The sequence below is a fragment of the Vombatus ursinus genome, unplaced genomic scaffold (genome assembly GCF_900497805.2).
Source record: "Vombatus ursinus unplaced genomic scaffold, bare-nosed wombat genome assembly UNPS02006779.1, whole genome shotgun sequence".
In the NCBI taxonomy this organism is placed as follows: Eukaryota; Metazoa; Chordata; class Mammalia; order Diprotodontia; family Vombatidae; genus Vombatus; species Vombatus ursinus.
Genome location: NW_020946557.1, coordinates 22,122,475 through 22,194,563, shown reverse-complemented (window position 1 = coordinate 22,194,563; position 72,089 = coordinate 22,122,475). Strand labels below are relative to the sequence as shown.

Sequence of the window (72,089 nt, the reverse complement as noted above, 5' to 3'; positions counted from 1 at the left end):
AACATTTTTATAGTGCTCTAAGGTTTTCAAATTATAGATATTATCTCATTTGATCCTTATAATGGCCATGTGAAATTGATGCTATTATTATCCTAATTTTATAGGTGTAGCTACTGAGGTAGAAAGAGGTTAAGTGACTTGTCCAGGGTCAAATAGTAAGTGTCTGATGCCCGATTTGAACTCATGTCTTCTTTTCTCTAGGTCTAGCACTTTATCCAGTGTGCCACATAAACCTATGGGAACTGATAAAATCACCAAGGGAGGGTACAGAAAGAGAAGAAGGGGGCCCAGGGTAATCCTGGGGTATTCCCACAATTAGGATTAGGGCAGGGATGATCCCACAAAGGAGAGCAAAGAGTAATGAGGCAAATGTCAGGTGAACCTGGAAGGAGCAATTTAAGGAGCAGAGAGAGGAAATGGTAGCCAGGAGGAAGGATGGTCAATAATGTCAAGCTACAAATAGGACAAGAAGGATGAAGATTGAACAAAGGTTAGTGTAGTTAGCAATTAGGAGATCATTGGTGAGAACAAAAGCCCTATTGCAAAGGACTGAGATTAGGGCAGGCAGTAAAGAAGAGGCAAGAAGATTTTCTTTTTCCTTTTTCCTTTTTATTGTTATCTTTTATTTTTAAATCACCTTCATTTCCCAATATATTCCTCTATCAAGTATAGTCATCTCTTAAAGAAAAAGAAAGGGGAAGGGGGACAGTTCAGAAAAACTAACCAACAAATTGGTCAAGTCCTACAGCATATGCAGTTAAACATGAGAATATCTGCAAAGAAAAGGAAGGAAACAAGCATTTATTAAATATCTACTATGTACCAGGTACTATGCTAAAACACTCTCCAAGTATTATCTCATTTGATCCATACAGCAACCGCACAGATGTTCTTATTATCCCTTTTTCATAGATAAGGAAACGAACAAAGGTTAAGTGACCTGCCTACGATCATACAACTAGGCTGGATTCCAACCTTATCCACTGTGCCACCTAGCTACAAGGAAAGGAAAGTGCATTCTCATAGTAGATGGCTTTTACTAAAGATCTGGCTGTTAAAGAGAGAAGCATGGAGAAAAAAATACATAGAATAATAGCTTGAAGAGTAAGCAGGATCAAATGGAGAGATTTTTTTTTTGGAGGGGGTATTATTTGTTTTTAAGGATGAGGAAGATTTGGGTGTGTTTATAGGGACCAGAGAATGAATTAGTGAATATACATGTGTGTGTATGCATGTGAGTGTGTGTGTGTGATATGTGTGTCAGTGAGAGAGAGAGAGAGATAGGGATGGCTAGTTAATATTCTCTAGAAGGATATGAGAATGTTACTTTGCTAATCCTCTCACTTTATCTTTCCTACCCTGCTATATTATTTTCCATTAGAGTTCACGTCTCTCCTGTCCCTGAGTTACAGAGTGAGATTTGAACTTGCTATTTTACCTGAATGATTGAACTGTATTGATGTTTGCATATATAGCCTAATTTGGTTTTGACAATTTAGGATAAACTGGAAAATTGCAAGCAGACACTCTGCAAGCCTTAGACAACTTGCCAAGAGCCAACAGCAAGTTTTGTTGGGGGATTGAGGAAGGTGTGATTGAATAAATAATACTGATTTCCTGGGGAATTTTCTGCCTTCTTATCCTCTAAAAATTGTGTTGGTTGACTCAAAAAGGAAAAAAAACTTCACAAAGTTGGGGTCTGTTAAGCAAATAAGTAGATGATGATGGTGATGATGATGATGATGATGACGACCACTAAAGAGACCTGTATATAACTATATACCAAGGATTAGAAATGTACAGTTTTTATAGGAAATGGGGTACAGAAATCCATCCTGCCCTACAGGAAAATTGAAGGGGAATGGGATAAGAGAAGGGGGGGAGAGATAGAAGGGAAGGCAGACTAGGGGAAGGGGTATTCAGAATACATGCCATCTTGGGGTGGGGGGAGGGGCGAGATGGGGTGAAAATTTGGAACTCAAAATCTTGTGGAAGTAAATGTTGAAAACAAAAAAATAAATAAAAATTACCATTAAAAAAGATTAAAAAAATAGAAATGTACAGCTTTACATCTGCAAGCAGCCCTTTAAGTACCTACTTACTGCTAATAGGTCAAAATAAAGTAATGAGGGGAAAACAAAAACAAAATACTAGTTAATAATTTTTAAGGTTGATTTTTTTTATTTTGTTTCACTTTGTTTTGTTTCCACTCATTTGAAACAGCTGGGAAAGGACCAGAGCACAGATGTGAAGAGTAATGGGATTTAGCTACCATTGAGTTAATGGGCTACAGTAGAAGCTGAGTAGTAAAGTGGATAGAGCACAGGACTTTGAGTTAGGAAGACCTGAGTTCAAATTCTGCCTTAGATACTTACTAGCTGTGTGATCCTGGGCTAGTCACTTAACCTTTTTCAGATTCAATTTCCTTATCTGTAAAATGGAGATAATAATAGTACCTACCTCATAGAGTTGTTGTGAGGATCAAATGAGTTAACATTTATAAAGTGCTTTGCAAACCTTAAAATGCTATATAAATACTATTATTATTATCAGGGCTGCTAGGTGGTACAGAGGATAGAATGCTGGGCCTAGGGGCAGAAAGACTCATCTTCCTGAGTTCAAATCTGGCTTTAGACACTTACTAGCTAAGTGACCTTGGGCAAGTCATTTAACCCTCTTTGGTTCAGTTTCCTCATCTGTAAAATGAGCTGGAGAAGGAAATGGCAAACCATTCCAGTATCTCTGCCAAGAAAACCCCAAAAGGGGTCACGAAGAGTTGAACATGACTGAAAATGACTCAGCAACAACAAAAATTATTATTATCATCACATGTGAAATTATCTTAAGTAACTTTTATGAGATGCTCAGGATTTGTGAATTATTCATCTTGGGGAACTCCAAGATGCAAGATTAGCAGAGTTCTCTGAGGCACATCAGGACAAAGAGGTTAAGTGACTTAGGATCATGCCATTAATAAGAGCCAGAAGGAAACTTAGAGTCAGTTGAGTCCAATACTTTCATTTTGCAGATGAAGAAATTAAGGCAAAAGAGATTAATGACTTGTCCAGGGTCACATAAGCATATGTGTTACTCTGGTCTTCCTGATTCCATGCCCAACACTCTAGCCACCATAAACCAGTGCCTTTTCTAATCCTATTATCTTAGTGATATTACAGAGCACACTGGAACCTACATAAAGCACTTTAAATGGACTTATTTGAGGTACAATTTGAATAAATACAAGCATAAGTTTAATATAGGGTACCCACAAAACCAGATCAGAGTATGTAGTATTCCCAAGGAAATGGTATTTTTTGATCACTGAATTATATTATGTACTCACAGTAAAACAAACAACAGTAGTCATGATACAGATGATTTGTTGATTTTCAGAAAGCCAATTAAATACTCCATAAAAAGCCTATGTTGATTTTTTTTTAAATTATAGAAATGTTTTCTGATTAATTCCCACTTGGTAGATTATGAAGAATTAGCCTCTATGTAGAAGTTTGCAGTTTTGCATTTGCGACATTATTTCAGTCAATTCTAATAGGCTATAATAACTCTCCATTAAAGGCTGTACTCAATCGTTAGCGGTAAACCTGGGCTTAGATCTCTGCACTCCTGAACCCCGCCTAGCCATCATTCCAAGGTGCCTTATTTCCTGCAGCACAATTTCCAGGACACTTTCATTTTAAATTACAGATGAGACTTTATGTGCGAATTCAGAGTGGAAATTTCAGTGAGTAGGAGGAGAATAGTCTATCCACTAAGCAGAAGGAACAGTTTTAGGCTTTCCTGACAGGCAGTAATCCATAGTTAAGTGTTTGTGGGCCCCGGAGGAGTTTCCTTTGGTGAACTGCTCATTTGATCACTTTCTGGAATGAACTCGAGTGCCTGCTTCAACATCACAAATGTATTTTTCCACCATTAATTATTCTTAATTGGCATATTAGTTTTGTGATTATTAATAATAAAAATATTAGAAATGGCAAAGAGGGTCCTAATTTTTGTAAGCTTATATTGTGTGGATGATAATAGCTTGGATCATTATTCATCAAAGGAACACTAGATGGCGTTTGGGAACAACAGAGAAGAGAACATTCCTAGGAAATAAAGTGGTGGATTTTTTTTTTAATTTTATAAATTATAATAAAAAGAGAATGTTCTCCCTTGAGTGAACCATTGGAAGTGAATCATTCTACATCTTTCTGCTCAAATTTAAGAAACAACTTTTCTTTGATTCAAATCTTAAAGTCAAGTGAGAGAATCTATCTGAAATGAAACTTTTAGCTTTAGCTTTTCAGTGATCCTCTGCTAAATCCAATAAAAGAAATGCTAATTCTGCAGAATACTGTGCTAGGAAAGGAGGTTTTAACAAATGTAAATGAGCTCCTCACAGAGCTTACAATCTAATAAGGGACTAAAGCAAAGTAGGCAGACAAAGTCTTGACTTGCAGGTTCATTTGGGAGTCATTCAGATAGATCTAGTGTCTTCCTCTAAAATGTATCTATTGATCCAAATCACAATAAAGTGAATGTAACCTGATTGTCTGAAGAATAAGCAGTTAAAAAGATCCAGGATTTAGAGCTAGAAGGGAGGTCATGCAGGCCAGCCCCTTCATCTTAAGCAGCTAAATTGTATAGTAGATAAAGTAAAGGATATATAGTCAGGAAGACTTGTGTTTGAATCCTGCTTGAGACACCTACTAGCTATGTGACCTTGGGAAAGTCACATCCTCTCCCAGCCCCATGAAGTTTCCTCGTCTGTAAAGTAGAGATAATAATGGACCCTATCTTGCAGGGTTGTTGTGAACATAATATAAAATAACACATAAAGTGTTTTACAAACCTTAAAGTGTTATATAAATGCTAGTTATTAATATTAGAGATGAGGAAATGACTCAAAGGGAAATTAAGTGACTGTCCCATACTCATATAGATGAGTAGCAGAGAGGAGATTTGAACCCAGGTCCTCTAACTCCAAATCTGGCACTTTTCACTAGTCAACTATGTTGCTATCCAAGTTATGTAGTCATCAGTCTATAAAAATTATAACTGGTAAGTATAGACTTCAATATCATAAATTTCTGTGGAAGATGGTCATGTGAATGAAATTTGTCAGTGACACATCATTAGTGAAAAAGGATATGAGCCTCTGGTATCTAGAAATTAATGTGCTTCAGTGCATCTGAGGTTTCATCAATGTGGGCATTCCCTTCAACAACGCAAAGGGCAAACCCATCGGTACATTTATCTGCCAATCTGAAATAAAAAGCAGCAACAATAGGGGTCTTTAAATGAGACAAGGGAATTGCAATTTGGAACATCAAAGTATTGGAGTACCCAGGAGAGGCAGAAGGGGAAGGGTTTAAATACACTTCAGAGGAAAGGGAGTTTCATGGAAGGCACAGATTCTGGAAGCTGTTACATAAATCGTTTTGCAAAATAACCAAAAATTCATAAAGAAAGTTGGGGAGGTTTTAGGAGAGTTGACATCTGGTCAGAACAGTGGGCTCCAGATGCAGTAATGGAGAGTTTCCAGAGAAACCACAAGACTGGCTCCAACTGGTTTGAACCTGCTCCAACCATGAAACCCTCTAATGTCTTCATTCAACATATCCTATACATCTCTCACCTGTGTTCTCCCATAAGTTTACCACAGGGGCTCCACACAATGTATTGGGGACCTTCCTCCTATTTTTCTGGACATTAGGTGAGTTCTCAAAGAGCATAAGGACTATCCCTTGGTGATCTTGCCTGGGTAACTGGCCACTTCTTCCAATCACACATTTCTCTGATGACATCCTTTACTCAACTTTTCCTTTGTCACACTTTTGTTTGTAGTGTGTTGCACTTGCTCAAATACACACTATACTTCTTCATTATTTTCTGGGTGGTCCATTGATGTATGTCTGTAAGTCTTACAATACCATAATCTATGAAGAGGCTGAAAATCATTTAAAAGAGGCAATGTAAAGTTAAGGGCTTTGGTCAGGTGAAGTGATCAAACCTGTGAAAGTAATACATATGATTTCAATTCAACTTCTTTGAGATTATAATAAACAAAATTACGTTAGGACTGTGCCTTACATTTAAAATGATGGCCTTCAAGCAAATAAAAACAACTTAGGGTCAATTTATTTTTTTAACTTAAAAAAAATTCTGAACTTACTTAACAAATACTAAATATAAACTATAGAACAGAAAAAGAGGATTGATTGTACATGAAACTGTGAGTCTCTGATATGTACCACTTGCTTTTCTCTTTAAGTATATAATAAATTCAACATGTAACTTTATTTTTTCTTTTTTTCAGAGTTGCCTAGTTTTTCATTTTTTTAATTAATTAATTTATCTGAATACCACTTTCCCCAATCTGCCTTCCTTTCTATCACCCCCCCTTCTCTTATTTCCTTCCCCTTCTATTTTCTTGTAGGGCAGGGTAGATTTCTATACCCCATTGCCTGTATATCTTATTTCTCAGTTGCATGTAAAAATAATTTTTAATATTTGTTTTTAAAACTTTGGGTTCCAAATTCTCTTCCTTCCTCCCTCCCCACCCACCCTCATTGAAAAGGAAAGCAACTAGACACAGGTTGTACATGTGCAATCATGCAAAACACTTCCATAATAAGCATGTTGGAAAAACTAACTATATTTCCCTTCATCCTATCCCGCCCCCCCCTTTATTCTATTCTCTCCTTTGACCCTGTCCCTCCTAAAAAGTCTTTGCTTCTGATTACCCCCTCCCCCAATCTGCCCTCCCTTCTATCATACTCCCCTCTCTTATCCCCTTCCCCCCTATTTTCCCGTAGGATGAGATACATTTCCAACATGTAACTTTCAAAGCTGTTCAAGGGTCATTTTTAAGCTTTCAGTTTCCTAACTTTTCAAGCATTAAGGGATAAGGCCCTTTTCTGAGCTATATGACTCCTATTATTATAGTTTTTGCTATAGTAATTCATTCTAATTAGTAGACTTTTAGGGGGGGAAGTCTACCATATTCCTATAAAAAGCATATAGCATGTGAAAGGGAGACAAGTCTCTCTGGCACACTAATCATGATGTCTAGGGATAATAGTCAGTTTCTAAGACAATAAACTCTTATAGGCCAAAAACATTTCTAGCAAAAATGTGCTATTTCATATATAGATGCTTCCATGTTATTTTTTTTTCCATTTGATTAGTAGTAAGTTTGCTGTTTCTTTGCTGCTATTTAGTCATTTCTCAGTCATGTCTGACTCTTTGTGACCACATTTAGAGTTTTATTAGCAAGGGTACTGGAGTGATTTGACATTTCCTTCTCCAGGTCATTTTACAGGTGAGGAAACTGAGGCGAACAGGGTTAAATGTCTTGCCCAAGGTCACACAGCTAGTATGTTTTTGAGGCTGGATTTGAACTCAGGTCTTCCTGCTCCAAGCCCAGTATTCTTCCCACTGCACCACTTACCTGCCCCTAGCTTCTGTTTCTTACCTTGAGACAAGTATGTGCTATAGGTAGCTCTGGGGAATACTGGGCAAAGATTATTTGTTTTTTTTCTTTTTCTTAAGCTCCCTTTACCCATCTTTCAGCATTCCCCCCCCCTTTTTTTTGGAGTCAGCCTGACACCAGCACCCTGTTAGTTCAGGCTTGATTTGGGGTCTAAATAAGACACATGTAAGACATTTAACAGTTAACTCAAGGAAGTTTACTTTGCCTTAACACAATAAGGATCCTCAACAAGGATATATTGGCAGTTAGACCCTCTAACTGCCAACTATGCAGCTGATGAGCAGGGCAGTATATGGTACCTTGAACGATTTTCAGATATCTACCAAGCTGGAGGGGCCAGACTACTCCTGGGTGGCACTTAATATGCCCTTAGGTGACCAGGAAACTTCATCAAGATAGGGAGAGACCAATCAGTTCCCAGAAACAGCTTCCTTGCCATTTAGGGAAAACTAATCCTTCTGTCAGGGAAACAGGGAGTTCTGGTCCTATCCCAACCCTCCCACACCTCATTTATTTATTTTCAGATTAACATACTATTACAACCAATGTTACCTCACGTAGGAACTTAGCCAAGTTTTCCCACCTTAAATCCATTACTGTCAGCAGTCCTTTTAGAGATAAAGACCACTTTTGCTAGTTAATGGGTTAAGGAGTGACCTGCAGGAAAGAGATGTAGATTATGAAGATAGTGCCTTAAATTGCACTGCATGGGAGCCTGCCTACTCCTACCTCCATGCTAGTTTTATGATACACATGATAAAAAACAAACATACATACATACATATATGATCTGTAAATTCATTTTATTTTTATTGGCTAGAGAAAATAGAGATTATTTTGAACTATATTATTCTGTCATGTGCTCAAATAAGGCTTTGAAGAGTAGGATGGTTTATTCACATCAGCTATGTATCCATGGATAAGCCACTTAACTTACCTGGGTGTATTTCCAAAGCTGTATAATAAGGTAGGATGAGAAGGGGTGGAGTTGAGGTAGATGAGCTAATCTCTAAAGTTTCTTCCAAGTGTAATTCTTTGCTTCTTTTGTGTTGTGACCTCTGAGAACAACTTCAAAAAATGCTTTTCCTGGTTCTTCCTTTATAGAAAGAATTAGTGCGATCAGGATAAAGCTTCACAATGGAGAACATTTTTATTCCTGATTCTTTTTTTATAGAGAGAATTTTTGGAGTCAGGATATAGCCTCACATTGAAAGAGACAAGATTCATTTTCATTTGTATGTGTTTGCTAAAACATCAGCCTCCTTAGCTTATAAGTTCACCATATATAAGTGACAGTATTATAATATTCTAGCTAGTAGTTCAGTATCCTTTGTAAAATAAGGGAGTTTTTTCTAAGACCCCTGTCAACTCAAACCATCCATTGCTCCTAAGGTTGTGCAGCTTTCAGACATCCTTTGTGAGACAACTTAGTGAAAGTCAAGTTACTTGAGAAATGCAATCATTGGCAAAGATGATCTAGTTCACTGAAGCATTGTGAGAATTAATGACATTTTCAAAGTACTTGAAAAGCCAGGAGTAAAAATTGTACATCGACAATCACTAGGGATTGGAAAGTCCATTGAGAATTCAGTAACAAGAGACTTGTGCTCGCCTCTTCTTCTTAAGGAGCACAAGAAGAAGGAAAAGCAATTAGGGTTAGCTGCGTGATTGATGTTTTTTGTCTTCACCAAAGATCAAGTGCAAGTTTCTAAAGGTGACCTAGCCTCCTTGCCTTTATATCTCCTGCTAATTTTTATAAAATAGATGAGTCTCTAAAAGTCATCTGCATTATTTGCAATTCTGAATAGCCTAGTAACATCATTCAATTCCATCAGAATAACCACAAAGTTTCTTTTCAAATTCCTTTCCTACTTTTCTAATCTTTTTATGCATTGCTCTCTTTGATCCAGACATATTGTACTACTTGCTGTTCCCAAATACCAACACTAGAATCTCCTCTGTTCAAGACTGGTTGTCTCCCTGCTTAGGATATACTTCTTCTTTGACTCCACCATTTAAAATCCCTAGTTTCCTTCAAGATTCAGCTCAACTGAAGCATTTCCTGATCCTCCTTACTGCTAGTGCCCTCCTCAGGAAGACTTGTATTGGAATCCTGCTTGAGACACTTACTAAATATGCGACTGGGAGGAAAAAAATCACTTAACTACTTTAAGCCTCAGTTTCCTCATCTGTAAAATGAGAGGGGTAGACTTTATGGTCTATAAGGCCCATTCCAGTTTTAAAATCTATGATATCTCCCATTTCCACCTTATGATCATTTTGAATACATTTATAGGTGTACATTTTGTGTTCTTTAGGATGTAAGTTTTTTGGGGAAAGAATTGTTTGACTTTTGTCTTTGTATACCTAGAACACTTCCCAGCACACAGCACTCAATGCTTCCAGATGGGGTGAAGGAAAGTAAAGACAATAGTTATCCCTTTGCTAGCTTCTCTTGCCATTTCTTTGATACATTTTATTCTAAATGAAGGGCAGTTAGGCGGCTCAGTGGATAGAGTGCCAGACTCATCTTCAATGGTTCAAATCTAGCCTCAGACACTTAGTAGCTGTGTGACCCTGGGCAAGTCACTTAACCCTGTTTGTCTCAGTTCCTCATCTGTAAAATAAGCTGGAGAAGGAAATGGCAAACCACTGTCAAGAAAACTCCAAATGGGGTCACAAAGAATTGGACACGACTGAAAAATGACTGAACAACAATATTTTAAACCAGGCTCTTAGATACATTGATAATATAATTACTCTCTTGTATCCTCAAGAATGAGAATGAAGATTAAAAAAAATCATAATTAATTGAAATCCATTGATAATCCTTAGATCTCATTTTGGTCAATAGTTTTATTCTTGTAACAGGCAGAAAAATTGGCTTACTCTTGGTTTGAGTTTTGCTATCTCTTTCTGTACCTGCCCAAAAGTTAATTGGAAGAAGAGAAAAAAAAATAAACATGGGACCTGGATCATCAGACAGTTGGTATTCTGCCTGAATAACTGCAAGTTGCCTCTATTACAAAAATGACAGACTACTGCTACATATATCTGGGAACAAAGGCTCCAAGTATAAGGGAGTGTATTCATGTGACTGACTTCTACACTTGGTAACATGAGACTTGAAAGCCCTTCATTTTTTGCATTAGTGACTTTTCTGAGCTTCTGAATGATCTGCTTCTTGTCAGTTTTAGAAGAAAAGGATGAAGGCTGAAAGGGTATGGAGGCCAAACTAAACCCTCCCCCCCATCTTAGCTTCTCCCAGAGGGAAATAATTGCATTTTTGATGGCTTCTGGATTCATGGTTTTTGACATTCATATTAAATATAGCAATAACTACTTGCAATAATATCTTTTCTTGTGGGAGCAAAATCATGTGAACAGTTAAGGCAGAATGAAAAGAATCATGAAGACTGGATCAGTGGTTATCACTAGGTTCTTTTTCTTGAAAAAACTAAAAGCAGTGATACTGAAATATACTTTGATTTCCTATTAGTAGAAACTTATTAATGAAGCTTTTCCTAGAGTTAAATATGCAATCCCATGAGTCTTTAGCTTTCCCCTTAACCTCTGACAATATGGATATAGATTATAGTGGAACTGAAGGATACATTCCAATATATATAGCAATAGCTTAGATTTATATGGGAATCTTTGATCACAAATCACTTTCCATACATTGTATTTTTTGATTCTTACAACAGAGACAGATTAGTTTGTATTTTAAAAGAGATTGAGACTTTTTTCATTTGAGTTGAGTCATTTTTTCAGCTGTCTCCAATTCTCTGTGATCCCTTTTTAGAATTTTCTTGGCAAAGATAACAGAGCAAAGATACTAGAGGTTTGCCATTTCCTTCTCCAGCTCATTTTACAGATGAGAAAGCTGAGGCAAACAGGGTTAAGTGACTTGCCCAGGGCCACACAGTTAATAAGTGTCTGAGGCCAGATTTGAACTCATGAAGATGAGTCTGGAACTCTATCCACTGTGCTGCCTAACTGCCTTGACTGAAACTTAGTGGGTTGAATTGTAGTTTAGGTCACTCATCTATTAAGGGGAAGAGAGCTGGAACTTGAACCTTTTTTTTTTTAACTTGTAAGTAGTCTACCTGGTCCATAGAACCAGGTTGTTTTACTAGTAGCAATCTTTTGGTTCCATTGTTCATTCTATGGGAAACAGGAAATTTCCAAGAGCTGAGCCACTCTGAGAACTAGCTACCTTTAAAGGCCTAGGCCTCAGAATGAGCGTTATTGGATCAGCTCCATACTGAACATTTAGTAATCAGCTCTTGCACTATTAGGGCTAAATCCAAACTGGGTAACTAATCTAAAAAGTCAGTGAAAATGGGTTCACCTGATTTAGCCTCTATATACCATGATATGGACCCTGTACACATTGAGTAAATGACAAGTGTATTGAGTAAGTATAGGTAGAAGGAAAAGTCAGAGGTGAGGAAGAAGCAGGGATGTACAGGAGCCACCTCAGACAGGTGTGAGAGAGCTGATTGTTAAATTTTCCACTTTGAGCATTTATACCTCAAAATCAGCAAATGCTACAAATCAGTGCTATATTATTTTGATGATTACCTATACTTAAGAAAGTGATGGAAAATATTAATGATGTGTATTAAATTTAAGTGTGTCCTGAGTAGATTCCTGCCCCTACTCCTGCCCCTCCCCAGATCTAGTTGTTAAACCTTTGACCAGCATATCCCCTAGAAGAGGCTTTTCTTTCTGTAGTTCCTAGGGACTAGCGTGGCTAGATGGCCATGCCAAAATAGAGACGTTTTAGAAAACAGAGTCATAAATACATGAATATTGAATTAGTTCTAGATTCCTCAAAGAACTGTTAGAAGGTATGAAAAAAGAACAGGACCAGTTTTCTTCTCCATGGCACCAGAATTTTGTAAATTAGGCATAGTATGCATTTTTCTTTTATAATTTCTAGTTTTCCTACTATATTCCCTTATAGTTAATTTTTTTAAATATCTACTAAACATTTAGATGAAAAATTCCTCGGGATTATTTCCTTCTACTTGCAGATTTGGACAATCTTAATATCACTTTTAAAATGTAGTTGATCCTCTTTGTCCTCTCTCCCACCATCCCTTTTACCCCTACCATGTTATTCATAGAAATTAGACATAGTCTATTGCCTAAGCAGCCTGGTTCTTTTGATTTTTACAAATGAAATGCAACATGTGACTGGCCTTATTAGAATGAAACACTAGACTCACATTCACAGGTTTGTGCTCCATGCTAATACCCGATTCACTGAAACAAAGATAACACTGAATATCTACCAGAAGATAAACTAGCTTGTAGTTTATAAGTATATAGATATACTTATATATAGTATATAGATATATAGCATATAGATAAGTATATAGTCAATGTTAATCCTACATTAAAACACTGCAATTAAATGAGGCCAGTCAAAGCCAAAGCTCTGCAAGTCAAGTCAGAGTGTGGTGTTACTAACATTGTACATGTACTGTTAGAGCCTTAAAAATTATTTTTTCCTCTGAGACAGAGCCCTAGTTGCCACACCCTAGTCAAAGCTTTGGACATGACCAATTCACTATAAAGTCTTCCTCCTCTGATTTAATATTATTATCGTTTATTGTTATTCTTTCCTTGACAAATACCAATTGATAGGGGTATTTCAGAATACAGAGAAGGATGGGGGGAAAAAGGTTACACATGAAATTGTGAATGTCTACTATAGTTTGATCTTTTAACCCAAAAAAAGCATATAACTAATTCAACATGTTAGCTTTAAATCTGTTCTATTTGTCTATCTTCCTACAAACCTCCTTCTTTTCTGTGCTTTTAAAAATGCTTCAATGACCCTATTTTCTTTCTTTTTTTGACATCATTATCTCTCCTCCCTAAGTATTCCTCCACCACTTAAAAAAAAAAAAAACCCAACCTCTCTCCTGATAAAATGAACTGTTCTTCCCATTCTCAATTGTCTCTTTGTTTTTTCTCACACCACTCAATAGCTGAGTATTTAAATATCAGAGGAAGTGGTTAGGGAATTAGGTGGGGATGGAGGGAACTGTTATGAAAAAGAAAACTAGAAAAATCTTTTTAGAAATCTTTTTACTAAATACCTTGTTGTATATGAATGTCTTCCATAAATATTTTTGTCATCCTTAGACCATGGAAATTTGTATACGATTTCAGAAATGAAAGGAACTTTAGAGAACTTTAGAGATCCTCTAATCTAGTTTAGGCAAGTCCTTCATTTATTCATTCATTTAACTTATTCATTCATCTATCCATTTATTCATCTACTCATCTATTTGTTTCTCTCTATCTCTGTCTCTGTCTCTGTGTGTGTGTGTGTGTGTCTTAGGAATAAGGATTTGTAAACTTCTCCATAAGCAGGTGAAGGGACTCCCTCTAGGTCATGCAGTATTAGAACTAACTGAGGTTCTAACTGAGGTTTCCAGATTCTAAGCTACTAGTGCTAAATTCAACAAATTTATTAATAGCATACTATGTCCTCGGCACTATGCTAGGTGCTGATGATAGAAAGACAAAAGCCAAACTGTTGTGGGCTGGAGGTAATAGAGAGGTGTGATTTAACCCCATACACACACTCCCACAACACTAACTTGTACTACTGTGAATGAGGAAGTTGTGTTGCAGACCTGGGACAGTTTGAGTTAACTTTCCCCTCAAGTAAGTTTGATTTGAGACCCAGCTGTGTGGGCCCTTTGGGCAAGAGAATAAAAGTAGCTTTTAGGGAACTCCAGAAACCCCAGGGAAACTCCTTGCCAACTGCTTTAAACCTTTTTGCTGGTGGTTTTTATTTGGTTTTATCTTCCAGAACTTCTTTTAACCATCTTGGGATCTGCTTCTACCTAGGGTTATTGGAATATATTTCTAGTAAAAGGACTGTTTGAATCCTGGGGCTCTGAGTGATCCATCACACCAGATAAGTGACTGGGACAAAAATAATCCTAGCATTCAAGAGGCTTACATTCTACTGGTTTCTTCTTTTGTGATTTTTGGCATCATTTAAAGAAAAATAATTCTTTGAAGAACCTTAGAAAATTACCCGATACTACATTTTTTCAGGCTTAATGTCTTTATTTTGGCCTGGTTTTCTGAAAATATCTCCAGAGTGGCAATTAGCACTTCCCGTCTTAGCTCTCTGCCTCATGGTTCATTTTGTTTTGTTTTCCCTTCAGATTTGGTTCCCTTATGAAGATCTAATCTCTTAAAGTGGTTCAATAGATCCTGGGCCACTAACTGTAGAATGGAAGTACTACGGCTCTACAAATAAAAGGTTTCACTTTAGAAAATTTTGATTTCATAAGTTTCAACCAAATGTTGGGGGCTTGTACTAACACAACTAGCCAGGGATCCTGCAAAATGGGTGCTCACAATTAGAGTTCCTAGGGTTTATTATAACCATGCTGCTCAAGCTAATCTCAGGCTGGGCTCTCCTCATTTCATCCTGTTCAAACAATTAGGGTGTCCCAAAACTTTTAGGCATGGCTCTTGGAGTAGCGTCTTGGACGTAGCACCTTGGATTAGATGGTGAGTTCCTTGAGGACAAGCACTGTTTGGGCCTTTCTTTGTATCCTTACTATTTAAGCAGTGCATGGTCTACAGTAAGTGCTTAATATATGCTTGTTGACTTCACTGGGATGCTGATCTACTCCAATACAAAATCAGAAGCTAGTGTTATTGCTGCTACTCTGTCCATAGACAAGTTACCATATGTAGACCTACAATTACATGTGCCTGGGGTATGTGTATCCTAGGAATCTAAGTAGGCATATATTTTAAGGCCAAAGGTAGATATATGTCACTGTTCCTAGACTTGGTTATGGAACATGTATTGCTGAATAAAGGCAGAACCAAGAATGAGAGAGAAAGAAATAAGTGAATGGATGAATGAATAAGCAAGCTCAGTAAGACAAAATAGATCATAGAGATGTATCCTTTATCAATAAAATAAAACCAGTCTTCATACACTGGTTCCACCTCCCTTCTTACTTGGCTTTTTAGGGTTGTCAGGGGTTTCTTATGTCTGAGACTTAAATGGTACTCTCCGTTGTTCTGCAATGGATTTCTGAAATTGTATTTGATCATAGGAACTGATTAAAAAAAAGTGGATGTTCAGTTTGTGACTTTCTGTTTTGCTTGAGTATCTTTTCACACTAATTAGTCAGGTTCTTCAATATCAATGAAAAAATGGGGAAAGAAAGTACATATATACATGTGTGCATGTGAGAGAGAGAGAGAGAGAGAGAGAGAGAGAGAGAGAGAGAGGGAGAGAGACAGACAGACAGACAGACAGACAGAGAGAGAACACCCAATTCCAGGATCTTTTATATAAATAGCCTCTTCTGTAGAAGAAATGGGAGATTCTTTCTCTGACATATGCATGTCTCAAGACAAATACAGTAAGCCATCTAATCCTTGACATGAATACATGAAACTTTGTATATCATTCATGTATTAAAATTCCTTTTCATTCCAGTTCACTGCTAGAGTCATTGTCTCCTGTCTAAAATATATATCCACTCATAGTCAAGAAGTTTTTCATCTCTCTCTCTCTCTCTCTCTCTCTCTCTCTCTCTCTCTCTCTCTCTCAACTTGACATTCATTAATGTGCCTATTTTGTATTTTGTGACTCTTACCTAAATCTCTATTCCCTTTATTGTGAGCTTCTACAAGTAAAATGAAAATCTAAAACCATTGAATTTGATTATTACTTCCATGGAAGTTCTCCAAGGAGTTAACAGTAAGCAGTAGGGTGAATTCAAAGATGCATAACACTCTTCTTCCTTCCTTCCTTCTCACTTTTATATTAGCTTGGGATGCTTGCTGTGCATTCTCATTGAGTCAAAGCAGAGCAAATAATTGTACAGCCTGGGTTTCTAACTTATTCTCTTTTTCTACATCACAGTTTTAGACCACTCCCCTTTTGATGTCCAATGTCATTCCATTCAGTTTTGGAAAGAAAAGGGAGAGGTAAAAGGAAATACTAATTGGAAGAATTCCTTAATTGGATCAGTTGATCCCTGAGGGAAGAGATCGAGGTGGAGAAACATCAATGAGATTTTCTTGTCATAAAATATGTTAAGTAATGTTGAATTTCTGGCAGAAAATCAAGATCTCCCTCAATTTTTCATTGAGATCATGGATGAAACATTTATATTTAACCTTTAAAAAATTTTATTGGTAGTTTTTGCTTGTATCACCTTCATTTCTTGACTCTGTCCCTCTACCTTTCTTGCTCAGAGACTCATCCCTCATAACAAAGACTAAAAAGAAAAAAAAAGTAGAGAAGGGAGAAGAAGCCATTCAGTAAAACCAAGTAATACATCAACCATGTCTGATAGTATATACCACATTCTACACCTATAGTTCCCCACCTCTGCAAAGAGAGGAGATGTAATTTTCTCAATTCTTCTTTGCAGAAAAGTGTGTTTCTTATTTTCGTACAGATTCATTTTCTTTTTTTTTTTTGGCTGTTCTTTCTATTTATACAATTGTGGTCTTGGTGTATGCTGTTTTCATGCTTCTGTTTATTTTACTTTGCATCAGTTCATTAAAGTTTCCCCGATAACTCTGAATTCTTCATGTTAAAATATTTATTTCTATATCTAAATAGTATTTAATAGTTAATGTACACCTTACATCTTTAAAAAATTTTGATGGAAGGAAAGGCTATTTTCATCCTGATCTGAAATGTACTTGTATTCGATGATGAAATGTCTAAATTTGCTATTAAGATCAGATTTTTATGTTTATTATAGAAATATTTTGAGAAGAAACATTTTTCATTAGCATTGTCAAAATGATGGTAATTTTAAGCACATTTTGTTTCAGCGAAGAATCACTGTACCATCCTAGCAGTCAGTCATCTGATCAACCCCACTGAGAGTGCTGCAGAAATGGGAAAACATAATAAAATAGATGGTGAGCTTGGTAACTAATAATAGTATTAGGTATTGATCATGAAAGTTTAGAGGCTCTTTTTAGTTCTGCTAAAATCTTTCAAGAAGTACTAATGAAAGACAGTAAAAGCATGCCCAATAATAATGATGATGTTCATATCAACATAATACTGGACAGTTTACAAAACTGTAAAAAAAAATGTGAGGGAGGATTTTCCGGGTGAAGAAACTGAGGCCCAGCAAGATTAGGTGACTTCTCCCAAGTTCACATGGCAGTAAGTAGTGGAATTAGAATTCAAAATCAGGTCAACTAACACTTATTCCTCATCATCATCATTGTATTTATTATTAATAGCTGGCATTTATATAGTGCTCTAAGGTTTGCAAAATGCTGTGTTGTGTTATCTCATTTTATCCTCAGAACAACAATGGGAAGTAGATGCTATTATTATTCCCATTTTGCAAACAAAGGTTAAGTGACTTTCCCAGGGTCACATAACTTTCTAGATGTCCTAATGAATAAATCATAGAATTGTAGGATCATAGATTTAATAATTTAGTGCTGGAAGGGACCTTATCCAACCCTTAATTTTTCAGATGAGGAAAGTAAGCCCCAGAGAGGTACCAAGAAAAGCATTCATTAGGTGCTTACTATGTGCTAGACACTGCCTTTGTTCCTAGAGCTACAAAGACAAAAAAAAATAAACAAACCTCAAGGAGCTTATACTTTGGGGGGAATGTGCCTGACAACATGCATGTATACATGTATATATGTATACAAACACATATATATATATATTCAGAGATGCATATCACTCTTCCATCTCTCTTGTGTTTTAGCTTGCAATATTTGCTGTATGTTTTCACTGAATCAAAGCAAAGCAAATTAATGTAAGGTCTGGGTTTCTAATAATCCATTTTCTGTGTTTGTGTGGGTAGTGTATACATATGTGTCTACATATGCTTATATGCATTGTAAACATATATGTTTGTGTGTATATATGTGCAGGTATGCGTACACACAACTATATATACACATTCAATACAAGATAATTTCAGGAGTGGGTGGGGCACCGAGAACAGGAGGCTTATTAAGTATCTTACATAGGAAGTGGCTTTTAAAGAAGCTAGATATGACTAGGGGTTGAACCCCGGTGTGGGCAAAGCCACCCTTCCTGTTGTGCTAGCTCAGTGCTTACTTGATTCAAGAATTCAGAAGCTCCTGGCTGTTTCTGGACATGTGGACTTCACTGCTAAAAGACTCTTATACTTTTAGATGATAAAGCAATCCCCTCCTTGACCACTGAGCAGGAAGAACTAGTGACTCAGCAAGGAAGAGACCAGTCCCCATTCCTTTCTCTTCTTTCTTGGCTCTGAAGCATCTTAATACCCTTTGAGCCTTTCACTGGAGGGGTGGCTTGGAACTGGTGTCCTTCCTCCAACCCAACATCATGGTGATTGCTCCCATGTGGCACCTAGAACAGGGGGACTCAATGAGGTGAGCTTGAGCCTGGGCTCTTGCTTGCTTTTCCAGCTTTGTGTTTCCTTTCCTGAGTAAGTGAATAAATGTTGATTTTTGAAGTGGATGTATCCAGGCTTGGAGGTGACTTGATATGTTCCAGAGGTCTAGAGATTCGGGGTCCATCAAATGAAATTGACTGATGGCAAGAGAATGTTCTGCATTAGGAAGGATGACCACCAATAAGAAGAACAGCTCAGACCTGGCTGACCAGAAGACATGGAGTTTGAGAAGACAAGGCAGAACTGAGGTGAAATATATCGACACCTTTTTAGCAATCTGCCACAAAAGGTTTATAGTTTGAGGAGATTTAAGTACCAAAGTCCCATGAGAATATAGTGTTAGTTACAAGTTCAGTTACTGAATCCTATCCAATCTTTCTGTTAATTAATGCTTACCAATGTTTTGTTTTTAGTGTTTCTTTTGTATGTAGGAAATAAATAACCATCCTATAATGATTCATACTTTACACTGCATATATTTCCACTCCTTACTTTGTAGAATGTCTAAAAATGAGCCAAAACTAGTGTCTTAAGGAATTTTTCACATAAACCTAATAGTGTAAGAAAAGGACCCCAAACCCTCATTTGAAAGCTGTGCATGCAGAGCCTCAGTCCCTAAGGTATAGCAGTAATTTATTATTCTTAAGACTAGAATTCTAGGAGGCAGGCATGAGAAGGGAGTACTATTCAAGGTATGGCTTACAGGTAGTCTGTGCAGAGGGATAAGGATGTGACATTGTCTTATCTGCAGAACAAAGTAGTCAGTTTGGCTGATATGTAAAGGGGAGTAATGTATAACAAGCTCAGAAAGGTAGAAAATAGTTAATTTTTATAGTGTTGCAGGGGTGGAAGGAAGTGAAGGAGTTTTGAAATGTATTGGGTTACTTTTTTTAAAAAGCAAGATATGCATTAAATTATAGGTAAATCCTGTAATTCTTCCTCATCATTTTCTTCATGATCAGTCTTTTTCTATTTCTGAATAGGCCTTGATCAAGCTATGTCTAGACTCTCAGCTTCAGAGTGATTCCTTCTTTCCTAGAATCTCTCTTGCTATTCACTCTTTGACCTAAAATTTGAAGTTGATTAAAATTTTTTTCTTTTACCTTTCCTCTTTAGATGATGATCATAGACATTTAACTTTAAGGTTCTTTCTACTGCTGTTTAAATACCCTTTAAGAAAAAATACTAACAAAATACAAGTAGATTATGATCATTTTCCCCATAATGGACTCTAGCTTGTATTATAGTTATTTATGTACATGGTTTATCCCATCTCTGTGTTAGGAGAAGCAGCTTGGCATAGTAGTTAGAGTGTTGGACTTGTAGTCCAGGGAACCTGGATTTGAATCCTGCTTCTTATGCTTCCTACCTATGGGAAAAACATTTAACTTATCTGAAACTCAGTCTCTTTATCTGTAAAAATGGGAATACGAGCATTATTTATCTCACAAACTTGTTATGAGGCTCCAATAAAACAGTATATGCAAAGCTCTTTGCAAACTTTAAAGCACTATATAGTTATTAACAATGATAATAATTATTGTTATTTGATCCCCAAGGACAAGGACTGTTTTTTTTTTTATCTTTTATCCTTGATCTAGTATAGTATTTAGTACAGAGTAGACATTAAAATGTTTGTTGAATTCAAATGGTATTCTTCACACTAACCTCCAACATCTTTCCCCTTTACAATGTCAAAATATTCATATTCCAAATGAGATGAGATAATATACATGAAAGTACCCTAAGAGAAAAAAAAAGATTTATACATGACAGTAACATGGAGTATGCATGTCAACAAGTCAAATCAGCAAGCATTTATTAAGCACTTACTATGTGTCAGGCACTGTGCTAAGTGCTGGGGACATAAATACAAGTAAGAAGAAAAATTGAATCTGACCTCAAGGAGTTTACATTCTAGCCAGGGAAGAAAACACATAAAAGGAAGCTGGAAAGGGAGGAGATGAAGTTACCCAAATGGCAGCATGTTGGATAAATCTGGAGAGTGATAGGTGGGTGGTCTGGGCTCTTCCTCCAAATGGAGGTTCTGGGAGGAACTCAGCATGGAAGAAGGCTGCAGGGGCAGAGGGAGCAGGAAGCAAAAGTTCAGAGAGTGAAGTGTGGCTAGTGGGGGCAGTACTTTATCTAAACTGAAAAATCAGATCTCCTCTATGTCCTGGCACAATGTTCTACACTTTTAGTTCATCTGTATGTTTGAAGGAATTATTCATGTGGTCTTCTGTGTAATTTCAAACATATCTAGCATACTTGGGGTACTCAGTAAATATTAAATGTGAGATCTGGATGAGGGAACTCTCTAATGATAAATATTTATCAAAAATCAATATTGCTGAGTGCTTGTGATGAGCATTTTCAAAAGGACCACCATAAAGATAATTGCAGCTTACATTCCAACATCTGTGGAAGAGGATGAGGATAACAGAGAACTAAATAAAATGCTCCATATTAAATCAACATGTGCTTTAATACTTGGTGGCTTCCAATGTAAGTACAGAGGAGCAGGATGAAAAATATATTGGAAAATATGGCTCGGTATTAAGAAATAAGAAATGAAAGGCTCAGAGATTACAGAAAAGCCACCTACCTATATATAATATGAAGACTTTAAGAACAGAGAGCTTCTGTTTGTTCTATTCCCTAGAATACTGCTGATCTTTCTAAATGAGACCCATAATCACTGAAGAGAGTTCAACCCAATTCTCCATACAGAAAAAATCAAGTGGATGATGGATGAATGCCTATTGTCCACATGATGCTATCTTTAGACAGAGAAATGGAGCTATCCAGTCTACTGGGGATTCTTTTTGCTGCAGGGCAACTTGGTGAATATATGTATGTAACATGACCTCTTTGTTATAGAAGTAATAATAGATATGCTTCCTTCCTTCTTTTCTTCCTTTCCTCCTTCCTTCCTTCTTCTCTTGCTTCCTTTCCATCCCTCCTTCCCTCCTTCCTTCTCTCTCTCCCTTCTCTCCCTCCCTCCTCTCCCTCTGTCCACATAGGGTAAAATACCCTTACCTTTGGGTCCTCTGTCCAAAGGAATGTAAATTTTGATCACTGAAACTTCCCAAGATATCTTGGGGTTTACTGACTAGATTTCTTTCTCAAGGACTATGCCTTAAACCCATCACTCTGGGTCACATCGATTTGGCCAATAGTAGGTCGGAGCCCAAGCCTCTCTTGGTCATTGTTTGGGCCCTGATGGCTCAGAGTGAGTGTAAATAGCAATTGTTTCTGTTTTGGCCAGAAATCCGTAGGGTCTTTCCCTCCCAGATTGTTGGTTGTTGGGGGTTTTTTGTTTGTTTGTTTTTACTAAGTGAAAGAGGCCATTCTTTGCCTCATTTCTAACCTAGCCTTAATCACTCAATGGGCATGACTCAAACAAACTGAGACCTGGGAAACACCTTAACTTAAAAATGCCAAGGTCTCCCACTGTATCTGGGTCATCTTCAGTCATCCTGATCTATATCTTGCCACTGGACCCAGATGGTTCTGGAGGAGAAAGTGAGGCTAGTGACCTTGCACAGCCCTGCCTCACTTAAATCCAATTCACTTGCAAGTCATGGCATCACCTTCCTGAAATAATGGTCTTCTTTGTGAATGATGGATAAACAACCGTAATAGATAAACTGCTCCTTTTTGTTCATGGGTAACCTCTTAGAGTCATATAGCAAAATAAATGATGATTACCTAGTGGATTTGAATGAACATTATTTTCAATGGATTTTTTCACTCCAAAGTGAGCCATAGGTCCTCACATGACCCAAATGACCATGGATGAATGGATGGATATAATAAACATTTATTAAATATCTGCTATGTGCTAGGTACTATGGTAAAAGCTTTTTAAATATTATTGCATTTGATCCTCACAACAAGTAGGTACCATTGTCCCCTTTTTAGAGTTAAGGAAACAGAGGCAAACCAAAGGTTAAATGAGTTTTCCAGGGTCTTCTTGACTCAGGATTCCCTGACTCCATGTCCAGCACTCTATCCACTGTACCACCTAGCTGTCTCATGGATTCGTGATTTTTTCCTTCCCTTTTCACTTGCCACAGAAAGTGTTTAAGATTACATTGTGAGGAATTAGATAAGCGGGTCAGACATCAGTGGTATCCTGCAAAAGATGGTCCCTCTTCAAAATGGAAGTTTTTAGAAGGAATATGTGTCTTGGTAGGCACTTTCTCCTTGCCACCCCCATTAGGATAGATGAGTCTTTTAAAAAAAGTTGCTTTGCAATAGATTCAAAAGAACAGGAGTCCTTGTTTTGGCTTTTGCTCCCTCAATAGGCACCCTACATAAATATTTATTTGCCTATGTAAATAGAGGACAATAATTCAAAGTAATCAGTCAACGGGTGTTTAGTAACTATCAATTTTAGGCACAGTGCTAAGCACTAGGGATACAAAGAAAGGCAAAAAAAAAAAAAAGCCACAGTCCCTGCCCTCAAGGAGCTCACAGTCTAATGGAGGAGACAGCATGCAAATAACTTTATACAGACAAAACATACACAGGATAGATTGTGGGTAGGCTGAGAGAAAAGGCACTAAGATCAAGTACTACAGTTTCTTGCAGAAGATGGAACTTTAGCTGAGACTTAAAGGAAGTCAGGGAAGCCAGGAGTAGGGATGAGGGAAAGAGTTCCAGGCATGTCAGAGAAAATGTTTCAACTCAGGAGATGGAGTGTCACATCCAAGTAATAGGAAGGAAACCAGTGTCACTTGGTCACAAAGAATGGGACGGGAAATAAGGTATAAGAATACTGTAAAGGTAGCAAGGGGCCAGGTTATGAGGGCTTTAAAAGAGAGGATTATATATTTGATCCTGGAGGTGATAGAGAGATGCTGGAGTTGACTGAATGGGATGGTTCAGGAAGTCAGACCTGTGCTTTAGGAAGAACTGTTTGACAGCTGAATGGAAGATAGACTGGAGTAGGTAGAGACTTGAGGCAGGAGGCCAACCAGCAGGCTGTGAGAATAGTCCAGGTATGAGGTGATGAGGCCTTATACCAGAGTGGTTCCAATGTCAGCAGAGAAAAGGGGACCTATAGAGAGATGTTAAGAATGTAGAAGTAACAGATAAGTAATTGGATATGAGAAGTAGTGAGAGAGAGTGAGGAATCCAGGATGACACCTAGGTTTTGAGTCATGGTATTGACTGGGAGGATGGTAGTACTCTAGACAGTAATAGCCTTCACGCTGTAGGCAAATTAGACTGCCAAGATATCTAACCAATACCCAAAGTGAATTTCATGGTAAGTAAACTTGAAAACAAGATTACATAACTGATTAAACCCAAAAATCAGATAATCTTTATGTATCTTCCCTGTGTGCCAACCACTACTGGTGCCCTATGAGACCTCAGAATATAATAAGCTACAGTTATGTAAATATTAAGACATAAGATTGATTTTTCTTTTAACATATCAGCACTTGGACATCTAAATGAATGTTCTTCTCCATGCTAGTAATCACTGTGGAAGGCAATATATACTGTTCCAAAAATACAGCTATTATTCCAAATATTTTTTTTAGAACTCCTCTTTTCTAATTATCCTGTGCTTATGCCATTCTTCTCATCTTGAATGCCCTTTTACCCTTCTCTCCCACAATCCATATTTATTATATCCTTCATGCTTCAGCTTAAAATTCTCTGTGTCTGAGAAGTATTTTCTTACTAAATCTATTCCACTGTTACTGTTGCTATACTCATCAATTGTGTGTGGCAGGTCTGCCTAGGCCTGGGACCAGAGGAATTGGATAGACCCTTTTCCTTTCTACTATCTTCTCATCAAAGTGTGACTTTAGCCATCAGGTTTGAATTATTCTTCTCCTTGGTACTATTTGCCTTACAAATGTGTCAGTGAGTTGTAATAGAGTTCACGCCCTACAGTAGGCTTTCAAAGGGAGATGAGGATGGATACCTATGTACTTTATGTTCTCTGCTTTCTTACCTTTGCTAATATCATTCCCTAGGCTGGCATGCCCTACCCCCTTAATCCTGCCCAGTCTTCAAAGCCCAATTCAGATTTCACTTATAAGAAATATTTCCTGATTTTTTTTCATTTGGTCATGATCTTTTCCTTCCCTTGGACCTTACATAGCCCTCTTTTTATATGGACCTCCTGAATGGAGTCATCTGGCATTGTTTTGCATTATATATAAATGTGGTTATTTCTTGTATGGGTCATATCTGCCCAGCTGGATTGGGAAAAATTGGGTGATGTTTTATTGAAATTTTTTATTCCCCTAAGCATCTGAAACAGGGGCTCTGTATGGAGTAATCTGCCCCCCCCCATTAGCCTTTTATTATTGTTGTTGTTGTTACTGTTGCAATTTCTACTTCATCCTTCCCCCCACCCCCACTCCTTGTTAACCACTTCTCTTTGCTACAAGAACATGAAACATAGGACACCAAAGTGGCTCAGTAGATAGAGCACCTGCCCTGGAGTCAGGAAGACCTGAGTTCAAATGTGACCTCAGACATAACACTTACTAACTGTGTGACTCTCAGCAAGTCACTTAAACCTAATTGCCTAAAAAAAAAAAAGAAGAAGAAGAAGAAGAAGAAGAAGAAGAAGAACATGAAACATGGCTTGACTGAGCTGTAGGCAAGAAGAGAGAATGATAATCAAAAAATGCCATGACGTTCAGTGCCATTACCTGTGGAAATTGGCAGAGAAGGAGGAGTTGTTCCACACTATGGATGGTTGTCTACTTTGTTTGGTGGTAATCTTCCTCTGCAGACAATGATATTCCTTTAGCCTTAGAGGGCCAATGTTGATGAAGCCAGTGTCATCAGAGGACTCATAAGCACCCTGCACACCAACTCTTCATTGTACAGTGAGACACTTGGCCCAGGATGTAGGCCTGACCCTTGAAAATGGACACCTAGACCTTGCTCTCCATTCCTTTATGAGTCTTGGCAGTGCAGTGGTGGATGAACTCACACTGTGGGCTGTGCCAGAAACCATTGTACATCAATTCAGAGAACTTCAAGCCCAAGCCTTGCTTGATTTTTGTGTGCTTCCTGATCTATCCAAACCCCAATATCTAAATGAGTATGGTATAGGATTCAAACCCAGCTCTTCTGACTTCCAATCCAATGCTTATTACATTAAACCATGCTGTTTTCCATTGCCATATTCCTCTGGGAGAGATTTAAAAAAAAAAGAAAAGAAACTAAATTCTCTGTTGAGTTTGATCTGAAATGGTAGTTTAAGGAATTCCTAGAGAGGAAGGAGTTAGATTCATTTCTCATTCTTCCAAGATGTTGCTGAATTGTTTGCTTATTATTCTTGAGCTATTAATTCCCCAAAGTGTGGAAAGAGAACTTGATTTGGAATCAGAGAACTCTAGCTTGGATTTTTGATTGTTTACTTACTACCAATATCACCTAAGGCAAGTTATTTAATCAAATCTGGGCCTTTATTTCTTCATTTGTAAATGATCTCTAAGGTCCCAACCAAGGCTAAATGTTTACTATGATCCTTATTTTGTACACTAATAACAGTAAACCTCAGGGGTTCTTTTGATTTACTGCATAAGGGTCTAGAGTCAGGTTGGACTTCTTTGACTCCCTAAAAGAGACAAGGTATGGGGCAGCTAGGTGGCACAGTGGATAAAGCTCCGGCCTTGGAGTCAGGATGACCTGAGTTCAAATCCAGCCTCAGACACTTGACACTTACTAGCAGTGTGAGCCTGGGCAAGTCACTTAACCCCATTGCCTCACCAAAAAAAAAAAAAATCCAAGGTATCTCCACACATTGGATCTATTGGATAATCAAAGCATCCCAGCCCTATTCTAATTTCTGGTCACTAAAAAGAATGTTTTTTATATTTCTACAGTATGAGTTTTGGCTGCTCAACAATATATTCTGTTTTCCCATTTCATAACACTGTTGTTATGAACCAACTTTCCCATTGTAATATTTTTTTAATCCAAAAACATGTTTTATCTGAACTATTAGTGTTAAGTAGGGTACACCTGGAGAGTCTAAAATTGAGTCATCTACTACTTTTCCTGCTCCACATTCTTGCCTAATATAGTACTAGTTCCCAAAGTCTCTCAAGAAAGTGCTTCCTGTCTGGAAAAAAGCAAAATACCTGGATTTTTTTCCCTTGCTAAACAACCAGATAGTTACATTTTCATCAATGTCCATGGCTCGTCATCTTAATCTTTTTAAATGCTATTTGAAAACTTAGTTGTCACTTATATACAACTGCTCTCTGCCCTAAGAGAGCTCTCCATTGTAGCAAAGGAGCACCTGAAATCAAAACAAATTGGCACAATCCCCATGTCTGACAATGTATATATCTCATTCTGAACCTACAGTTTACTACGTCCCCACTGATGGAGGGAGGCAGACAGACAGACAGACAGATGGGCAGATAGATGGACAGGTGACACAGTGGAAAGAGGGCAAGACTTGGAATCAGAAAGACTTAAGTTTGACTTCTTCCTCAGACACTTACTAGTTATGTGACCTTGGGTAAGTCACTTGCCCTCTGTGTGCCTCTGTTTCTTCATTTGTAAAAGAAGGGAATAATAACATCTACCTCCCACGGTTCAAATGAGTTAAGATATAAATCACTTTGAAAACCTTAAAGTGCCATGTAAATGCTATCTATTATTATAGATAGGAGAACTATGTGCTAAGCATTTAGAATAGAAATATGGAACAAACAAGGCCCTTAAGTAGTTTACATCTTAATAGAGGAAGATAACACATGCAGGACAGCTGAAAAGTGGGGGGGTGGTTATAAAAGTGAATGTTGAAAACTAAAAATTAAGTAATTAATTTTTTAAAAAACTTAAAATTTTATGTAAATGTGAGTTATCAGTGTTAGTGGGAATTTGTTGTATATTAAGTTAGTTCGGTTTGGTGCAAATTAACTCAGCATCTATGAGGTCAAGGTCCTATCAGATGCTGAGGCAGAAGTACAAAAATAAAAAATTTGTAAAAAAGAAAAGTGGGGGACTGGAGAAATGGCATAGTATATGGATGATTTGGAAGTGATAAGGAGACCTGGTTCCAGACAAGATAAATCTACCTATCAGAGCCAGAAGACCCAAAGACAAAATCCAAGGATGGGAGACTGGGGGTGGGGTGTTGAGGAGAAATGGAGGTTGATGGCCAGAATGAAAACAGTATGGTGTGGAGATGGAAATGAAAAAGAAGGAAACTTAATAATCCTCTTTTATAATATCATTCTCTTTCTACTTCACAATCATTATCTTGTTAGAGCTCTACCCAAGCTCCCCAGATGGAATATGGTGGGAATAATTTTTTGATCATATTCTAGGTCTAGCTGTGATTCAGATTTTTGTGACAATTGGCTTCTTAACATTTCCTGCTTAATATGAGAAAAGGGGTGGGAAATAAGATGATGGTGTTAGCACTTCCCTCCCTTGAGAAGTCAAGTTAGTCTGATTACTTTTGTTCTTCATGAGCCAAAGAGCAGAATAGAATAGAATTGCTACAGAATAGAAGCTTTTGTGTTTCAGCCAGCAGGTGGCAACCAAATTAAAGCTAAAAATTTACCTAATCACATTAACAGGTGAACACACTGGTCTTGCACTTTGGAAAACTAAATGACAATTGTAAGAAATACATTTGGCTCTAAAGCTAAAAGTCATTAAGGATTTTTTTTAAACTTTAGGTCTGAAACTCATCTGATTTTTTTAAAGATTGTTTTCAATTTTTCTCCTTGAGGTTCATTACTATATCTTAATTTTGGGGAAGAGCTATCAGAGGAATCCTCCAGAGTCACACAATGTGATGCCTGAAATAATGAGGCTGCTCACCTACTTTGACAGCTTTAAAAAGCAGAATTAAAAAGCAAATCTTTCTAATGGTTTAAACTGATATTTCATTTAATCTTTGTTTTGTAAAGCTGTTTACAATTTGCCCAAGACAAATTCATGGGTAACATTTATTTGTTAATTTTTTTTTGAAGAATACCTCAATTTTGTGGCTAGGTGTCCTTTTAAGGAACTAGAATGAAATTCTTCATTATGATGATTTAGCACTTAGAGAATCACAGAACTTTTAGATGGAGAAATTATCTAGTCTAACCTAAATCATATTGTAGAGGGAGACACTGATGCTTAAGGTCACATAGGTAGTATTCAAGTCTGGCCTAGAATCCTAGGCTTGTAACACATAGCTCACTGCTTTCCCCAATATCTCCACACTACCTCTTATACATAACTATGAATTAAATAATGATATGATCATTTATTCCCATTCATGTTTATGAATATGATTTAGTATGATTATATGTGGATATGATATAATAGCTGGCATTTATATAGTGTTTTAAGATTTGCAAAGCACTTTACAAACATGATCTCATTAGATCTTCAAACTCTGGAAGATAGGTACTATTATTATCCCCACTTTACAGATGAGGAAACTGAGGTAGACAGAAGTTAAGTGACTTGCCCAAGGTCACAATAGCTAGTAAGTATCTAAGGGCAAATGTGAACTTAGTTCTTCCTGACTCCATTACCAGCATAGAGTCACCTAGCACTGTATATTGTATTGCACATGTAGATCATGGATTATAGAATTAAAAGAATTATTAAATTATTAAAAGAATGGATTATAGAATTAAAAGGGGGCAGAAGGGAATGGGTAAGATACACACTTACACACACACAAACATATTGCTAGGATTACATAGATAGATAAATATTGGTGTGTGTGTGTGTGTGTGTGTGTGTATGGAGAGAGACCTCGGTTAAGATAAATATGTGCGTACACATATGTACACATATACACATATGTAAGTACACACACACACACACACACACATATATATATATATAGTGCCTACTATGTGCCAGGCAGTGTGCTACGTACTCTTACAGATATTTTCTTCTTTTTTTAAAATTTTTTTATTAATTTTTTTTGATTTATCAATAATCATTTCCACATGTTTTTGAGTTTAAAATTTTTCTCCCCCTTCCTCCCCACCACCCTCCCCAAGACGGCACACAATCTGATATAGGCTATACATTTACATTCATATTAAACATATTTTCACATTAGTGATGTTGTAAGTAGAAATTAAAATCAATAGGAGGAACCATCAGAAAGAGGAAACAAAACTCAACAGAAGAGAAAAAAAATAACAATTCGGCTCCCATAGTTCTTTCTTTGGGTGTGGATAGCATTTTCCATCACAAGGCCTCTGGAGATGTCTTAGATCCTTGTATTGCCAGGAAGGGTTAAGTTTATCAATATTAGTCATCACACAACGTGGCTGTTATTGTGTACAATGTTCTCTTGGTTCTGCTCACTTCACTCAGCATCAGACCATACAAGTCTTTCCAGGTTTTTCTAAAGTCAGCCTGTTCATCATTTCTTATAGCACAATAGTATTCCACCACATTCATATACTACAACTTGCTCAGCCATTCCCCAGTTGATGGGCATCCTCTCAATTTCCAATTCTTTGCCACCACAAAAAGAGCTGCTATGAATATTTTTGTACACATAGGTCCTTTTCCCATTTGTGTGATCTCTTTGGGATATAGCCCTAGAAGTGCTATTGCTGAGTCAAAGGGTATGCACATTTTTATAGCCCTTTGGGCATAGTTCCAAATTGCTCTCCAAAATGTTTGGATCATTTCACAACTCCACCAACAATGCGTTAGTGTTCCAATTTTCCCACATCTTCTCCAACATTTATCATTTTCCTGTTTTGTCATGTTGGCCATTCTGATAGGTGTGATGTGGTACCTCAGAGTTGTTTGGATTTGCATTTCTCTAATCAATAGTGATTTAGAGCATTTTTCCATATGACTATAGATGTCTTTAATTTCTTCATCTGAGAACTGTCTGTTCATATCCTTTGACCACCAGATATTTTCTTACTTGAAAGAAACAGTAGAGATCATCTAGTCTCAGTGTTACATGTTATAGGATTGGAAGTAAATTCAAAGTCTAATCCCATAATTCTACAGATGAGGAAAATGAGGTACATTGAAGTTAAGTGATGTGCAAAAATCTCACAGAAAATAAAGAGCAGAAGTCCTCCGGCATTTTTTCCAACTAAGCTATATCCGTGTGTAGAATATTTGTTTATTTATAAAGCACATTGTATAATTACACACAAATAATATCATAGACATAGAGATGGAAGAGTCAGCTAGTTGGCACAGTGGATAGAGCACCAGGCCTGAAGTCAGAAAGACCTGAGTTCAAATGCCCCCTCAGTGACTTACTAGTTGTGAGACTCTGGAAGTCACTCAACCCAATTTGCCTCATTTTCCTCATCTGTAAAATGAGTTAGAGATGGAAGTAGCAAACCACTCTAGTATCTTTGCTAAGAAAACCCCAAACATGGTCAGGAAGAGTTGGATATGACTAACACGACTGAATGGCAAAAAGATCTGGAAAGGACCATAGGGATCAATTAATCTGCCACCCTCATTTTTCTGATCAGAAAACTGAAACTGAAACTAAGTGTGATTTAGTGGAAATTACACCGCGTTTGAATCCTGGCTGTCTCATTTACTATCTGTATGACCTTAGGCAAACACTTTGCTGAGATCCAGTGACCATGGCCTCCTTGCTGTTCTTCGAATAAGACCCCCTATTCCCTGGCTTTTTCATCTGCTGTCCCCATGCTTGGAAAGCTTTTCCTCCTCGTCTCTGCCTCCTGGCTTCACTGACTTCCTTCAAATCCCAGGTAAAATCCCACCTTCTTCAGAAAGCCTTCCCCAAACCCCCTTATTTCTAGTGCCTTCCTTTGTTGATTATGTCCATTTTATCCTGTATATAACTTGTTTGTAAGTAGTTGTTTGCATATTATCTCTGCCATTATGTGGTGAGCTCCCTGGGAATCAGGAACTGTCTTTTACCTTTCTTTGTATCCCCAGTGCTTAGCACAGTACCTGGCATATAGCATGGGAACTTAATAAGTGTTTATTAGCTGACTCACTGAGCCTCACCTGTTTTCTCACCTGTTCTCCGAGCCCCATTTCAGCGATAAATCTATGATTCTATGTTCCTAAGTGACTTGTCCAAGTCGGGTACTAAGTTGCAGAATAGTGAAAACCTTTTAAGATATGTGTAGATAAAATTAAATTACAGTTTTAGTTTCTATCTCTTATTCAAAGGACTTTGAATTTCCCTTTTTAAGATAATCACTGATAGACTTGCAGAACACTTTACTTTTTTTTATTCTTTGTTACAAAGGATGCTCCTCAAAGGGCAGAGCCATAGGTTTTTGGAAATAAAGGTGCTATGAAGCACAAAAGCTACCAATCATTTTTTTAATTGCTGGAATCTTTAGAAAGACTTGCTGAAACCCCAGATCTGGACCAAGATAAAATCAACATCCCTTCTACTAAGCACTGCAAGGGAATCCAGAGCAGCCTTAAGGCACCAGGAAGCTGACACTGACTTTATGTTGGTTCTGAGTTTCAGTGCACAGTCAACCCCAGATATCAATGGGCAATCTGTGGGAGCCTCTTCTGCCACCTGTAGATCAAAATGTCTAATGGTTGGTTAGTTCCAAGTCCCTTAACTTGTAGACAGTCTGTATTGATAGATTGACTGTACGTACCACATCCTGTCAGTGAGCATGGTGTAAGGGAAAAAACATTGGATTAGAAAGCAGGCAACTCCAATTCTAGCTCTGCCACTAACTAGCCATGTTACCTTAAGCAAGTCAGATTAACCTCTTTGCACTTCAGTTTCTCTCTCTGTAAAATGAGGAGCCCAGACAAGATCCCTTCCAGTTGTAAAATTCTATTATAAGTCAAACCTGCTTTTCTGGAGGCATGAGTAATCAATAGTTATCAATGTAGTATGGGACCTACTTTCCTGCTAAATGTCTCATTCCACAGTCTTTCTGCTTCCCTTACAGATTGATACACCATACTAGAAGGGGTTATGGAAGTCAGCCTGGTGATATGGGGGCCAAAGGATCAGGGCCCATACCAAATTAATCCTTTCCCATCCAGTTACTTATAACTTGTGGACTGTGAGTGGCTCCTGAGGTCAGTGATATTGGAACAGGATGGCCTATAAAAATACAGTTCTTATCATGATCATATAAATATAATACATATAGTTATATAGATTCCTATATATTTTCTTGGTAGGTGTATGTATATTTTTTAAAAATTCAGATTTGTGATTTCATCAGTGTAGGGAATTTGAAGTGTAGAAACTTCTTTCACAGATAGTAGATAAGCAACTAATCTTTAATTTTTATAGTTTCAAAGAATTGTCTAGGACTTTGAAAGTTTAAATGACTTGCCCATGGACACACAAACTAATATGTATCAGGGGCAAGTCTTGAATTTAGGTCTTCTTGACTGCAAGGCCATATCTCTATTCACAGTACCACTTACTCGGTGATGTCACTGACATCAATCTAGGTCTCTAACTACCCATCTAATTACTCTGCTAAGTTGTTACTGTGTGGGCTAGTTAAAATAGATCCCCCTTAATAAAATATGAGCAGTGATAGAACCATAGATTCTTTCTGAAAAATAAGTTTTTATTGATATCCCCTGTTTCCTACATCACCACAGCAGTAGACCAAAAACAAACAAACAAACAAACAAAAAAAAAAAACTAGTTTACTCCATCTTGTCCAAATTGGAAATTCAGAGGTCACTCACAGGCCCGGTCCTATTCTGATGACACAGGAGATTTGATCTGCTTTTTTTCTGATCTGGTCTGGTTCGCCCCATTTCAGGCAAACTAGAGGTCTGCCACTGGGGTTGAGGAATGGGTTAGTTAATGTTGTATATAATGCAGACACCCTATGCTCGCACCTCTAAAGCTCAAGAGATTCATTAGCCACAGCATCCTTGGTGGTTGAGCTTATAGTCATATATCACCATAATGGGATAGAGCTATAAACTCAAGTTCCATGAAGGAGGACCCTGCCTATATTGTTTTCTTTGTATTCCTTATAGAGGCCAGTGAGGTTCCTTACATGTCTTTGGCCTTTAGAAAGCATTTACTGAGAGACATCCTTAGGTACTACCTAGAAGCCTGGCTTTGGAATCAAGAATATCTGGGGTCAAGTCCTGCCTGTGACCCATACTAGTAAGCAGAGTAACCGTGGGCAAATCACTTCATCTCATGGTATCCTGGGCAACTATGAGCTGCCATTTTCCATCAGTGGAAACATCTCCTACACCAGAGTTCTCCCAACCCATAAAATTGCAGATCTAGACCCCTCCCCCTCAAAGTTGCTAAATGTTGAATATTACAGCTAGAAAGAGATCATATCATGCAACTTACTTATTTTATAAATAAGAAAAGGAGAATTTGAAATTCTGTTTCTCTTCCTTTTCAAATGACATAATCATATGTCTTTTTTCTCTTTTCGTAACAATTATATTTCAAAAAATCTTTGGTCTCAGTGATGGTGGATACTTGCTGTCCGGGTACAGAACATAGCCCATTTATATCTTCTCACCATGGGAGGTATTCTTCCATAGATCCTCCAAAGAGAAGCTGTCTGGGTTGCTAGAGCCTTTCCTCCAGATCTTTTTACATTTCATGAGTATTAATGAAGCACCCTACCTTCCCTTTTCTTATGCCTTGTTCTTTCCACATGGCTTACTTCCTTTTCTAATCATCCATTTGCTCAATGATATTCCTTTTGCTTCATAAGCATAAATCATAACTGCTACAATTTGCTAATGCCCAAAAGAAATTGTAGAGTTCTAAGATGCACAACCATAGAGTATAACTGGGAAAAAATCTTTTGTAGCACCTCTGACTCTTAAGCTACCCACCCCACCCCCTGCCCTGGGAGCATTGATTTAGGGGAACAAAGTCAAAATTAGAGTGAGAAAGAAAAATGTAGTTCATTGATTGTGAGAGTGGTGGTTAAGATCCAAGTAATGAAGACAAGATTTTTTTTTTTAACTGGGGCTGTCTACTGATTGCATTCTCCTTGTAATGTGATGAGTTAACTACAAGGAGATGAATGAATGAATGAATGAGTGGATGGATAACAAAAGAATTCTTGGGGCGGCTAGGTGGTATAGTAGATAGAACACCAGCCTTGCAGTCAAGAAGACCTGAGTTCAAATCTGGTCTCAGACCAGACACTTAACATTTACTAGCTGTGTGACCCTGGGCAAGTCACTTAACCCCAACTGCCTTGCAAAAAAAAAAAAAAAAAAGCATTCTTAAGCATTTCATTTGTACCAGGCACTGGTACTTTCCTATGGAATGGAATAAGGAACCTGGCCAGACTGAAGTTAGCAAAGTTTTAGACCAGAGATTCCTGCAAGTAACCACATAGCCAAGACAGGGAAGCAACTACCCTTTTGTTGCTGTTCAGTCATTTCAGTCATGACCCTATTTGTTTTGTTTTGTTTTTTTGGCAAAGATACTGGAATGATTTGCCATTTTCTTCTGCAGCTCATTTTACAGATGAAGAACCTGAGGCAATCAGGGTAGTGACTTGTCCAAGGTCACACAGGTAGGCAGTGTCTGAGGCCACATTTGAACTCAGGAAGACTCATCTTCCTGACACCACGCCCAGAACTCTAACCACTGCACCACCTACTTACTCTACTGAGTTTCACTTAAATGTCATTCCATTTTTTTCTTTTCTTTTTTTTTCTTTTTTTTTGTCTCTTCAGAGGTGGACTGAAGCTGTATATTGCCTAGGACTCCTGGATCCAGATCAATTATGTTTGGGGGTGGAGGTGAGGAGACTTGTTAATGCGAGCTCATAGCTTCTTATTAGTACTTTTTTTAAAAAAATTATGCATTGTGTCCTCTGGTTGTTAGGTGTGGTTATTTCCTTATTGATTTTATATGGATAGGGTCTAGACCTGTGATTTCACTGATACAGGGAACTCCCAAAAGAGGAATCTTCTGGGATTTTATGCTGAATAAACTTATTGATTCTATGATAAGGAAAAACATTACATGCATCCTTCTGGCATGTGGGTCTGCTTCTTCAGGGAACCAATTCCATTATGCCAAAGTCACATGAGAGCATTCATTGAAATTTATAGCCTGTCACAACTTTATTCCAATCTACCTTTCTAGTTATGATATGTTACTCCCCTTTACAAACTTTTGATTCTACCAAACTGACCTTTTTATGCTGTTGCTCACACATGGAATTATCTCCTGTCTCCATGGTGACTTTGTATAGGTTGTCCCTATGACTGAAATACACTCCCTCATTACCTTTTGCTCTTGGAATCTCTAGGATGTTTCACATCTCAGTTCAGATGCTGCCCCCTTCAAAAGGGCAAGTGTCTCCCTCAAAATACCACCTTGTATTTCTTTTACATACACTTATTTTAGATTTATGTACTGTTTCTCCTATTGAATATAAGCTCCTTTAGGGCTGGAACTACAACATTTATACCTTTGTTTCTGCAGTTGCCCTTTCTCTGCCTAGCACAACACAGGCATTTCATAAATTCTTGTTGATTGATTTTTGAAATACAGAAAATTCAAAAAGAGGTGAGACTAGCTAGTGGGTAGAGGCTTGGTAGTTCTAATTGGTAGTTTACACAAATCCACACACCCCTAGATATTCTTGGTACAACCATATAATGAGAGGTAGAGCTGAAGTTTAGGTCTTTGATTTTCTGGTAACCATAGAAAATATGACACTTATTTAGCACTTCCTTCCCAGGTTGGCAGGTACAAACTGTCTGGGTGAATGTGAGAGTTCCTAGTGGAAAGGTATCATATCCACCTCATGGTAAAGCAGCAAAGTGCTTTTTAAAATTGTCTGCAAAGTAAGCAGAACTGTTCAGAAAACAAATGGGAGCTTTCATGCAAAGAAAACTGAAACCCAAGTTTTTATCTTAACCCTGGAATCATCCTTCTGCAAAATTGTCTTCTTTCGGGGGGCAGCTAGGTGGCGCAGTGGATACAGCATTGGCCTTGGAGCCAGGAGGACCTGAGTTCAAATGTGACCTCAGACCAAACACTTGACACTTACTAGCTGTGTGACCCTGGGCAAGTTACTTAACCCCAACTGCCTAAAAATAAAAAAAATAAGTGTCTTCTTTCCTGACCTTTCTCCTTTCTATCTACCTTTCCCTTTGAGTTTCTAGAACCTAAGACTACTTAGTATGAAAACTCACATGTGACTCACCAATATTAGTCTGATGCCCCTCCCAGGAGTATTTGCATTTCAAAATAGATCCTTGGGAGAGAGTAAATGAGTAAAATAAACTAAATTCTAAGCTAGGAATTTAGAGGTTAATATTTTTAAGGTTTTTTTTGGGGGGGGGAGGCTTTGGATATGGGAGTGAGGGAAGCCTTTCCATTGCACTCCAAGTGACTCCAATGGACCCCTGCTGTGAATCATTAGACCTGTCCTGACTTTCAAGTGATAATTCCTTCTTCTCTACAATTCTATTTGTGATATGAGGATGTTGAGGGAGGGCGAGGCAGAGCTTCCCAATTATATTCTTTTCTGCCAGATACCCCAGAGGAAAATTCAGCCACTCCTAATGACTTGGAGAATGCATTTTTTCAGCCCTGGGATTATTTCAAGTAGCTGAGTTAGTAACAACTACAATTTATAAAGCAAAGGTCTTCCTAAATTAGATACTTGTAATTTATAATTAAGCTTAATTGTAGTTGTTGATTAGGGTTGCCAGTGGTAATTTCATGTGCTGTACTTTAGAAGACTATGGACTCTGGGGGTTTTCTCCTCTCTCTTGATGCTTTTTCATATCTTCAAATAGCTCAGTGAGATAAAGACAGGTTGAAACTAATGGCATAGCAGTGAGTCCCAGTGTGACAGTGACAGTGGAATTTCTAAGGAGAAAAGGGAAAGAAAGGGAGAGACAAAATGAGATTTTTTTTTACTTCCCTATTCCAGGAGGTACAGCTGATGCTACTTTTTTTCACAGGCAAGAAAACATTTTATCAGCAATTACTGTTTTAGTGGAGTATTGTGTATGAAAGTAGAATAAATACTCATTTTAATTTGCTGAGAGATCAAGACTCTGGAATGAGCTGTAAGCTTAAGTCTTAGCATTATAATGCTTTTTGTTCTCTGGGCCTATGCTATGGGAACCTGGAAATTGCTTTTTAGTATGGCTCTATTGTGTAGAAATATTGTGGTGGCAGTAGAAATAAAAAAACATCTGTAGAGTGCTTTAAAATTTATAAAGTGTTATCCTCACAATCCTGTAAGATGGACAATAACAGTATTATTATGCTCATTTTACCAAAAAGGTAACCAACTTCTCCATTTAATGATGCCTGGAACAGAAAAATAAACACATCAAATAAGCTCCTCAGCTCCCAGTCAATCAATTTTTTTCTTCTTCATTTGTGATTGCATTGATATATGGAATTTCTGGTGAGAAAGTTCCTTTTTCTAATGCTATCAGCTTCTGTTCTGCCATTTATAGTCTTAGAGAATATCCTGGGGTCCTGAAGAGTTACCATCTGAATTTCCCACAATGTACAATCCCTAAAAACAGTTAAAACATCAAGAATGTTTCTAACTGATCAGATATGCAGCCTTATACTTCAGTACTTTTTTTTTACTTCTTCATTTTATAGTTGTAATTGTGTACATTGTTCTTTTTATTCTGTTTTGTTCATGTCTAAGTACTTCATCCCATCTTCTAATATTTCTTTAAATTTTTCCTAACTTTGCTTATTTCTGTTGAGTAGCACTGAAGAGGGTGAGGGGTTTTGGGGTGCTCCTAGTTGCACAGAGGCACCCCAAGATCCCGGGAGGTTTTGGGGTGCTGGGAAAAAGCCCCAGATCACGGCACAGATATGCCTGAAAGAATTCAACCCAAATCTTCTTCCAGTCAGAGAAAAAAGTTTGTTAAAGATAGAGCATATAGGCCAGACTCCCAAGGAACCCAAACATCAGTGATCTAAATGGGGGCTAAGGTGGTCAGGTGATGCTCGTAAGGACAAGAGGTCATGAGGCAGTCTCAGCCTTTTGGGCATGAAGAAAGCTCAGCATCTGAGTTGGGGCTGGGGTGGATAGGCCATGTGACTCTCGCTCGTGAGGACAAGCAGGCATGAGGGTCTCAGCCTCTAGGCTTGAGAACAGCTCAGCATTTGAATGGGGGAGGCCAGGTGAATCCCAAGCCAGGAGATGCTGTAAAGACAAGCGGGTGTGAGAGTCTCAGCCTCTAGAGGCATGAGAAATTCCCAGCATCTGAATGGGGCAAAGGTGAATCTTAAGTACAGAAAGACTGTGGGAGGGACTTAGGAGTGGCCAAACAGTTTGAAGTGATGGGAGGAGGGGTCTAAGGAGATCTGGATGGGAGTGGCTAGTAAGCTGGGGTGAACAGAACTCCTGGGACCTGGACCTCGTGGCGCCTAGCTAGGATTAAGGGTGGCCAGAGGAAGTGGGGCTGGCTGGGTCCATTTGGAAGGTAATAAACAATAAGAGTAGATAATGAAGGGAGCTGAAAGGGGGAAGTTTGCTTTCAAGTGGAAATAAGGCAGTTTCTAAAACTTTAAGGTCTTCCTCGGACTGTTAGATAAACTGGAGCCAGTTTCTTTTTTGGGGCCAGGAAGGAAAGTGCATTTGAATAAGATTTCAAAGAGAGAATCTAAAAGTTTTAAGGTTTTTCTGGGAATGGTAAACAAAGAAGCCAAATTCCTTTTGAAAAGGGGCAAAAGGGAAAAGGGGCAAAAGGGATTTACCCCTTCAGCACTATCTTTCCAGTGATCCAGTTTCTAACCTGTGTAATCAGCCTAGAGAGTGAGGTTGGAGTCCAATACTGAGAGACTAATTACCAAACAAAGGAATTTGTTTTTACTCCCAGAGACAATGAGAAGTCACTAAAGCTTCTTGAGCAGAGCAATGACATAGCACTTTAGCAATAACACTTTGTCAACTATGTGGAAGAGGATTGGAGAAGGGAGAAGTTAGAGGCTAGGAAAACAATATGGAGTCTGTTTCAACAATCCAGGCCAAAGGTGAGGAGTACCTATCTACATTAGAGGATATGTAATTGGAGAGAAGGGATTGGATGCAAGAGGTTTTGTGGATATAGAATGCCAAAGATTTAGCAACTGATGGTCATTGTGAATTTAGGTTACTAGAAGAATATGGTGCCCTCAACAGAAATAGGAAAGTGGGGAAGGTTTAGTGAAAAAAAAAAAAACCAATGAGCTCAGTTTTGGACATATTGAATTTGAGATGCATATGGGAAATCGTGGTAGAGATGTCTAACAGGTACTTGGAGATATGAGACCAGTGGACAGGAGAGACATTAGTGCTGGATATATAGATATTATAGTCATCTGTATAAGAATGGTAGTTGAAACTATAGCAGCCAAGAAGAACACATAGTAGAGGAGGGAGAGGGAGAAAGAGCCAAAGACAGAAGAAGACCATGTTTAAGATTTACCCATACGTAGCAGGGACATAGATGACACTACTACAAAGATTAAAGCTAGGTTATAAGGAGTTAAGAGTTCAAGCATGATAGATATGTAGCACAAAAACCCAAGGAGGAGAGAGTATACAAGTAGAAGTAGAAAACATTCAGGCTATCTGTGAATTGGTCCAGCCATTTTAGAAAACAATTTGGAATTATGTAAGAAATGTTTAGATATTAAAAAAATTTAATTAATTTTTGCCACCTTTTGTTTTCATAGCACAATTCTATTCCCTGACATTGTTTCCCCCACCCCAAAATGAACCTACTTTTGCAACCAAGAAAATCAATTAGATAAAACTGGTGATGACCATGCCTCTATGACTATCATATATGCAACATTCTATATCTGTGATTCACCCCACTCCCACTGCAAAGGAGGTAGTTGTTTCCATATTTCTTTTCCTAGGTCAAGATTGGTTATTATAATTCTTCAGTGTTTGGGTTCATTTTACTATTTTGTTTTTGTTTGTGTTCTTTATTTGTGTATGGGTATGCTGTTTCCCTAGTTACACTTCCTTAACTCTGAGATTTCATATCCATGTTTCTATGGTTTATTTTTTTCAAATTTCTCATTCATTTTTCACATGACAATGATAGTCTATTGTTTATCTTTCATAATTTGTTTATCCATTTTTCGACCAATAAGTATGCATTTTGTTTCCATTGTTTTACTACCACAAAAAGTACTGATTAATATCTAGGTACATTTTATTTTTATCTTTTTACATCCTTGGGATAAATAACCAGCAGTAATGAAAAGATATGGATAGTTTAGTAAATGTTTTTTTGCATAATTTAAAACTATTTTTAATAGTTTAACCAATTTACAACTCTACCAATAATGTATTAGTGTGTCTATCTTCCTATTGCTCCTCCAACGTGGACTTTTCTATCTTTTGTCATCTTTGCCTTAGAGAGGCTATATTACATAGTGGACAGAAAGTTGGCCTCTAAACAAAGAAAAACTAGATTCAAATCCTGCCCTTGACACCAACTGGTTACAAGACCCTGGGCAATCACTTAAGCTTAGCGCTCTAGATACCTCTTTAAGACTCTAAGTTCTAAGATTAATAGAGGGAGTGTCCTTATCTAGGAGTTCCCTAGCCCAGTGAAAAGGGCAGTGGATAGAGTGCCAGCCTGGGGTCAGGAAGACCTGGATTCAAATGTGGCCTCAGAAACTTACTAGCTGTGTGACCCTGGCCAAGTTACTTAATCCTATTTGCTTCAGTTTCCTCATCTGTAAAATGAGCTGGAAACGGCAAACCACTCTAGTATCTTTGCCAAGAAAAAAGGGATAATATAGAGTTGGATATGACTGAAAAACAAAAGATACCAATGAAATCACAGGCCCATTTTCTACCCTTTATCTATCATCTCTGCCATTTTGTGGGGTATGAGATGAAATCTCAGAGTTGTTTTATTTTGCCTTTCTCTCATCAGAAATTTAGAATAGTCTTTAATGTAACTGATGGTAGTTTTTCATTGTTTTGATTGCTGTTAATATCCTTGAACCAACCACTCTTCTATGGGGGTAGACTTCTTTTTTGAGTTGTCATGATAGTTTTATTCATTTAATTTAGTAAATGAGCAGAAAGAATAAAGTGTATTTTTGCTTGGGATTTGTTGAGTCATTTGTCCAGAGGCTAGCATGAATCACACTTTTGAAATGCTTCAGTTTCACTAATGATGTAAGCACTGCATTATAACCGGATAACTCAGCACAAATCTTTTCAAGACAAAAGTTATCTACAAATTACTACATAATTTCTTCATAAGAGCCCTTTCTGGTCATTATGTAGCGGTCAGAGAATAAATACTTGAATGAATAAATGAACTGGCAACGTTTATGGCAAGCTTGTGACACTCTAAAACTAAGTCTGCCTTAGCAGAAATGACAGTCTTGTTAATCTAAGAAACAGGAAGCAAATTTAAAATTTTCCTGTTATCAAATGGTATATTTAGGGATTTCCAAGACTTACAATGAAACCTTTTTTTATCTGAATAGATTAATGGGCCCAAACAAGTGGCTTTGCATGTTCAAAAATTACTGGATTACTAAAAGTTTAGCAACCTTGGGTTGTTGTCAATTGCCACAAGTTCCCTGAGAAACCTGAAAAGGGGTCTCAGATCATGTTGTTCCTAAGACTCCCCCAAGGATTTGGGTGCACTTTCAAATGAGGAAGGGAATTCATGTTAGCATGATCAACTCAGAGAAAATGAAGCTGTTTGTACAGATTATCTTGTTACCTCTTATTTGATGAATCAAAGGGAAATCTCAAAGTTTGTACAGTGTTGTATAAATCAAACCAAGAGATGTAGGTAAGAGGTAGAAAAAGCAATGGTCATGCATATTCCAACAAAACAGAAACTGATAAGTGCTGAGCATATTAGTGAGGTTTGATGATTAAAAAAAATCAAAACTTGGCAAAAAAAAATATCGTCCCCAAAATATTATGTTCTCAAACAAAGAAGTGCAGAGTAATAATGCTCATATAAAAATGAGTTAGGAATAAGTGACTTTTTTGTATGTAAATTATATGTTTAAGATGAAAAAATGCATACATTTTCATATTTGGTCAACCAGCATTTATTATGTATCATAGAGTGAGAGTGAGAAGGAACCTCAGAGGCCAACTGGTCTAACTCCCTCATTAGAGCTGAGGAAATTGGGGCCCAAAGAGTTGTAGGTTGCCAAAGTTCACACAGACAATAAGTAACAGAGATGGAATCTGAGCTCAGGGACCCTGACTCTGGAGCCAGTATTCTGTGCACTGTATCACCTTATCAGAGTTAAATTTGTATAGCGCTTTTTTCAAATTTTTTCAATTTATACATGCTTTTTAAAAAATACCTCCACTCATTTTATTTAGGCTTCATATTAACTCTTCAAGGTAGGACAGGTTGTTTTTTTGTTTGTTTGTTTGTTTTTGTGTTTGTTTGCTTTTGACAGAAGGCAAAGGAGTAGGTTGGTCTGGACCCATGATTTCATTGGTTTAGAGAGCCTTTGGAGTAAAAACTCCTTGCTGTAATGCAGGTCAGCAACTTGTCTAGAAAGTCTGTTCTTAGGAGAGTTGTCTGAAATCATTGAGAAGCTAATTGACACAGTATGTGTCAAAGGCATGACTTGAATACAGGTCTTTCTGTCTCCAAGACTAGTCCTTGATTCTTAATGTTATGATGATTCTCTTCAGACAAACGTTATGAGCTCCATTTCACTGGTCAAGAAACTAGGACTTGGAGAAATGAGATGATTTGTGATTCCAGCCCACAGTGAAGGTTGGTGGAGCTGGGAGAATGACCCACATTTCTGAACTACAAGACTAATGCTTTCTCCATTCTATTAGACTGCCTGACTCTCAGCCAGGAGTACATGATGTCTTCTATAATTCTCTCCTTTTAAATGGTCCTACTGACTAGGTGATTTAACTCTGAGTCACACACTGCATGCTTTTAGAGTATTTTATCCTGAGCAATAAGTGAACCAAGGCATTTGGAACCTATTGTGACTAAGGTACATGTCTCCCTTGCACCACTTCCAAAAGCACCCCCTTGCCTTGCAGAAAACACATTTTCAACTTTTCCATGCCTGTTTCCAGGGCTCTTGCCAATCAAAATTCCTGCATTCAGCCTTGATTTTACCACTCACTCTCATCTCATGTAAACTAGGGTCACTGATTATTTGAGGAAGAGGAAAAGGATATTATATCACCAGGTCTGACAGCCACACACACACACACACACACACACACACACACACACACACTCACACACACTTCTGGGATTACAAATTTCCCTTGTCTCATTGTTCACTGAAACAGTGGTTCAAGGTAACATTATTGAGTGCCTGCAAATCATATTATCCATGAATCAGCCACAATATTTTACTTAGGAGGATCATAAAGACATGGGGAAGAGACCAAAAGTTAAAGAGCACCCAGTACTGAAAACCTCAATGTTTGGATGAAAAACAGTAAGTCAGTTGTCATGCTAACATCTGAGTCATCACTGATTAAATAGGCAGCAGATGCCTTAGACCTTCAAATATAACACATGCAGAGATGACTGGTACAGAGTTGTTGTAGAGACCATTCTTTTGCATTTCTTGGCTCTCTAGTTTGTTAAAAATTTCAAGCATGAATTGCATTGACAGGTTTTTTTCCACATTTAATTATCATAAACGTTTAGCTGTGTTGATAAAAGGGCCAAATGATGAGGAAATTAAAAGAGAATGTGCTTGCAAAGATGAAGTTGTACTAACTGAGCTTGGCTTGTATTCAAACTGTGTCATAACCCTATGACTGCATTGCAAATGTCTGGCTGTGAATGGTGACTCCTGATGGAAAATAAACTAAACATTCTACTTACTTGGTAGATTTTTATTTTAATGTTTCAAAATAGTATAAACTTCTTCTTCACAATCAACAAGTATTTATTGTGCTTATTATGTGCTAGTCAATGGAGACACAATGACAAAGACAAAATAATCCCTGCCCCTAAGGAGCTTATGTTCTATTGTGATAAACTGCATATTTATGCAAATATATAGAAAATAAAGATAAAACAATCTGCAGTGGAGAGTGGGAAGGTGGGAACACTAGTAGTTGGAATGGGTGGATCAAAAAAGGCCAAATTTGAAAGGGGACTATTTCAGAGAAACCTGGGAAGACTTGTATGAACCGATGCAAAGTGAAGTGAGCAGAATTAGAACAATATATACAGTAACAACAAAAAAAATTGTAAAGACAAACAACTAAAGACTTAGGAACTCATATCAACACAATGGCCAACCACAATTCCAGAAGATTTCTAATGAATCAAATTGCCCAGCTCCTGACAGAGAGAAACCCCAATGGATTACAGTGTCTGGACATTTCCTACCTTTTCCAGAAATGTTTCATTTCCTTTAACTGTCTCCAGAACATTCCCCTTAAACTTTATGCTCTCAGATACAACATGTCCAAAAAAGATTTTATGATCTTTTCCCACCATACCTTCCCTTCCTCAAGATTTCCCTGTTGAGGGAACCACTATCTTCTCACTCAGGTTTGTAATCTCATTAGTCTTTCTTTCTCCCTACCTTTCCCTTACCTCTTATATCCAATAGACTGCCAAGTTCAATAATATCTGACATCTCTTTTCTTTCCACTCACACAGACAAGCTGGCCTCCCCTCTCCCTTCACTTGTTGTAATAACTTCCTTTTGGAGGCCATCTCTAGTCATCATGATCTATATCTGACTATTGGACCCAGATGGCTCTGGAGGAGAAAGTGAGGCTGGTGCCTTTGCACAGCCCTCCCTCATTTAAATCCAATTCATTTGCAAGTCATAGCATCACCTCCCTGATGTCATGGTCCTCTTCAAGAATGAAGGACAAATGACAACAACAATTTCCCATTGAATTTTCCTGCTTCCATTTTCCCCCTTCCCCATTCCATTCACACAACTGCCAAAACCCCAAAACCAAAAGTCCTTCATAGGCTGCCTATTGCCTTTAGGGTAAAATACAAACCCCTCAGCCTGACAATTTGGCTTCAACCTGCCTTTTCAACCTTTTATATAATTTGCCTTGATGCATTCTACAATCTAGCCAGACTAGACCATGAAGCATTGCTACAGTTCTATGCATTTGCACAAGCCACCTTTAATGTAATTTCAGGAATGTAATTTTTCCTCTTCTGCTTCTCTGAATTACTATCTTTCTTCCAGGGACAACTCAAATGCTGCTTCTTCTGTGAAGCCTGCCCTCATTCTTACTACCCCCAACTTGGTAATAGTGTCTCCTGCTTCAGTGAACGAGATTGTTAAATCTGGTATTCCCTAACTTTGTATGTGCTATGTTAATACTCTCCCAAGCCTTTCCCTCCCTCCCTTCCACCTTGAAACAATGTATGCTCTTTGAGGTCTGAGACTGTTTCCGTTTTGGTCTTGGTAACCTCAGGATCCAGTGTGCTATCCTTTCTCTACTTTTCCCTCCCATGGTGGTCATCTTAGTCTAGGCCCTTTGACTGAATCCAAACTTCACAGAATTTGTTCTGTGAAGTTTGGATTCAGTCAAAGGGTCGTACTTGAGGACCTAGAGGGCCACATGTCCCCTGGCTCCCCACCTCTGGCTAGGTAGGCCTTTATCCCTGCCAGCCTGGACTATATTGACTTCCTAGTTGGTATCCCTGTCTCCAGTCTCTCTCTTCTCCAATCCACCTTCCTCATTAGCTGCCAAAATGACATAACTAAAGCTCAGGTCTGACCATGTTTCTCCCCGATGAAGAAGCTCCATTTTCTCATATTTGAGATTTAGAGTTAACCACAGCCTATCTCCACAAACTTTCTACACCTTACTTCCTTTTACACACTATAGCTCAGAAAAACAGGCCTACTTTTTGTAGTTCACAAAATTATCTTCCATTTCCCATTTCTGCATGTCTTCACCTCTGCTTCTTAGAATCTCTCACTTCCATTCAAAGCTAAGCTCAAGGGCCAGTGTATAAGAGGCTTTCCATGATTTTCCAGGTGCTAGTGCCTCCCTGTAGCCCCCCACGCTAACCTCAAATGCTAATTTATGTGTACATACTTCCCCCCCCCACCCCAGAATATTTCTGTTTTGTCTTTGTAGCCTTAGCAGCTCAAATGGTGCTCAACACATTTTAGGCTCTTAATAAATGTTTGTTGATTAAATGACTAATTAATCTCAAGAAATATAACCTTTGGGGGAATCTCAGGTTGAGGTGGTAACTTTTATTTTGAAAGCACTTCAGAGTTTATCAAGTGCTTTTTCATCACATCAACCCTGTAAGACAAGTAGTATGAGTATCATTCTTTCCATTTTGTTGATGAGGCTCAGGAAGGTAAAACAATTTGTCAAAGGTAACACAGTTAAGTATCAGAGATTGGATTGGAACCTTAAGTCTTTGCATTCAAGAAAGGTCTGTTATATAGTTGCCTTTTGGGAGCTCATTTTGAGGAGCAAATTATAGAAAGGAAGAGAGATTTTTGGAATAGTTTTTTGTTTGTTTGTTTGTTTGTTTTTACTACCCTTGCCAGAACCAGAGAAACTTATAATTGAAAAGGACCATACCAATGAAAGACTCTAAAGGCATGACTAAACCTGCTGTTTTGCTTGTATTTATCCTGTATCAGCACCAACTAATCACCGAATATCTTCTCATATGTGAATGCTTGGCAACAAACAGAAGTGTTGCTGAAACATTCAAAGTGCTGAAAAACTTTTCTTGAATCTTGTAGTTTATCCTGGGACAACTATGTTGACATTTGAAGTGAAGGTACAAAAGCAATGGATAAAATTGTTGGTGTCTTAGCATGAATCAAGGTAGTGATACCCAACTATTTGTAGTCATTGTATTCTTTACCATGGAGCAGCTAGGTGGCACAATTGACCTGGAGTCAGAAAGACTCATCTTCCTCAGTTCAAATCTGACCTCAGAGACTTACTGACTGCAGCCCATCTCCTCAAACTTTCTATACCTTAACTCCCCTTCATATACTATAACTCAGAAAAACAGGCCTACTCGTAGATCACAAAATTATCTTCTATTTCCCATCTCTATGGGTCTTCACTTCTGCTTCTTAAAATCCCTCACTTCCATTCAAAGCTAAGCTCAAGGGTCACTGTATGCAAGAGGCTTGCTTGATTCTGGGCTTGTCACTTAACTCTGTTTGCCTCAGTTTCCTCATCTGTAAAATGAGCTGGAGAAGGAAATGGCAAACCACTCTAGTATCTATGCCAAGAAAACCCCAAATGGGGTCATGAAGAGTTGGACATGATTGAAATGACTAACCAACAACAAATTCTTTATTACCATTCACTTGCAATGAAAAGAAGCCAGTTTGTTGTTGGGGTTTTATTTTGTCAGTCAACAAGCATTTATTAGGTACCTACTATGTGCCAGTTTCACTTTATGGGTTTAATGAAGTACTAAACATTATTAATTTTATTAAATCACAGCCTGTGAGTGTACATCTTTCGAATATTCTGTGGGATGAGATAGGGAACTATACATAAAGTCCTTCTGCTGCATACTAAAGTTATGGCTGTCTTGAGGAATAGCACTTATACAATTGAGTTGCTTTGAATTAGCCACCTTTTTCATGAAACACCATTTTTACTTGAAAGAATGACTGACAAGCTGGTTATTCAGATGTGGGCATTTTGTAAATAATTTCTCAAAAATGAATGAAGTGATCCTGTCACTTCAAGGAAAACAGAATTTGTTTGCCAATGATAAAATAAAAACTTTCAAGCAAAAATCAGAATTTTTGAAAACTTGTTTCTTTAGCCATGGTAGCTTTCCAATATTTAAAAGACTTTTACTGATGAATGGTGATATAAATTAATGTGATTTGAATGCATATAAATTGATATTATCTAATGAAATGTGTCATTAAACCAATACTTTCTAAATGGCCAATGCATGATGTAATAAAACCATATTTAGGTAAAGATCCATTCAAAGTACAAGATAGACCAATGAATTCTGAGGTACTAGAGTATGAAAAGTTCATTGATAGAGTTTCATATTCCACATTGTAACTAATATTTAAGAAATTATTACTTGTCAAGTTTTGGTATATTATCAAATAAGGATATCCATAATAATCTGAAAAGGTTATTGAAATATTCCTCTCTTTTCCAACTCAGATTTTCTTCATATACTTCAATCAGAACAACGTAGCATAACAGATCAAATGCAGAAGTAGACATGAAAATACAGTTATCTTCTATTAAACTAGACAGTAAAGAGATTTGTAAAAAATGTAAAATGACTCATATTCTTATTAATTTGTTTTGGGAAATATTGTTATTTTTGATAAATATATAATGGGTTTGTTTTTAATTTTTAAATAAATTAATAAATAAACATTTTAAAATTTTATCAGTTTTCCTTTCTAATATGACAAAGATAAATAGGGCAACTAGGCAGCACAGTGAGTAGAGTGCCAGTCCTAGAGTCAGGAGGACCTGAGTTCAAATTCAGCCTCAGACACTTACTAGCTGAATGAAACTGGGTAAATCACTTAACCCTGTTTGCCTCAGTTTCTTCACCTGTAAAATGAGCTGGAGATGGTAATGGCAAACCACTCCAGTACTTTTACTGAGAAAACCCCAAATGGGGTCATGAAGAGTTAGACAACTAAACAACAAAAATAAACATAACCCACATAGACAAAAGTTCTTGGGATCTTCAATTTCTAAAAGTGTAAAGGGGTCCTGAGACCAAAAACTTTGAGAACTGCTAGTCTAGAGCTTGTGGAGGAATGAGGCTAATGGCTCATTGTTGTCCACCATTTCCTTCAAAGGTTTGCCAGTTGGACGGTTTGCAAATGATTAGCTTTTTGTCCACTTTCCAAGCCCTGTTTATAAGTGTTGTCATTGATGTTTCAGTTAAATGTTCAAATTTTTAGTCCATTTTATAGGAATGTGTGCTATTAGTTTGAAAAGCTATATGTTGGGGGTAGGGCTGCAAATTGCATACCTAGCTTTTTGTGAGAGTCTAAGAAAAGACACTTCCAGCTTATAGCTTTGAAATTGAACATTTATCCTGACAATCTCAGCCTGGATAAAATCCTTGGTGTCCTTGGAAAAATTTGAAAATTTGTCCCATTGAGTATTGTGTGTGTTATGGTCTACTGGTAGGTTTGAGGCTTCATTTTGACTTATCACAAAGTAAATACTATGCAAAATACTTTTATGGGGGGGAAAGGGAAGGGTATTAAGTAATATAAACTCATTAAGAGTAGATACTGTTTTTTTCTTTTTTCTTTTTGTATTTGTATCTCTAACCCCTGGCACATGGTAAGCACTTAATAAATGTTTGTTAAGTGATCAATTAAAATATGAACATTTATAAAAGGTCTGGAATTTTAAAAAAACAGGAAAAAAGATGTAAAGGAAGAAGATTCACCATAAAGTATATTATGAGACATTGTTGAAGTGTAAAATGGATAATTTCAATCATTTAAAATTAAAAATTACTTGTATATATAAAACCAATGTAGCCAAGAATAGAAGGAATGCAGAAAATTGGGAAAAAACTTTCATGGACAGCAGAAGACAAAAGAAAACCTACAAGGAATCAAAGAAAAACTGGGTAGCTTTGAAAACAATGTGTGGTATTAATTATGTATTATGTAGGTTTTCTTGAAATGAAAATGTATTTTATATTGAATCCTCTCATATTCTGCTGCATGTACAGTGTAGAAGTGTTCTTTTTTCTTTTCTCTTTCTGTATTTAAGTTTAAAATGAATAAAAAATTACAAAAATAAAAAAAAGATTAAAGTATTCCTACCAAAACTGCTCCTATGTGTTACCCCCTGGATGTCCACCCACCTTGTACACCCCTAGGGCTGCCTCTGCTACTGATGTGGTTTGGTTATTGGGAACCCCGAAGATGTGATTTGAGGTTGTTAGGAACCCCAAAATGTCAGGGTACAGGACAAGTCTGCCTGGAAAGAATTCAAGCATTCAAGCCCTTCTTTCAGTCAAGGTGGCAAGGTTTATTGTAATGCCAATAGGAGCAGGTGAGATTCTTAGGGAATCTGCAACTTAATGGGGGGTAAGACTGGTGCTTATATGCAAAAAGGACAGTGAGAGGATCTGAATGGGATTAAGGAGTGGGCAGTATATGCAAGCAGTCTGGGGTGGCCCAAGAGCAACTGTGAAAGGAATTAAGTGGTCTGGGGTGGGTGGAGAGAGCCATAGTGAAAGAACTATTGAGTATCTAGGTGGGCTGGGATGTGGTAAATACCTCCAGTGAGACACCAGGGTCTGGGTTGTGTGGGAAAATCCAGGGATGGGTTTACTGAAATGTATGGGAAAATTCAGGGTCCATGTCCCATTACCTCATCACTACTAGTGAGTGCCACCAAGGATGATTAGGCCTGTATACCAGTAATTAGGAAGAAATCCTTACCCAAACCTATTCCCAACCAAGAGCAAAAAAGTGCTACTAATGTTTGAAAGGTGCAGCCACGATCATACATCTGAGTGATTGTAGGGCACCCATGTCCAAGGGGTTAAGCTGAGGGGTAAGTCAGGTGTTGTCATAGTTGAAGTTTCACTTCCCTACACTTTAAACATAAGATACTTCCTGGAAACTTAGGGATTTTTTCCCTTGAGGCATGCCTGGCTCCCTTGGTTCATACTCACCCACCACAACCACAAAGTCTGGATGTCATTCATCTATCAGTCTAAATAGGAGTTGGGCAAAGCACAGGATTCTGGGGGTAGCACATGATTTCAGTATATGGAAAGAGGAAAATAAAACTCAGATGATTTTTAAAAAGAAACATGCAAAGATGAAAAGGAGAGTGATAAAATAAAGATACTTTTCTAGACTAGATGCACACATATAAGAATTTAAATCTTGTCCAAAAGCATTTCTGAGTTGCTGACTGCTACCTTTGCCATGAAAATGAGAGGGCTATCATCAGTACTTGCTGATTTGTACTAGAGGATATTCATAGTTTGGAGGATACAGTCTCTGACCTTGAGCAATTAACACCTTCTAATAATCTATTGTATCTTAATAATCCATGATCTTCAAGGGTCTCCATCATCAATGTCTCCTTCCTTCTTTCCACCCAGGTAGGTGACATGGTATAGTCCAAAAAGCAATGGATTTTGAGTTGTCAGATAATCTGCTTCAAATACCAACTCTACTATTTAAAATCTAAATGTCTGTGGGCAGGTGACTTAACCTCATACTTTCCTTACAAAAGGCCTTAATTTTCTCATCTATGAAATGAGCAAGGTTGGACTAGACAAAGAGCTTTGGATGCCATACATGCAGCAAAGTTTATATTTGATTCTAAAGGTAATAGAGAGTCACTAGTGTTCACTGAGGGGGTGAAGCTGGGGATATGATCAGACCTGAATTTTAAAAATATCAATTTAGTGGCTATGTCGGGGCAGCTAGTGGCACAGTGAATAGAATGCTGAGCCTGGATTCAGGAAAACCTGCATTCAAATCTAACCTGAGACACTCACTAGCTATGTAGCCTTGGGCAAGTCATGTAACATCTATCTGCCTCAGTTTCCTCAATTGTAAAATGGGGAAAATAATAGCACCTACCTCACAACCTTTTCATGAGGATCAAATGAGGCAATATTTATATAAGTGCTTAGCACAATACCTAGCACATAGTAGGAGCTATAAAAATGCTTATTCTGTTCCCTATGCTTTTCCCTTCCCTATTCCTTTCTCATTTCTATTCCTTTCCCTTCCCTACTGTCTTCCCTTCCATATTCTCTTCTCATTCCTATTATCTTCCTTTCCTTATTCTTTTCCCTTCTCATTCCTATTTCCTTCTCTTCCCTTTACTGGAGAATAGACTGGAGTGGGGGACACCCTTGAATTAGAAAGACCAATTACGAGGCTATTATAATCATCTAGGTGAGAGATAACAAAGGCTTGCGTTGGATAGATCTTGTGGAAGGAGAAATAACAAAATCTGACAAGTGATTAGATACATGGGGTGAGTGAAAGTGAGGAGTCAAGGTTTTCAGAAGCTGTAAATCCTCTCCTAGATCTCTTAATATTTCAACAACATTCAGGTTTTTTAAGTTATCCTTCATTATTTCTCTCTATAGGAGCAGTCCAAATATTTTCTTAATCTTACATTTCCTTGATGATGCATATTATATCTTTTCTTGATTGTAGCTCATGGAGGAGGGTGGAGGATAAATATATTGCAACTTACTTATACTACCATGCCTAGTACCTTTTGGTTCACCCACACTTTTGCTTCCTCAGATAGTGTTCCATGATTCATAGACATGTAGTATCACCAATACTGATGCTGAAAGATGGGGTTTGTGCTAAGGATTAGCTTGGGATTTTTGAAGGCTCTGCAAAATTTCTCAAATCCTATCTGATTTGCTTCCTTTCTATTATTTAGCTCTAGGTCCAGGTTGTGGTTATCCTGTTGGGGAAGTCAATACATAAAAGGAAGTTGAAAAGTAGGGAGGGGCAGAATATACCAACAAGGGTTATGCCACCTGAGAGATGAAGTCCAGAGAGTAAGAGGTACAGCCAGGAAGAGAATGAAGCATGAGCAGTCTGAGTCCACCCCAAAATGAGACCCTTAGAAAGAACTCACTAATGGGATAAAGGGTTGATATGGTAAAGGGTTATTCTATGGTGAGAAGGGCCCAGATACTAAAGGAAATTCTATTTATAGAATGTGTTTATGATTTTATTTATTTATGATTATGATTTATTCTTCTATTAGACTATGCTTCTTAAAAACAGAGAGTATATTATCTAATTTTTGTTTTACTTCTCATGCTTGGCATGGTATTCTGTGTATTGATTAATACATAATAAAGGTTTAATAAATGAATGAATGAATGAATGAACAAAATTAGCCTAGGCAAAGACAAAATTGGGCTCCTCAGCTTTGGACCAGGGATTGTGGTGACTAAAGAGGTTGCAGTAGCTCTTGTTTCAGATTTTTTTTTAACGGAAACCTGGATTTTATGTTATGAATGCAGGAAACTGTCAAAGCAGATGCTATGTGTAGTTTCCATATTACTGGACCAGAGAGAATGAGAATAAGGAAAGAATATCTATTCTGGGATGAATTTTTAACCCTTTTATGTTATTTCCATGTCTGTTACAAAAGTTTCTGACAATGAAATGTCATTAGAATGCTATTGTTAATAAGTAGTAAATCAAACGTTAAGTGATGTCATGACCACAGAGTTATTAGTAAGTAGAGAACCAGGATTCTATCCCAGGTTTCCAGACCCCTTAACCAGGGCTCTTTCCACTAAACTATGTTGCCTCTCTGTTCAGTTTCTTCCTTCCTTCCTTTTTATATTTTTCTTTCTTTTCTTTTTTCTTTTTTGTCTTGGATCATATATTGCTGCATATCATGCTCTCTATTATTCCTATCTTTGGTAGATATCCTACATATTTTTTAAGATCCAGGCAAAATGGTAGTTTCCCCTTTAAATTTTCCTCAGGGTAGAAATTACCTTTATGGCTTGAGTTGTAATTTTTCTTTGCGTCTCTCAGGTAATCATATTCTATTTTGTATTTTATGTATTTGTAGATTCATCATATGCCCCATCAATATTATAAGCTCTATGAACTAGAACTATTCTAGTGTAAGTGCAGACAGCCATTGATTATACAACCCATCTAAAAGTTATTACAAAAAAAGAAGATATTACCTTTGTATCCTTACTTTCTGATTGACTCAGTCAATTGGAACCACAATCGGAACTGGGCCTGTATATCTTCTTAAATCAGTCAAAGTCATTTCATGAGCCGTGTTCATGCCCTAAAGAATTTGCATAAAAGGAAGGCTCTATCTCAGAACTATGCAGAGATTTTTAGGGCAGGAAAAAGATCCAAGGGAGCTGGCATCATCCAAGATACAGCAGCCCTAGGGCAATGAATGAAAAAAAGGAAAGAAAAAGAAAAAAAAAAGAATATTTTTTAAAAAAAAGTATGGGGCAGCTAGGTGGTGCAGGGGATAGAGAACCAGCCCTGAAGTCAGGAAGACCTGAGTTCAAATGTGACCTCAGACCAAACACTTGACACTTACTAACTGTGTGACCCTGGGCAAGTCACTTACCCCCAATTGCCTTAAAAAAAAAAGAATATAAAAAGAAAAAGTAGAACTGAGATATGGCAGAAAAGGGAAATATGAAAGGTTAGGAAATGACCCAGGCTTATACCACCTGTGTACCCATCTACTCAAGGACTGAGGCAAGTCTCAACTAAAGGTCTGTTTTTTAAACTATAATACAATCTGCTATTTCCTTACCCAATCATTTCCAATAACATGAATTTTGCCTCAAACACAAAGAGGCCAGCGGCTACTTAGCTCTAGATATAAATTTAGGTATAATATCCAACTCTCACCTGAATGTCACAGTTTTCTAACTTGGGTCTCAGCTGTTGTGAATGAACTCTTTTAACTCTTCATCTAAAATAAACTCTGCAAAGTTACAGAGGATAGAACTTCTTGGACCTTAGGGGCCATTATATTGTCCCTAAGCTAAAGCAAGCTAATTACTCTAAAGGGGTTACAATTAATTATATCTCTTGAATTTTTCAGTTCTGCAGTACAATGCTTAAGGAATATTTGTTGAAGTGAATGTAGTGAAATGAACGTAACTTAATATTATTTTTGGTTTAATTTCTCAGCCATGAAACAAACCATTTTCAGTATATAAATTAAACTTGAGGACAGCTTATACAGTTATATTTATGATGAAAGGTGTTTTCTTTTGCTTCCTTCATTAATTAAATCTCTTATTGATGGAAATCTGAAGTTCTATGTAGTTTCCCCCCCTAAACTGATTATTTTTGAAAGTAAAAGAAATCACTTGTGAAAAATGTTGCAATTCTTGTATAACCCCCAAGCTCAATAACTATTCTGTAATAAAACTGTATATTACTTAATACACTACTAAATCAAAATGTCAGAAACAATCCACTCTTTGAGACTAGCATTGCAGTGGAGACATTTGTTCATGTATTTATTTTTGAATGCAACTTTGCAAAATATCAGTAGCTTTAGAACCTTCTAAAGCTGTTTGTTTAAAAACAGTTTGTTTAAAACAGAGGCTTTTCCTTCCTTCCTGTGTCACTTAGTATCTGCTCTGCTTACTGTGAATGAATGGAAAAAAATTTTAACTGTCTTAAGTTCATAATTACTTTTAAAGATGTTTCACAACAGGAATTTTTGGCATATAATCAGCAATAGGAACCTTTTAACACCTTCAGGGACATGAGGTTGCCAGAATTTGTTTCTTAGAGGTGGGAGAAGAGTATACAATAATATTGTCTACTTGTAAAATGGATCAGCTTATTAAGAGCAACTACATTTTAGAAGATAAACCCTTTTTAGAGGTAGGAAATCCAATTCAGTCAACATTTACTAGGCACTTGCTATCTGAGAGGCAGCCCCACTAGTAGGTAGATAGGGTGTCATTTACTCAGGAGGGCCTAGGGTTCAAGTCTTGCCTCTGACTGGCTTACTAGCCATATGATGTCTACCACATTTTCCATGTGACTAGTACCATTTTAAGCCATCTAGGTATGCACCAACCCCCCATTACATTTTTATCAAATAATGATTCCTTTCCTCCAGTAACTGGGGACTTTGGGTTACTGAATTAATTTGCTTCTGTATGTTGTGTACCTAATCTGTTCCACTGATTGACCTCCCTATTTCTTCACCAGTACCAATTCATTTTTTTTTCAGCACCAAGTGACTTTTGATGTTTACTATTTTGTATATAGTTTGAGATCTAGTAGTGCTAGGGATCCTTTCTTCCCGCTTTGTATCATTATTTCCCTGTGATTCTTGGCTTTTAGTTCCTCCATATGAATTCTAGCATTATTTTTCCTAGATCTGTCAAGTAATTCTTTGGTAGTTGATTAGTATACCATGAATAAAATAAATTAATTTTAGTATCATTTTTATTATTTTTTATTTTTTTAAATTTATTTATTTTTAGTTTTCAACATTCACTTCCACAAGATTTTGAGCTCCAAATTTTCACCCCATCTCACCCCTCCCCCCACCCCAAGATGGCATGCATTCTGAATACCACTTCCCCTAGTCTGCCTTCCCTTCTGTCTCTCCCCCGCCTTCTCTTATCCCCTTCCCCTTCTATTTTCCTGTAGGGCAGGATAGATTTCTGTACCCCATTTCCTATATTTCTTATTTCCCAGTTGCATGTGAAAACATTTTTCTTAAATATGTGTTTTTAAAACTTTCGGTTCCAAATTTTCTTCCTTCCTCCCCCCCCCCCCCATTGAAAAGGCAAGCAACTCAATACAGGTTATGTGCAGTTATGCAAAACACTTCCATAGTAGTCATGTTGTGAAAAACTAACTCTATTTCCCTTAATCCTATTCTGCCCCCATTTATTCTATTCTTTCTTTTGACCCTGTCCCTCCTCAGAAGTGTTTGCTTCTGATTACCCCCTTCTCCCAATCTGCCCTCCCCTCTATCATCCCCCTGCTCTCTTCCCTATTCCCTTTCCCCCCTATTTTCCTGTAGGGTAAATATCACTATTATTATTACTATTGTGTCATGTTGGCTTAGCCTACCCATGAACAATGAATAATTCTTCAATTATTTAGGTCTATCCATTTTCACAAAAATACGTTAAGTTGTATTTGTAAAGTTAATGTGTACTTTTTGATGCAAATACAGTCTGTAAATAAATAAGCATAATTCAAGGAAAATTGAGCACTGAGTACATGAAGAGGAAATTAGGGAAGACTTTCTGGAAGAGGTAACACCTAAGTTGAATCTTGAGAAGGCTTCTAGATGTAAAGATGAGATGGGTTACCTGCTAAGCCTGGGGGGAGGAGGGAAAGGACAGGTAGCTTGAAAGATGAAGTATTACATTTGGTGTGTGGTAGTCCATTTGAGCTATATGACATAGTGTTGTGAAGAGGAATAGTATACAACAAAGTTGGAAAGGTTAGTGGGAACCAGATTGGGAAAGACTTTATATGTCACACAAAGAAATTCATATTTTATCTTGAAGTCAATGGGGAGCAACCCAAGGCTTACTACCAGGAGAGCACCTTAGGAAAAATTTCTTGGCAGCTGTGTAAAGGAGGGATTGGAGAAGGGAGATACTGCACCCAAGGAAACTGATTAAGAGGACATCCAAGAGATGTCTAGTTAAGAGCTGATGAAAGCTAGAGCTAGGGTTATGCCTTTGTGAGTGAAGAGGTTTTAGAAATCAATATTGACAGAGAAACAAAAGCAATCTACTCACAGGAGCACGTAGGTAGAGTAGATGGACCTGGATATTTATATATATATGTGTATGTATATTTATATATATGTGTATGTATATCTATTATGTATGTATATATTTATATACCCACATATATTTGATTTTGTCTAGCTGAAAGTATTACTTGATAGCTACATTGAGACTAAGAATGCTCCTGTGTTACATATTCTCAACTATTTTGCTTGGGAAAACCACCAAATGCTTATAGCTTACTTTGTGACATCTCCTGCAGCAATAAAGGAGGGGTACATATTTCTCCTCTTTTGCAAAAAAAAAAAAAAAAAAAGTTAAGGTTTACAGAATTTAGAAAGGGATCAAAACCACTTGTTTCTTGTGTTTTAAGTGTAGGAAGGCGGTAAAGAGTACACTTATGGGATGGTAATATTGAAAAGTTTAAAGTTTAGAAGTTATAAATTGTTAAGGTGTTTGGTAATTTAGCTGTTTTTCAAGGTCTGAATTTAACAAATACATCTTGAAATCCGGATTGTTAAACATATTATTGGAGTATGCATTAGCTATAGGAAATGCTTAAATAAATGTTTGTTTATTGTGGGTTGAGTTGAATTTTCTAAGGGGGATAGAATTTTGAACTCTTGTGACTTGATATTCTGAGGGTGTTTTAATCCAAGAATGTGTTTTTCATTCAACCCCTGCCCAGCCCCTCCTTTTTTAATTTACTAAAGTTATTTCTTGTGCATTAGACAGGTAGGGCAGTAGGAAATGCTGCTACACTTTGATATAAAGCTGTGTAACTGTGTGGACGAAGATACATGGAGTCAGGATCACTTAATGATAGGTAGTTTGAACTCGATGAAACACACAACGGCCCCTACCCCCGCTTAAAAAAAAAAAGTCAGCTTTTTTGTATTGTTTTTTGCTACAGGTTAATCTATTTTTCCCGTGCTGTTATTTTCCTAGCAAGAAGTCTTAAGAGCTGGCACCAAATGGGTTAAGAAAAGCTCTTACTCAAGTTACATGAAGTAACAGAAATAATCAGATGGAAACAGGAATTGGAAGAAAGGGACTGTGCTGAAGATTCGCTTTGTGTTTGAGTGAGAGGCTATTCGTACACTCTTACTGATTATCTGTGGACACTATTCGGACAGAAATGTAGTGCGTGTAAAAACTCCCACCCCAGCTGAGATCACTAGAGCTGGAAGTGCCCTGGGTAAAAAGAACAATACTGGAGTCACGGCCTCTAATTGGAGAGACAGGAAGCATTTAACCGGGGTAGCTCCTCCTCCATGACACTGTTTCAAATGCTACCCTCGGGGTGGGAGGGGCCATCTCGTGCTAATGAGCTGAGTCGCCAGGCGAGACAGGAACTTAGCTCCTGGTCTCTCTCTCCCCAAGTGTCCCTAGAAATTATGCTTCTTCTGTCACCATGAACTGGCTCTCTGGCTCTCAGGGAGTTGTGTTGACTGCCTACCATCCCAGCAGCAAGGATGGTGCCCTGGTTGGGAATAATGCCAAGCAGGGGGAAGAAGCCGCCCTGACAAGGTGAGTGCTCCAGGTGCGGGGAGAATGGATAACCTACACAACTAAACCGAAACCTCCCACCTGCTCCAAGAAAGTAGTGGCAGGGAAACTGATCAGGAAAGAAAGTCATCGGAGGGGAGCGCCCCCAGCAGCTGCAGAAATGAATGCTTGGCACACAGCTTTTCTGGGTTTCTGGCCGTATTCAAATCCGAGTTGGCAGTGTCCTAAGGGATGCCTACTGAAGATGCAGGAGGACTGGGAATTGTAGCAGGTGCATTTGTGTCAGTGTGGGGAGATTAAATGACCAGGTTGGAGATACTTCTTATGCTTGAATGGGCAGGAGGGGAAGGGCATGGGTACTTACTGTTGGCTGAAAGGTCTGCCAAGAGGAAAGGGACGCTGTTGTACAACTCGTTATTATTAGATCAGTATAGTTTCTCTTCTTACTAAAAGCAAGCCTTTCAGGTAAAAAGCCAAAGATACTGGCCTGTGGCTGTGTGTTGTATATTCTGCTACATTCTATTTATACATTTAGTTGTGTGTGTCGTTTTTTTTTCTTCTGTCTCTGTGTGTATGCTCCTTAAAAAAAAAAAAAAAGTTTCAATTATCAGGCCACCCAAGTGTGATGAAGTTAATATTAAATGATTTTATAGGCCCAGAGGACAACTGGACTATAAGATCACTGGGGTGCACATAGTACCTTTTCCTACTATCTATGTACTTTGTTCTCTTTTCCCTGGGCCTTTCTATTTATTTCTCTTTTCTCCTAGAGACCTTACTGAGCTGAACGTTGACACCTCCTCCATTAGGTATTTATTGTAAACATTGGCCCAGTAGGTAAGGAATTTGCTCCAAAGCCTGCAAAAACAAATGGCTACGCAGGTACCCTTGGCAATGTATTAGAATGTTACCTCCTGAATGCTTAATAAAACATTCCTCCAAACAATAACAACAAAACAACCCTAATCCCTATAGCCCTGTCTGCCTTGACCTCAGAGGAATTCTGTCTGATATAAAATATATAAAATAAAACAAAAAATAACCTACACTTGAATTTTAAACTTAATAAATTTAGGGGGGATGACATTAGAGGAATACTGGGTTTGTTGGGCTTTTGATTAAGATTTTAGCCTGTGTTCAAACTTTTTCTCCCCAGACATTGACACCACAAAAAGTTTTCCATTCAGCCTCTACTTTTTCTAGGCCAAGAGAAATGGATGTAGGGTAGAAAGAGTGCTGAGACTTGGAGTAAGGAGAACTGGAGTCAAATACTATTTTTCTTGCTAGCTTTGTGACCTTGGCTATGCCTTTAAACCATCTTGAGTGCCTCAGTTTCCTCCCCTGTAAAATGGGGATCAAAGAACTTAAGTGCTGCCTAGGTTTTGTAGTTGTGTAGAAAATGCTTTGTAAGCATTCGAGTGCTCTGGAATTGTTGCTTTTAAATGATTAATATGTTAATTTTTTAGTCTTTTAAAACAGAATTGGAATTTTCTGAGAGAGGGAGTGCAAGGATTGTCTAGAAAGTGTAGCTCACTGTTTCTTTTAAGAACAAGTGTAGGTATTTGTTTAGCAGTAAGCAGCCTGCCTCAGAAATGCCATCACTTCCATAACCTGGTCTCACATGACAGCTGAAATGCTTCCAGAATTGTGCAAGGTCAGCACATTCTGGAATGATTTTTAGTAAGGGGGTGGTTCCAGGATGTGTCCTTGCCTCAAGGCTATACTTCCCTTTGTGGACGTTTCTCATACCAGGTTTTTAACTTGGCTTCTTTGCCTTCCTACAGAGAGGCCCCCAGCTAGATGGGTAGACCCCCACAGTGAAGGATTTGTGAGAAGACTTGAACAGAACCCCCAGGATAAGATGGTGTGGAGAAGTTACATTGTGCACCTTGGAGGGAGGGAGAACCTACATTTTTGAGCAACCAAAAGCATTCCTCACGTTATAGGCAATAGCCTGAGGAGAAAGAGAATCTAGGGGACAGTTGTACACTTTTGTGTAAAGTCAAATCAAGTCAACCAGCATTTTTCCAGCGCTTACTATTGGCCCATTCAAATCAAGTCTACAAACATTTATCTAACACCAGGTACTCCAGGCACTAAGCTATGTATTGAGTATAACCTGAAAGAAAAAAAGTCTCTGCCCTCAGGGAGTTCACTATCTAATTGAGGAGACTGCATGCAAACAAGCAAGAGCCTTTAAATATTGGATAACTTAAGTGGGGACTGTGAAAGGCTTCTTGCTGAGGGTGGGATTTGAGCTGTACTTGAGCTGTACTGAAGAAAAACAGGAAAAACAGGAGGCAGATGGAGAGGTAGAGCATTCCAGGCATGGAGCACAGCCATGGATTTGGGTAATAGATGTCTTGTGCAAGGAACAAACATCCAGGAGACTAATGTCACTGAATTATGTGGAGGGTAAGAAGACTGAAGAAGTAAGAAGGGGTCAGATTATGGGGGAAAGAAGAGAGAGTCATTGCTTGCCTAATAACTCTCCAGTTGCTCTGACTTTTTGCTGCCTCCTTTTCTTATCTCATCTGAAATCCCCTTCTTTAAAGTCATTCCACTTTCTTAGATTATTGTCTCCCATAAACTAATCTTAAAAGGTACTTAAAGTTATCTGGTGATTTGGATGTAGGACCTTAGGGGGATATCTTGGTCTTTACCCAGTTTTTGTGGGTGGATTTAATGTACTGAGGTCTGCTTTAAAAGTTGAGAGAATTGTTGAGTCTTTCATGGGAGTCGAGGGGTTATCCTAGGGGCACTAATTGGGGAGGGGATGCCCTAAGTAACTTTTGTTTCCCTGGTCTTGAAGAGGTTGGTTTTGCTGAAAAATAGGGAGGAGGTGCTGTTTTAGGAAGTGCTGGAGGTAAACTCAGCTTGTTTCACATTTTTGCTTGGGGCAAAAAGAATTATAATTAGTTATTTGATTTAATATTTTAGAAGAAGGCTTATTGATCACTAGGTATTGGGTTTGAATATTGCCTCTGCAATTCTGTTGTAAGATGGTGTTTGGGGTTTTTTTTGTTGTTGGGTTTTTGTTGTTGTTGTTGTTTTTTGGAGTCAATTGGAATTAAGTGACTTGTCTAGGGTCACACAGTTAGTTATTGTCTGAGATTGGATTGGAACTTGGGTCCTCCTGACTCCAGAGCCTGTCACTCCATCTACTATACCACCTAGCTGCCCAGCTTGACTGTTTTTTTAAAGACTTCATTGTCAAGGTTTTTACCATACACTGTTATCCAAAACTTTTTTTATGCTTATTCTATTAGTTATCAAACTTTCTTCACTGAGTACCAGATTCTGGAGCTCTTTCTATGAATGTCTTGTTTTTAGAATTTACTCTTATATGAGCAAATTTTTTGATGTCTAAAAATAAGATTAGTTCTTTGAGTTGTGATTGACATATACATGAACAGGTATTCCAGAAGGAAACTACTTTTTCTATCAGAAGCTATGTAAATAAGTTTTATTTATATTATTTTTATGTCCAAATGTATTAACTTTTTCTTCTATAAGAGCATATTTTCTCAATGAATACTGTAATACCTCAAGTCTTTTCAGTTTTATATATTTGTTCACCTGTTATTTTCATGGAAACCATTGTGTTATATATTTTTTATTCTTCTGCCCTCCTTAATACAGATTACATTCTTAACTGCTATATATTTCTCTATTTTTGTTTCCCCCCCAGTTTATTTATGGTGTCCATAAAAAAATCTTAATTTTTTTAAAGTTGGTAGTGAATTTTTTTCAAGCTCTCCGAGCAAACTAACCCTCCTTATATTCAATTTTTCCAGGATTATTGTGGTAGTACCATTTAGCATTCGTTACTTAAGCACTGTTTTTGCTTATCAATATACAAATTCTCTGGGGCTAATATACAGTAGGAACAGTACTAATTAATCAAAAAGGAAATCATTAAGGGGTGCTGCGCAGATTCAACCAATTCCAATCAACAATCTATTACTGTGAATATAATTTAAAATCTGGCCAATTACTCTCATTTTTTTAAAAAAAGCTTCTGAATAGACCTGGTAAATTTGGGTTAAGTGATAACATTTTCCAGCTTTGGACTAAAAAGAAGAATATTGGAAGTCATTTAAATTTTTTTTCCTTTATGCCAACTGCTAAGTATTAGACTAATCATAATTCTGTAAATTCAAGTCAAATCAACAAGCATTCAGGTGCCTATTATTTTTCAAGCACTGTGCTAAACATTAGAGATACAAAGAAAGGCAAAGGTTTTAAATTGACCGTGATGGAAATATTTGAGACTTTGAGAATGGGAGACTGAGTGGTGATGTAAAGCAATGGTGTCAAACTCAACTAGAAATGATTGGGTTGAGGGTTGGGGGCACACATAAGCCTTACGTAATTATCCTTGCATGCTATATATTGATTTAGAAAATCACATATTAACATTATCTATGTTCAATTATATTTTTATTTGTTTTGTTATGTATTTCCCAATTACATTTTAATCTAGCTCAGGCCATACTTTGGAGTATTCAGTGACAACTCTGATATAGATGCTTGCTCCCTGTGCAGGGGTTGCTAATTTAGTGTATGAGAAGCTTGCTAAGGGAATATGGAAGGATATTTGGTAAATAACTTCTCTTATCAAACTATTCAAAAGTATGACAATAGTGTTAGTGAAAAAGAATGTTGTTATGCACTGAATAAAGTTTCCTTTATGAAAATTAATCCCTTATTTTATTATGTACCCATGGAAAACAAACTAGATTTATTTCCTTTCATATTCAATAGGGGAGCATGGAAAGGTTTACTAGAAGCTAAAGGGAATAAGGGCCAAAAGAGATTGGCAACCCTTATTTTACATTGCTTGAAGATACTATAGAAGCCAGTGACCCTGGAAGTAGGCAGATAGAAACTGATTTTCTTTGGCATGTACACATTATTAAGAAGACAAATGACCATGGAGAGTAAGGAGACTGGCACATATAAAGGGAGGAGTCGAGAGTGTAGAAAGGAAAAAAAAGATAAGGAAAGTTTTCACTAGAAATTTTTCCATCTTCTTTCCTGCCAAATATTTTCCTTTTCTTTGTAAATTTTAGAAATCTTCATATTTGAAAGGCATATGCCTGAGGTTCTTACTCATTCAAAAAATGCAAGCAGAGTTTGGATCTCATTGAAAATTGCACTAGAAAAGAAAAAATGGAAAGCATCCTCTCCTCGTAACTATGCTATGGTGTGTTCAAAACTGCAATAGCCACTATATCTTAAGAATCGCCACAAGTCTTTTAGCTCCAGTCCATTCTCCACTCAGCTGGCAAAGTGATGCTATAAAGTGCAAGTCTGACCATGTCACTCCCCCTACTCAATAAACTTCAATGGCTTCCTGTATCACCTCTAGGATCAAATATAAAATACTCTGTTTGGCATTCAAAGCCCTTCACAGCCTAGCCTCATCCTTTTCTATTCTTCTTACACCTTTAACTGAAATTTAGTATTGCCTTCAGTTATTTAAAACAACAACAACAATATGCTTTGCTAGACTTCCATAGTTGTGGTTGTTGTTTGTCCTTCATTCTTGAAGAGGACCTTGACATCAGGAAGGGGATCCCATGAATTACAGGTGAATTGGGTTTAAGTAAGGGAGGGCTGTGCAAAATCACCAGCCTCACTTTTTCCTCTGGAGCCAGCTGGGTCCCATGGCAAGATATAGATCAGGATGACTAGAGATTAGTGCTGCCCGTGCTGCCCCTCCCTCTACATCATACCCAAAAAGGTGAAGCACCCTTGACTTAGAATCATTTTATCAGTGTCTTTTCTTTCAGTCTACTTGTGGCGGTATATATTGTAGTAAATGGTTGAGATCTGTGCCAAATCTGACAAAAGTACTCACATTTTACCAGGCTTTGCATGTTTGAACCTTGAGGTTAAAACCTAGTGTGAAGTGACTTCTGATGTGTAATCTACTTCCGTTGTTATCGTTACAAAATGTTTCTCTTATGGACTTCGCCACTGCTTTTTCAATTCAACAACAACCATGAGTAAATCAGCTAGGTTTGATGATGTGATTGTAAATCTTTAGTAAAATATGAATTTCTACTTGGTCTGTAGAGGAAGGTTAGTATGGTAGAAAGAATTTGGAGGACTTGGCTTTTTTTCAGTCTCTGGTACTCCCAGGATGACCTTAGGTAAGTTATGTAATATGTCAGGTCCTCATCTGTGAAATGAGGGGGTTGAGCTGTATAGCCTCCAAAGGCCCTTCCTGCTCTGAATCTATGGTCCTGTGATTTTACATTGTGCTTTTGAAAGTTTGATTGTGCACTTTACCCAGTACTCCATACCAAAAGCCATAATATAATCAGTTTTCCTTCCATCTACAGTTCCTAAGATAAAATTTAATATCAATTGATTCTTTGTCTCATTTCTGCCCCCTTTTCTTCATCATAATCCTGGCTGACTTTTGAAAGGAAGAGAAGTGCTTGTTTGATCTCTAGGAAAATGCATTCTGAATTTCACCAACTAAACAATTAAATTACAAATGACCTTTAGGAAAATAATCTTTTCTTAAATTAAGCACTGCCCTACCATTTCTTGCTTCCAGGGATACCAATGCCTAGTTTTCCTATTCTTATTGTATTCCCAAACTGAGTAGGTACTCTGTAAAGACAAGAACAGTAAATTGTTTAAATAATGTATGTACCCCATATCCTACTTAATTTTGTAATCAGAGGTTGCTTGAATTCAAGGTGGGGGATAATATATGCTTTGGGCCCCCCATGTAGTACCTACTCTACTAATAGACTAGGTAGACACTGTAAATCAGTAACGAAGTATTTAATTGGGATAGAAATGTCAAGCATTCTAACTTTCTTCCCTTCCCCCATTCAAATAAATACAGTTTTTCTAACTGTCATGGCCAAGGAAGGGATGGTCTATTTAGAGATCCTTTGCATGATTCTATAATCTCTCTCTCTTTTTGTTTTTTTTTGTTTTTTTTTAAGTGAGGCAATTGGGGTTAAGTTCACACAGGTTCACATAGCTAGTAAGTGTCAAGTGTCTGAGGTCGTATTTGAACTTGGGTCCTCCTGACTCCAAAGCCTGAGCGCTATCCACTGTGCCACCTAGCTGCCCCCTATAATCTCTCTTAATGATAATGTTCCAACCCTTCTGATGAATCTTTGCCCTGATGCTGCTATTGATCTTACTCTGGCTTCTTGGCTTTCATGCATTGAATCTCTGTCCCATAGGAGGAAGTGTATTTTTAGAGTAATCACCTCCTTCCATCCCGAAATGCCTGTATTCTAGTTACCACAATGCCTCCCTAGAGGAAACGAGAATCAGGAAGACCTGGAGTTCAAGTGCGGCATCAAACATTTTTTAGCTATGTGACTTTGGGCAAGTCACTTAACCTCTGTTTGCCATTTTTTTTAACTGTAAATTGGGAATGATGATAATAGTAACACCTACCTCCCAGGGTTGCTGTAAAGATCAAATGAAATATGGTTTATAAAGTGCTGAGCACAGTGCCTGACACATAGTAGGCACTTAATAAATGCTTGTTTCCCTACTTCCTAGTTAATCAGCCTCACATCCTTACCTAGCTGTGAGACTACAAAGAAGGTTTGCTCAGGCAGTGATAAAATTTTCTCGACTCAGCCAAAGGGGCCCCCTCTTATGCTTAGCTGAGTTAGAACAACTAAATTCTGTGTCTCAGGGTGCTGGCAGTGTGCCTTCTGGGAGGTCATCACCTCCCACTGAGTCTTTTTTTGAGGCCAGGGATAAACACTTATCCTTCTCTTTGCCTTTTCATCAACTCCTGTTATGTCCCTCAGTGACTATCATTTGACTGTGCAATTTGCCTGGAAACAATGCAGTAAGCCCCTAGAATTACCTGAGGTGGGGCAAGAGAGAGGAAAAGCTTTGCTAACATTCTGCCAAACCCTCATGTTACTCTTACATGTACTATATATGATTTTCCATCCTTCTTTTAAACATGTCTGTATTTCTGATTCATGTTAGTGATAAGCATAGTAGAATTCATCATGTATTTTCAGAATGTAGGGATCCTAGCTGAATCAGACCAAAATGTAATCGTTTAAGTACATATTCAGTAGAAAATTTGTTAAATTCATAGAATCAGTGAAATTGAAGCTCATGTGCCTGATGTGGAGGCAGGTTTTAAAGATGAAACTTGGGGAAATCAATCCACCAGAAATGTTCAGGGTGGTCTGATTTGACAGCGGCTATGTAAACCTACCTGGCCTAGGTATGTCATCTAGATTTTTTTCCCCTAGCACATTTAATATTAATAATAATTCATATTACATAAACACTTCTCCTTTCAAAAAAAGTGATTATGGATTGAGGGGGTGACCTTAAAGTAGTTGTATCAATTTATGTAAAGATGGAGTTTCTTTCCCATTGTTGAAATTTGTTAATAATGTTGCATTCTACCAAAGTCCTACTCTGATGCCTCATCCCAGCTTGGAGGTGACCCTTGGTTCTCCAAGACTGCCCACAAGCTCTGGCAGATTCAATCAAGCTGGAAAGACTTTCAGTGTGGGCTTGGGGACAGACAGACATTATATCTGCTGCTGAGTATCAGCCTAGATGAGCTGAAGAGGCTTATTGCCAATTTTGTAACCTAGGTGGGTGAATTCTTCATCCTTAGCAACTCTTAATGATTATATTTTAAAATTGGAGGGCCATATAGCTGTTAGTGGAGGGAGTGCCCACCTTCTCAAAATTACCACTCAAGTAGAACATGAAGAGGTAAACAGGAAAGAGAAAATCATAAGAGACTCATTAAGGTTGAACTGTTTACATTCCTGCATGGAAAGATGATATTTGTAACTCATGAGACCTTTGTCAGTATTAGGGTAGTTGGAGGAGGAAAAATTATATGTATGTATATATAGATATAGATAGATAGATAGAGGGCACAGGGTGAGTTGAGAATGAAGGGGTTATATCTGGAGAATAAAATTAAGGGGTGAGAGAGGAATATACTAGGAGAAGGAGAAAGGGAGAGGTAGAATGGGGTAAATTATCCCACAAAAAAAAAAACAAACCAGAAAACAAAAGGCTCTTACAGTGGAGGGGAAATGGGGGAAAGTGAGAGGGAATGAGTGAATCTTATTCTCATAGGATTTGACTTACGGAGGGAATAACATACACACTCAATTGGGTGTGGAAATCTGTCTTACCCTACAGGAAAATAGAGGGGGAAGGGGACAAGAGAGTAGGGGAATGATAGAGAGGAGGGCAGATTGGGAAAGGGAGTAATCAGAACCAAATACTTCTGAGGAGGGACAGGGTCAAAAGAAAGAATAGAATAAGGTGGGCGGTATAGGATTAAGGGAAATAGAATTAGTTTTTCACAGCATGTCTACTATGGAAGTGTTTTGCATAACTGCACATATATAACCTATATTTAGTTGCTTGCCTTATCAATGAGGGTAGGTGGGGAGGGAGGAAGGAAGAAAATTTGGAACCCAAAGTTTTAAAAACACATGTTTAAAAAAAAAGTTTTCACATGCAACTGGGAAATAAGAAATACAAGAAATGGGGTACAGAAATCCATCCTGCCCTACAGGAAAACTGAAGGGGGAGGGGATAAGAGAAGGGGGGGAGAGATAGAAGGGAAGGCAGACTAGGGGAAAGGGTATTTAGAATGCATGCCATCTTGGGGCGGGAGGAAGGGTGAGATGGGGTGAAAGTTTGGAACTCAAAATCTTGTGGAAGTAAATGTTGAAAACAAAAAAAATAAATAAAAATTACCATTAAAAATAAAATAAAAAAAATTAGCAGCAAAATTACCACTCAGGGAAATATTGAAGTATAATATTACATACAGGAGACTTCCTAGGGCCAGATAGTCATCAGCTCTACTGTTTATTTTGGGGTGGTGATTCCCTGAGAATGGGATGTGATGTTCCTTGTTGGGGTTGTGACAGTGCACTACATGAGATGGGGCAATGGTAAGAAATAGAAAGTGTGTCTTGCAGGAGTTTAGTTACACTCAGCTTAATTCCAAAATTTTTCATTTGCATAGAACTTCATTGTGTTTAGGAAGAACTGCCATTTATCTCCTCCCCTTCCCCCTTCATTTTTGGTTTTGTATATGAGTAAACTGAATCCAGTTGGATAAGGAAAGGTAAGTGGGGAACTGAAAGTTGTAAGGATCTTGGGCTATTTATAGGTAATCTAGAAACATGTAATTTGACCAACATGCTCTATAATTAATGTTTTTACTACAGTTACTAAATGTGCATCTCTATTTCTCTCTTGACCAGAATACCAAAGTTAAGGTCTTGTAATGACAGATCCTTGAATAGAAAAATTTTTTGTTTGTCTGTTTGCGTGAAATGTTATATGGCTTCTTGTCCTATACTGTCCATTGATTGTATATCCAAATTCTTGTGCTAATGAACTTGACTGAAAAAATTCATTGTATTATATTGTCTTATACTTGAATATTAAGATGCAATCTTTTGTAAAGGAGACAATGCCAGGTAGAGATTTTTTCCCCTTAAATGAATTTCTAATAGATGATAGATAGAAAAGGAAGAAGAGAGAGAAACCATGTACACATTTATTAAGTGCTTACTATGTGCTAGGCACTGTACTAAGCACTGAGAATATAAATAAAACAAAAAGAAAAACTGTCCCTGCCCTCTAGGAGCTTATATTCTAATACAGGAAGTTATATAAAAGAGAGCTGAAAAGGAGAGTGAAATATGAGCCCAGCTGGCAGTCAGTGGGAAGAGAAGTGAGCTGCTGTGGCTGTCTTGGGTACTTCCTTAAACCAAAGGTCTCAGCAGGAACTCACCAGTGGGAAGAGGATCCTGGCTGCAGGGACAGATGCATCTTCAGTGAGAAGGCAGCTGTGGTGGAAGTGAAAACAAGAGAAATGTAGACTTCAGAATTGCTGCGATAGAATTATTTTGAAATAATTTCAAATAGATCTTTTCAAGAGTGTTTGGCATGGTATAATGCTTTAAAAGACAAACAAACAAAAAGATGTAAGATAAGAATACACCAACATAAATTAATAACTACTTGGGAGTATTAGCTTTCTTCTTAAAAACAGCAAGTGCTTTCACTTACCTTCAGGATAAATTCCAGTTCTCCATAGTTCTGAAGAATCTGGTTTCAGCCTACAGTGCCAGACTTACCTCCTCTGTTGTTGTTAATGTTCTTTAGTCATTTTCAGTTGTGTCTGACTCTTTATGACCTCATTTGAGGTTTTCTTGGCAAAGATACTGAAGTGGTTTGCCATTTTCTCTAGCTCATTTTACAGATGAGGACACTGAGGCAAATTGGTTTAAGTGACTTGCCCAGGGTCATACAACTAGTAAGTGTCTAAAGCCAGATTTGAACTCAGGAAGGTGAGTCTTCCTGACTCCAGGTCTGGTGCTCTATCCACTGAACCACCCACTTCACTGCCCATTTATCTACATTATCCAGCCAATAAGAAGTCTTATTCCTAGTGTCTTGGGTATGGAGACTGCATAGCTATCCATCCCTTGTTGAATTCTTCTCATCTTGTCTGCTTTTAATTGTTTTTAATCTCTACTTACTTTATGACTAAATCTATTTTGATTGCAGAGGCCCTGTGTTTTTTGTAGGAACACAGGCTTTTAGAGCTGGAGAGGACCTTTACAATCCATCTAGTGCCTGTCATTTTACAGGTCAAGAAGCTGAGGGTCAGAAAGGTTGTGTGCCCAAGGTCACACAGGTTACTTGTAGCGGAACCTGAAAGACAACCCAGGTAGGTGCCTTTCAGTAAAATATTCAAACTGAAATTAAGGTACTTGGTACCTTTGTGGAAAGAATAGGTTGGACTAGATGAACTCTAAGTTCCCTTCCAACTCTAGGGTGTCATGGGAGCTCCTTTTTCATGTCCTTGTATTTCTCTGCTGAAGGATTCCCTAGATACAAGATACCCCAATATATGGAGAGCTCAACAAATAGCTGGAGTGAGTATTAACCTGTTTACTGAACAATGAGCTTTAAAGTTTGCAGCCTGGTTTGGGAAAGTTAATACTTAACGTAATGTATTTAGGCTGTGATCAGATAGTGAACTTAAAATTTTCCTCTTTCTGTGTGTGTGTGTGTGTGTGCGCGCGCATGTGCGCATGCGTGTGCACACGCACCTACCCTTGCCTTCTTAAGCCAGGAAGCCCCTTTCTAAACTGTCCCAGAGTTATAGCCGTATAGATAACAACCACATATGAAAGTATTGGTACCTTACTTCTGGGAACACATATAGAAGGAGGGGTCTCGTATTTGAACAGCGTGAGTACATTATACTTCTGTAAAGTGTTGGTTGGTTGTTGTCCTTCACTCTCAAAGAGGACCAAAATGACATCAGTAGGTTAGGGTCAAGGTGCAGTGTGTCAGACTGTGGCTGATCAGACCAATATGAACTCAGAAGGCTCTACCACAGGTTGGGCACAAGTAGTCCATATGAACAT

General features: G+C 37.8%; 1 protein-coding gene and 1 long non-coding RNA gene across 3 annotated transcripts in view; both read left to right on the top strand.

Moving 5' to 3' along the window:
* The first annotated feature begins 18,574 nt into the window (after positions 1–18,574).
* On the top strand, positions 18,575–49,104 carry LOC114033110. 2 transcript variants are annotated; one of them, XR_003567925.1, is made up of 5 exons: positions 18,575–19,190; positions 31,508–31,664; positions 32,847–32,979; positions 35,599–35,664; positions 49,017–49,104. It is a non-coding gene; the product is annotated as an uncharacterized LOC114033110 (long non-coding RNA). The 2 variants fall into 2 exon arrangements; XR_003567924.1 differs by lacking the exon at positions 49,017–49,104 and having other exon boundaries at positions 35,599–36,875.
* Positions 49,105–59,431: 10,327 nt separating this feature from the next.
* ARHGAP18 (Rho GTPase activating protein 18) overlaps positions 59,432–72,089 on the top strand; it is a 168,115-nt gene continuing 155,457 nt past the window's right edge. Inside the window, exon 1 of the mRNA XM_027848567.1 lies at positions 59,432–59,658. Coding sequence (XP_027704368.1) covers positions 59,543–59,658 — 116 coding nt within the window. The 5' untranslated portion in view covers positions 59,432–59,542. The remainder of the gene's footprint in view (positions 59,659–72,089) is intronic.